Source organism: Elgaria multicarinata, chromosome 7 (assembly GCF_023053635.1).
Source record: "Elgaria multicarinata webbii isolate HBS135686 ecotype San Diego chromosome 7, rElgMul1.1.pri, whole genome shotgun sequence".
Lineage (NCBI taxonomy): Eukaryota > Metazoa > Chordata > Lepidosauria > Squamata > Anguidae > Elgaria > Elgaria multicarinata.
In genome coordinates, this window is record NC_086177.1 from 85,175,934 (window position 1) to 85,248,022 (window position 72,089).

Below are 72,089 nucleotides of genomic sequence, written 5' to 3' on the forward strand. Positions count from 1 at the left end.
AAACGCCAATAAGCTTTCAAGCAACTCTAGGGTTTAAATCGTCATCCTATTGTTTGCAGTCCATAATAATTTTGTGTCATCTATGAATGTGGGTGTGTCCTGCCTGTTTATCTAAAACTGCAGTCATATTGTCAGGATCAGGCCTGTTCTCCCTAGTGTAGGGAAGGGGTTTTGGGGGGTCAATCAGACTCAAGCGGAAGAAGAAGAGGAAGAAGAGGAAGAAGAGGAAGAAGAGGAAGAAGAAGAAGAAGAAGAAGAAGAAGAAGAAGAAGAAGAAGAAGAAGAAGAAGAAGAAGAAGAAGAAGAAGAAGTTGTTTACCAGCCAACACAGGAAGCGGGAGAGGAAATTCTCCAAGACTCTTCAGGAGTCAAGAATGAATCTTCCCAGGAGCTTATCGGTGAGAATGCTGATAGATCAGAGACCATCCTCCTACTACTCCTGGGAACTCAGCCTCTGTCAGAGGGGGAGGGGACATTGGAGTTGACAGATCCCAGAGTCTGCTGCAGGAACAAGTGGGTGGAGTTGAGAGGCGGTCCCTTAGGGTAGCAGCTTGCCAGAGGCTTCTTCAAAAATTTCCTCCATAAGGTAAAGTGGATGTTGGCCTGCAGGGAAACTGTCCATTTTAGTTGAAAGGCAACTGCCTAGCTAATTAAGCTTAGAGGATAGCTCCTAGCATTCACACTCCCTTCAGGTGTGAAGAGATGTTTATTTGCTGAATAAAGCTTTGTGAATTACACAGCAAACCTCTTTAGTGTCTCACATCTTGATGACACCTATGCAGAGTTATTACGTTGATAACTCTGCATAACGTAATAACTGGGAGTTATTACGTTGACTCTAGCATCAACAAATATGGGGATTGCTCTGCACATCATATTGAAAAGCACCGAACTCTGTATAGGACAGCACTGATGAATCACCAAACGAAAGAGGAAATGCACCATCAAAAAAAGAGGTCAAAAGGGGAGATATTCGCCTAAAAATTGCATATGCTAAATTATATGTCTAGATGCAATTATTTTTTATATATTTTTTTTAAAAAAACATCTGTATCCCGCCCTATTATCACTGGGATCTCAGAGTGGCACACAGATAAAATCAGAACAATATAAACAAATAATTTACACAGCTAAAATGTATTAAATCGCTAACAAACTAAAACAAATGGAGGATGCCTTCAAGCAGTGGAGGGTCCTCAGGCAGTCCTTCAAAAAAAAAAAAAGAAAGTCCTCTGTAAAAGAGGACACATGGCCATCCTACAGTGAAATAGTGTCTTTTGAACTAGTGACATACTCATCTTAGGGTGCAATCCTATGCATTTTGGACTGAAAAAAGGCCAACAATTCCTAGCATGCCCTAGCTAGCATGCCAAGAGTTGTAGGATTTTTTAAATTTTTTGGGGGGGTCTAAAGTGCATAGGATTGCACCCTTACTGTAGTTTCTTTAGGCCAGCCCTGCCATTAGGCAGAACAGGCAGCCACATCAGATAAATGGTTTGAGGTGTCGTGAAAGGATAGCAAATATTTATTATTATTTTATTATTGTATTGTTACTGTCGAGAAGAGGTAGAGATGCTTGTGAGATATTCTTCTTCAGGTGCCAAGATAACTTGACTGGCTGGCGATATTCTGTACCTTGGCTGGGAGGCAGGGTTGGCATTTACTTTTGCCTCAAAATGTCTTGGGCCAGCCCTGTTTTTTGTTTTAGCTTTTGAAAGAACACAACTTTTGAAAGAACACAAGGCCCTGTTTAGTGGCATCTAATGGTACTTCTTTGTCTAGTATTGGATTTTTACATCACAATCCTACACAAGTGTACTCAGAAGTAAGCCCCATTGACTTCAATGGTACTTACTCCAAGATAAGTGTATAGGATCCAATGCACACTTACCTGGGAGTAAGTAGCATTGATGTCAATGAGGCTTATTTCTGAGTAGACATGTATAGGATTGCACTGTTCGTGTAAGGAGTTCTTCCTAGAGTGTAGGAACTCCTCCTAGCCTTGATTTTAGCCAGTTGAGGGTGTACCATTTGAGTAGATCACCTGCAAATAATACCAGGTGCAAGATAAAGGATACAATAATAGTATTTCTAGTGAATAAATTTGCATGAAACACAGGCAGAATTATTGTTATCTCCTTTATCTAGAACACATAAACGCCATAAATGCCACACAGTTGCTCTCTTTCATTCCATCTGCTATTTGTGGTGTGTAACCCCAGGCAACAAGATGGAACAAAACAGTGTTTCCTTCACTTACTGCACTCCTGTAAGGGGGAGGGGGGAGAAATAATTTTTAAAAGTCAGATTTTAAAAATATTTTCATATGACACCTCCTGCCCTTGTTGGTGGAAGCAGTCACAACAGACTTTATGGAATAAGAGTACTTCCCACATTGGGCAATTAGGTACACATTAGGCTAAATCCTTCCATGATGAAACTGGGAAAACGTTGCTTCCAAATGAGGCTTTTCTGGCGCCTTATTCATGGTAGTTTAGGGGCTCCAGATGTTGTTGTCTACTAATCTTGACCCTCCCGTGTTTTCTTACTGCTTCTTCTGTCTTTTTCTTAATGCAGAAAATCTGTTATGGAGAAAAAGTCAGAACAGCTGCCTGCACAATATCTTCTGATGGATCGCGCTAGGAGCTCCCCACCTAAAAACACCCTGAGAAGATATCAGTGTAAGTCGTGCTATAGCTACATCAGCACCATTATAAAATTTGCATGTCCATTCACAAAATCCTCTTAAAATATGAACACTTGTCTTGCATTTTCCTTTTTTAAAAAACAAGTATCCCACAAATTTTAATTGCTTTAATCAGAAGAAACTGCAAATTAAGATCCTGCTAATTTATTTTGGGGGCTATTTTGGTCCTCGTATGTTACTATAACAAAAAAAAATAGTAATTAAAATACGTAACACTGAGTAGTATGGTTTTTTGATTAAGACTGCAATCATATGCACAATTACTTGGCAGTAATTCCCACTGAGTAGAGTGGAACTCTGAGTAAACATGTGCAGGATTGTGCTGTAAACTTGTAGTTATTTCAAATAGGCACTGATACTGAAGTTTTGATTTAATTTCAATTAATTAATTTCTTAATTGGTTAAAGACATGATGATTCAACAGCAAAAAATCCTTGGTTGAAAGCCATACATAAAAGGAGAAACTGGCCCCAGCACAAATTCTCTCGCCACTTGAGGCAGGAGAGAACATGTGCCGCCACTACATCTTGCCCCTCTTACGTTTGCTGGTGCCACCTACTTTCTGTTTGCCTTGTTTACGTGGGGAGCTCCATGGCCACAAGAAGCGGTTGTGGAGCTCTTGCAAAAGTCCTGCAACCACTACTTCCAGCTCCGTGGCTCTCCACACGACAAGGTAAACAGTAGGTGGGAGGCTGCTCTAGAATGCTGGCCACTCTCTTACTGCGGTAAATGGCAGGAGAGTAGCTGGCGGGGCTCCCCAGAGCACCCCCTGAAGGTGCAGCAGTGGCAGTGGTGGGTGGCAGAGCAATTTGCTGCTCTTCCTGCACTGCCGCCTGATGCAGGTGCATCACCTTGCTTCATGGTAAGGCTGACCCTGGTGGAAAGCTTAATTGTGCACCTTCAAAGATGTGTGACAAGAGAAAAATTGGTTTCCAGTTGGCTAAAGTTGTTCCGTAGCTCTTAGTTATTTGTTGAACTCAGAGGTGCAGAAGCAGCCTGGATTTGCAATGGAATCTTAAGACCCCCAAGTAAGTTCTGGGCTACCCTAAGTCATACATCCCTGCCACCAGAACACTGAGAGCAAGTTGTGCAAAAGCAAAGCGTTCAGCTGGGTGAAATGCTAGGACAACTGAAAAGGGTAGTCTGTCCGTGGTAGAGATGTATGATTTTGGAATGGTGCAAGGCTTGATTTGGGGTGCACTACCTTAGTTATAGGTGTTGGCCTGGGGCCATCAAACATTAAGGCATGATGTGCAAAAATGAAGGTTTGGGTTGGAGCTGATGATGGGGGACAGTATCTTGGTGTGGCACATGATTTGTGTTGGCCCAAATGTTGTTGTGGGAAGCAGAAGTGTGTAAACTTGTGTTCCTTAATTCAGGCTGCTTTTGTACCTTTGCCTTGGCAAAGCGCAACACACAGCATGCCTGACATGCGCTGGAGCAAGTGTTTCCTGGGACACTGCTGGGACCCTTTTATTTCACTCCCTGCGATGTGCGTGGGCATTTTATTGAAGAGAACCTGCCAGGAACATCCTGTGATATGCAGGGTGCAGCGACTGATGACAAAGAGTGATGTTCCAATATCATGACTGCTGTTCAGTATGCTATTGAATACCAGTTGCCGGGAGCAACAGTAAGAGAGGGAGATTGCTTTAGGCCCTGCTTGTGGGCTTCCCACAGGCATTTTGTTGACTACTATGGGAAACGGGATAATGGATCTTTCTTTCAAGCCAGGCTCTTCTTACATTGTCTGGTTGGCCATAGCATCCAGACAACTCTAACTGGCAAACTTCAAAATGGCAGCCAGCAATTGCTATCATCATCATCATCATCATCATCATCATCATCATCATCATCCCACCCTTCCTCCAGACAGCTCAGGGCTCTGCACATGTGCTCCCCACCCCACCCTTCATATATTGATGCTTGGGTACATTCTGAGATTAGGGAAATTCAGTGTAATAACTTCTCAAAATGTTTTTTAAAATTAGAATTCTCCTAAGACGTGCATTACATTTGTTTAATGATAAAATATTGTTGCATTTGTTCAAGTAGATAAAACTTATGTAATTATGACATTTCTGCTGCTGTGGTCAATTGGGTGCCCAGAAGGGCATCAGGGGGAGAAATAAAATAGAACTTGGATAGGCACTGATTGGGTCAGCCTTCCCCAGCTTGATGTGTTGGAGTAAGCTGTTCTATCATCCCCAGCCAGCGTGTTGGCTCCTGCAGTACACTCCTATTCACATCACCGCAAAAGTAAGTTCCAGTTTATACCATAGAAACCATTCCTATTCATATTACCACAAAAGTATTCATTCCTGAGGGAGACGAGAGGGAGAAATGGGACTATTCCACCTGCCCTACTGAAGACCACCCCCCATAAAGACCCATCCTTCTTCAAAACCAGCAGCAGGCTGTACTGAGGGAAAGGAGAATGGAAACCAGGGCCATTCCATCAGCACTGCTGAAAGACTTACTTTTCCTCTTCTCTCCCCATCCCCTTTTCCTTGTGTGTCATGTCTTTTTATATTATAAATCTGTGGGCAGGGACTGTCTTGTTTTACTGATTATATGTAAGCCACTCCAGGAGCCCTGGTGGCTGGGGATTATGAGAACTGCAGTCCAACAATGTTGAAGAATTGTAGTCCTAAGCTGGAAGCAACTCCCATTGAACACAACAGTGCTACTTCTGAATAGAAAAGTGTAGGATTGTGCTGTTATCCTACACTTTTGTACACTTGTACACTTATCCTACACAGAGTATTATCTTTTCTATGTTAGATATCACATTGTATCTTGTATACATTTCAGTTTTGTTTAGAATGTCAGACTGTACGGAAGAGATACATACGCATACTCCAGTCTCCGATATGAGAAAATTAACAATGGAAAACATTATAGGATTTTTGTCAGTCATAAGAAAAACCATGAGGGATCAGAACAAAGGCTTATCTAATCCAGCATTCTGTTCTCATAGTGGCCAGCAAGATGCCTATGAGAAGCCCACAAGCAGGTCATGAGCACAACAGCATGCTCCCACTCATCTTCTCAAGCAGCTGGCATACTGTCTTTAATTCTGGAGGTAATATATAGTCATCATGACTAGTAGCCACGGATAGGCTTATCCTCCATGAATTTGTTTAACCCCTTTTTAAACTTGTGCGAGTTGGTGGCCATCACTACATGTTGCGGTAGCGAAGTCTGTAGATTAACTATGTGCTTTGCGAACAAATACTACTTTTTATCTGTTCTGAATCTCCCACTATCTGAGCCACTAGCACTCAGGTCTCCTTGTCTCGGCAACATGGGGCTATTATTCAGAGCAACATGGACTGGGGTGCTTCCAGATGGAGGGCTCCTAGTGCTCAGGGCTAGCCCTTGCATGAAGCAGGTGAAGCACCTGTATCATAGAATCATAGAATAGCAGAGTTGGAAGGGGCCTACAAGGCCATCGAGTCCAACCCCCTGTTCAATGCAGGAATCCACCCTAAAGCATCCCCGACAGATGCTTGTCCAGCTGCCTCTTGAAGGCCTCTAGTGTGGGAGAGCCCACAACCTCCCTAGGTAACTGATTCCATTGTTACACTGCTCTAACAGTCAGGAAGTTTTTCCTGATGTCCAGCTGGAATCTGGCTTCCTTTAACTTGAGTCCGTTATTCCGTGTCCTGCACTCTGGGAGGATCGAGAAGAGATCCTGGCCCTCCTCTGAGTGACAACCTTTTAAGTATTTGAAGAGTGCTATCATGTCTCCCCTCAATCTTCTCTTCTCCAGGCTAAACATGCCCAGTTCTTTCAGTCTCTCTTCATAGGGCTTTGTTTCCAGACCATAGGAAGGCCACAGCCCCTTGGTATCATTAAGGAAGGGATGTTGTTGAAAAGCAACTCCTCTCACCATTTACTATGCTGGTGAGGGCTGATGGGAGTTATTATTTAGAATATTTCTTGGCCCCCTCTCAGTTGCAGTCCATCATCAACAGCTGGAGGGCCTTAATTCCTCCATTAAGGAAGGACCTCAGTTATATCTCCTTGCTGAAGACTACTCAGTTCCATCTTCCCCAACCTGGAGCCCTTTAGATGTGTAAGACTACAGCTCCCACCATGCATAGCTAGCATGGGACTTGTACCATAACACATCTGGAGGGCACCAGGTTGGGGATGCGTGTGTAAACTGAGGGATTGGTTCTGAGGTGAGGTGAACAGGTGTACACTGTAGTAGAGTGTGTATGTTAACCTTTGGTTTCTGCATGGTTGCTTCAGACTAACTTCAAGAAGGGGCTTACATGATGGAATTCTTCACCATAAAAATAATAATAATAATAATAATAATCAAATCCCTGCTTCCAGAAAACTAGTATATTAGGAAGAACTATGGAAGAAACATTCCCGACATCTAGTTTTCTATGTAGAGGAATTATGTGCTAGATAGCATATTTCTGAGGGGAAAAGATTGGGGGAAGGAAAATAACCTAATAATATGTCCTAGAAATCATATCTATACCACTAATTATTGTACAGTAAGGCACTAATGTCCACGTACCAGAAATTTCATCTTCTTAATGTTAAAAGTAGCCAGAGACGTAGGGGTTAATTCTCGACTTCTATGGCGCAAAGAGGCCTTGTGGTAAAAAAAAAGAAAAAAAGAGCGGGGCGGGGCGGGACTGGACTGGACTTCGACTGGCACTGATTGACAGCAGGGGCGGATCTCCTTGCAGCGCCTCCGGTTGGCTGAGGTGGGGAAGCGAGCGGAGAGTCTGACTTTGATCGGCAGGAGGGGGCGCGGCTAGGCAGCATGGCGGCCGCGGTGGCCGCCGGCTGGGTGACTCTGGGCCGCGGGTTCCGTCCGGCTCCTTCGTCCTGGCCGCGGCGGGGGTGGCGCCCTGGCGGCGACGGCGGCCGCGGGAGGCTGCTGTGTCCCGCGAGCTGCGGAGGGAGCGCGCCGGCGGTGGCCGTGGCGGCTGTCTCGAATCGGCCAAGCACGGCGGAAGAGGAGCGCTACTGCGTGGACTTGCTGCGGTGAGTCCCGCAGAGGCCTTCGCCCTTCCTTCTGCAGCCCTTTATTTTAAAAAGGGGGTCGCCAAGGGCTTGCAGGGCTGGGGGATTCGCAGCCGTGTGGGCTTGCATGGGGCGCGGCTTCCCACTAGGCCAGGTTTATGTGCATGTATTCATATCATGTCGTATGATTTTGAGCAAGGAAGACCCGTGTTATTGGCCCGCTGCGCACCCAAGGGTGTAACTCCCGTTTTTAAAGTTCCTCTAGGAAAGCATGTATTATTTATTTATTATGTTTATATCCCATATTTCCTTCAAGGCGTACAAGATGGCCATACACACACGCACATTTATCCTCCGAACAACCCTGTGTGGTAGGTTAGGCATAGTGAGACGTGTTGACTGGCCCAAGGTCACCGAGTTCGCTTTGTGTCAGACTGGGATGTAATAATAATTTTACCTTCATCGTTTTTACCTTCATTTACCGTTACTGCCTTCTGGATCAATCTGCTTATTCAGTGCAATCATAACCGCTGGCCCTTTTCTGGCCTCTGGGAGCCGCTGCGATTTGAAGTGTGGCAGGTGGCAAATTGGATAATGGACTGTGGGTGTTTTAATTGGAGATGTAAAATTTATGGGAATTTTGAAGCCATGGAGGGAAAATATTTTCCCAGTTTTTTTCTGGGGAAAAATTGAAATTTTGGTAAAATAGAAAAAGAAGCAATATTTTTAGCGCTCTTTACACATCTAAAGTCATTTTGTTACTTTAAGACAAGGTTCCCCACCTGTTTCCCCCCTGAATATTTCTGGACCCTCAGATCTTTAGTTTTAGTTTGTGTTTGTACTGCTTATATGCTTCAGGCTCTGCCATAAGAGCATAACGTTGCTGTGCTGGGTCAGACCAAGGGTCCATCTAGTCCAGGACTCTGTTCACACAGTGGCCAACCACCAGCTGTCAGCCAGGGACCCACAAGCAGGGCATGGTGCAACAGCAACCTCCCGCTCATGTTCCCCAGCAACTGGTGCACACAGGCTTACTGCCTCTGATACTGAAGATAGCACATAGCCATCAGGACTAGCAGCCATTGATACCTTCACCTCCAGGAATTTACCCAATCCCCTTTTAAACCTATCCAAATTGGTGGCCATCACCATATCTTGTGGTAGCGAATTCCATAGTTTAACTATGCGCTGTGTGAAGAAGTACTTTTATCTGTCCTGAATTTCCCACCAATCAGTTTCATGGGATGACCCCAGGTTCTAGTATTAAAGCCTTCCGCAAGAGGAAGGGCTTTGCTTGCAAAAGGTCCCTCTGCCCAGTTTTGGGAGGTGCCCCCCACATTACAGATCACCCCATTCACCAGGGGCTCCTGGATCTCTGTGTAAGGTTTTCAGGAGGTTAGAGGGGATCCTGTAGGAATGAGGGATGGAAACGTTGTTCTGGCTTAAATCCAGATCCAACCCGGTACCATCAAAGTGTATGTCTGTAGAGTACTGGAAGTTCCTACTCTAAGCAGTTTGCCGTCTAAAACTAATATAGGGGAGACAACAGAGTGAGATGGAGGCAGGGGTAAATAGAAGAAGAGTATGTGATTATTTTGTTAAATGGACTTAAGCTTGGTGTAGATATGTTCCAACTATCGTACAGTGGCACTTATTTCACATGCCAGCAAGGTAATGCTCAAGATCCTGCAAGGTAGACTCACTCCAGCAATTCATGGAGTGAGAATTGCTAGATGTACAAGCTGGGTTTAGAAAAGGCAGAGGAACTAGAGACCAAATTGCCAATATCCGCTGGATAATGGAGAAAGCCAGGGAGTTCCAGAAAAACATCTATTTCTGTTTTATTGACTATTCTAAAGCCTTTGACTGTGTGGATCATAACAAACTGTGGCAAGTTCTTGGTGGTATGGGGATACCAAGTCATCTTGTCCGCCTCCTGAGGAATCTGTATAACGAACAAGTAGCAACGGTAAGAACAGACCACGGAACAACGGACTGGTTTAAGATTGGGAAAGGAGTACGGCAGGGTTGTATACTCTCACCTTACCTATTCAACTTGTATGCAGAACACATCATGCGACGTGCTGGGCTTGACGAATCCAAGGCTGGAGTTAAAATTGCAGGAAGAAACATTAACAATCTCAGATATGCAGATGACACCACTTTGATGGCTGAAAGCGAGGAGGAGCTGAGGAGCCTTATGACAAAGGTGAAAGAAGAAAGTGCAAAAGCTGGGTTGCAGTTAAACCTCAAAAAAACCAAGATTATGGCAACCAGCTTGATTGATAACTGGCAAATAGAGGAGAAAACGTGGAGGCAGTGACAGCCTTTGTATTTCTGGGCGCAAAGATTACTGCAGACGCTGACTGCAGCCAGGAAATCAGAAGACGTTTACTTCTTGGGAGGAGAGCAATGACAAATCTCGATAAAATAGTTAAGAGCAGAGACACCACACTGACAACAAAGGTCCGCATAGTTAAAGCAATGGTATTCCCCGTAGTAACCTATGGCTGCGAGAGTTGGACCATAAGGAAAGCTGAGCGAAGGAAGATAGATGCTTTTGAACTGTGGTGTTGGAGGAAAGTTCTGAGAGTGCCTTGGACTGCAAGAAGATCAAACCTGACCATACTCCAGGAAATAAAGCCAGACTGCTCACTTGAGGGAATGGTATTAAAGGCAAAACTGAAGTACTTTGGCCACATAATGAGAAGACAGGATACCCTGGAGAAGAGGCTGATGCTAGGGAAAGTGGAAGGCAAAAGGAAGAGGGGCCGACCAAGGGCAAGATGGATGGATGAGATTCTGGAGGTGACAGACTTGACCTTGGGGGAGCTAGGGGTGGCAACGTCCGACAGAAAGCTCTGGCGTGGGCTGGTCCATGAAGTCACGAAGAGTCGGAAACGACTGAACGAATAAACAACAAGATATGGGGGTGGTGACTAAGGGGTTATGCCAAAAGTATCTCAGAGAAGGGTTTTGAATTTTGTGGAGAGATTTGAAGGAAGAGAGATGACATTGCGTAGGAGTTCAGGGAAGAAGCTCCAGGCATAAAGCAGCAAGTGTAAAAGGGCAAAGCTGTTGGAGGGAGCAAAGGTTGCAGCAAAGGATCAAAGGTTACAGGCAATAATGTTACTAGGCATGAGAGTAAAGTGATGGGGTGGTTGCAAGGCCACGAAGGTAAGGACAAGGAGATTGTGCTGGATACAGGAATGGACCCAAAGCCAGTGTAGGGATTTCAGGAAGAATGCCGTGTGGTCAGAGTGATAAGAGAGAGTAGAATGGCCTTGGCTGTAGTATTTTGAGTAAAAGCGAGAGGGCAGACAGGGAGTGTAACTGCAAACCTTTCCATGGGTTCAAAGAACTTAAACCACAAACCCTACCACAAAGAGATGTTTTTGTACCCTTGAGAGGGAGAATGCGTGAAATTTTCATCTCGTCTTCCTTGAACTGGAGACACTTTATTTTAATGTAACTTTGCTTGCGTTAAATGAGCTTCTGATAGAAATGGATGCTTGTGTCTATTTTTTGTTTTGTTTTCATATCTAGGAAACGTGACTATGAAGGGTTCCTCTGTTCATTACTGCTGCCTGCAGGATCCCGTCCCTCTGCTTTTGCACTGAGGGCCTTCAATGCAGAACTGGCTCAGGCAGGTATTAAATATATATATAGCAGAAAAATGTTGATTTTTTTTAAATCCTAACATTGAATTTGCCTTTCTTTCCATTTCCATAGAACACTAAACTTCCCATTATATTCCCCAAATCTCTCTCTTGAGTAGTTCAAGGCTCAGCCAGTGCAGATTCTTCCAGCCTATATGTGAAATCCGAGGGTGTGGCATGCATCCCTCTGAACATAGATTGGATGTTTTCTGCCATTCTATGCCTCGGTAATCCTGGGTAAAGCGATCCTTTGGGGGACTTTACACTCAGTCTGCTTGGGAATTTAGCATGCTAAATAGTTTGGTGTTCATTGCAAAATTGGGTGACTCATTCTTCTTTGCTCTGGGTAATTTTATAAGCCTGTTAAATAGTATTGGTGCCAATAAATAACTCTGGGGGAATTCCATTATTTGCTTCTGGGACAAATCCATTCTTTCCCACTGCCTTCTAGAACATGTCTTTGATCGAAGGACATGGGCAGACACCTATGGGTACTGAACTTTGCATTATTCCACATTGACACTTTAATCCCAACCTACCCCCCAGGACTCAGCCTTTTGTTAAATAGGCACATGGAGGAATCACCTGAAGGGTGCATGATCAAGGTCACACAGGTTATTGATGGGTCAGTTTGAATTCTCAACCCTTCTCTAAGCATTTCCTGGCCTCCATAGAAATGTCTTTGATTTTTTCTTTGTCTTCATGGCTGCTGGCTGAGGCCATTTGCCTCTCCACCTCCCAAAACCCATATGGCCTCCACACCTGCAAACTGTTTGGTGGGTTATTTTTAGGTTAGGGTCTCCAGTGTGGTACCCATGGGCACTAATGTGCCCACAGACACCTCTGTTGGTTCCTGTCAGGCTCTCTGTCTCTCCTGATCTTAATTTTATTAAGAGGTGTTTTTTTTTAAAAAAAGAAAGAAACTGGGACAGTGCCATACTGCAAATCAAAGTGCTTCCCTCCAGCACCTTCTTTATTCGGGTTCAAAATAATGTTTTTGTGTTTTGATGCTCATCTCTGCCCTGTACTTAGATTTTTGGGCAATTTACTTTTCTTTTAGTCATATCACTTGCCTTCTGGGAAAAGAGTGTTTTGTAATTGGCCACATTCACTTATGAATGAGCAAGTCCCCCATGGCATCCATTTTGTGAGAGCACCCATGACGTCCCCAAAATTCCAAATGAGCCCACTGACCTAAAGAGGTTGGAGACCCCTGATTAGGTTCCTAATAATTCTATATTTCATTTCATTTTAAAACCACCTGGCTATTTCTGAACTCCTTTCTGCATATTACTTAAATAGACTTAAAGTTGATTTGGAATGGATCTTTTGCATAGCCTGAGAATGTTCTGTTCTTACTCACACTAATCACTTGGTACATGCAAGCCTGGTTTCTGTCATTTAAAAGAAGCCCTTGTCCTTTTCCATAAGTAGAAAGCATAAGCCTGGATTGCCTACATAAATTGTGCTTGCTTACAATTTGCACCCACTCTTTTCCTTGGTCTTTCAGGCTCAAATACAGATTGGGAGCATAGAGTGGCTGGGACCAGCAAAGATACCCCCACATTGTCCTGGTCCTTATTGTTTTATGAAGCATCTGAGCCTTATTGTTTTGCTAGAGGAATCCTCCTGTGCGCTGACCATGTCAGTAGCTTGCAGGACGGGTTAAACAGTGAGAGGGAGCCCTCTTCTAGCTATAAGATTAGATTCTTCATAAGGCAATACAGAATCAGGACAATGTGGGGCATCTTTGCTGACCAAGGAAAAATGTGGTTACATGGAGGATAAGTTGTAAGCAAGCACAATTCCTGACATTGTGCAACATCATCACTGATCATGGGGCAAATCAGTTAAGGCATCAGACTTGGCTTCCAGTTTCCTGTCTTGTGGACTTGTTTTTTGTTCACTGAATTTCCCAAGTTTTTGAAAAGTAAATTTATAATTACAGTGTTGGCAATTCTATCCCCTCCCCAATGTATTTTAGTCTGCCTTCTTTCATATTTATGTATATGTTAAATTGGATGATGAATAACTAATGGTAATCATGACTTTATTTCAAGAGTCAAGATTTTAAAATCTTGGGGAGAATTTCCATGGATAGAGAAGCCTGCCCTCTGCAGACAGCCACCCTCCATGCATAGAAAGTGAGGAGAATTGTGAGGGAGGTCATGGGAGTTAGTGAACTCATCCACACTTCTTTTCCTCACATATAGAGCTTACACATGGTAAGAATCACTAACTAGGGCTAGATTCTCACAACCATCTTAATGAGTGTTCATGGAGTGTGAACGCATGTTCAATGTAACATGTGAATTTTATGCCTAGTGTGAGGCATGATAATTATATGTACTTTTGCTGTCACACAAAAAGTAAGAACAAGGATCGGGGCCCTTGGCTTGCATTTTTGCTTTCAGAAAGATGAACTGTTTGCCGTTGAATTATGGGTTGTTGTTGAAACTTGGGTTATCATGTTGTCTGAACCTAGCTGTGCTAGGTAACCATGGTTTGTTAACCATGAACAACCCTTGAAAAGAACCCATGGTTTGTTGTTGGGTTGTGAACTGTGGGTTGTTTGTGGATAACCTGCATTTCAACAACAACCCTCACTCAACCCATACTCAACTCCCAAGTAGGTTATCATGTTGCGTGAACCCAGTCACTGTGAGGTCCTGATCTTTCTGCTCCCCCCCCCCCGCCCCATGCACACATGTTCATCCCATCCCCAACCCTCCAAAATTCTCTAAGGATTAAACTGCATGTTATTTGAAAGATATAGCTAGGTGTTTTTTTACTTAAAAGTAAAATCATATGGATCAGGACCCTAGAGTGTTGGGGGGGGGGGGGTTAGCGCTTTGCCCTATGCCTGCAGTTTACATTATAATTGGATGCTTTTTTAGCAGTGTAAATTGGAGGCATGGTGGGCCTGATTGAGATTGGGGCTGCAGAGATGGGAGATCAAAGGTTTAATGTCTCCCTATAACCTTCCCCATGCTTGGATCCCAGTCCATGTAGTAACATTTCATAATGAAAGGACTAGGCAGTGTATGTAGAAGCCCTCTGTAATAGAATTCCTCTGAAAACTTTGAGAGTACTGGCAGCATTCTAGCTTCAGAGTGAAACTGAGCAAGCCCGACATAACTTTGCTAAAAGTTGCTGCCACAGGCTTTCATGGGGCAGAAAACCTTAATTAACGTTTTAAGTGCTGCTCAGATCTTCACCAAACCAATGAAAGGCACACACACACCCTCAACAAGCCTGAATAATGTACATCAGTAGTTTTCACCTGAATTTGAAGGAAATGTATAAGCTTCGTCTTGGAATGAGAAGGGCAAATGTATCAGTTTTCAGCATTTTTTAACTTGCTTTACCTGTGGCAACTTTTGTTGGATCAGTTTGAAATTTTGCACCATTGCATTCATCAGGTAGATTATGGATGCCAAGTTTCATGTTATTAGCAGAACGGGAGTCATTTTTATAAGCTGCAGAATTTTGAGATTTATAATGACTGGGCCTTTTCTTTGGCAACTCACCTTAACTCAAGGGGCAATCCCAAGCCCCTTTAAATAGTTTAATTATGTCTCACAATTTCTTGAAGGCATTTTGACACTCTGCATTGTATATTTTAATTAATCCTCTTGGGTTTGAACACTTCTCCCTTTGAAATTAAATTTTCCAGGCTAAACTACACTTCCGTTTGTTGAACCTCTCATATTATTGTAGCTGCCTTTACAATGCCAGCACTAGTTGCTGTTTCGGATGTGTAACATGGGCCTTCTTTTAACTGTGATTTGCAGACCCTAGATCCAGGTCAAGGGTTAAATCTCCTTTGGCTAGTTCTGTAGCAAGCTGTTCCAAGGCACTATATCAAGAAACTTCGTCTCTCTAGTTGTGATTCGATCCCCATTGATTTAGATGGCATTACTTATATGTAGGTAATTAACAAAACAGATTGGGAATGTGCTAAAACAGATGATGATGAATTAATTTTGCAGAAGCCATCTGGTGGGTTTTTTTTACTGCTGAATTTCTTTCCTCTGCAGCATCCTAAATATGCCCCAAGATGCTTGACTGGGGGCATTTGGCTGCATGGATGGTATAAATATTAAATGAGCGCGATTGAGTGAAATAATAATTGCTTGTGTTATCAAGATAGCTGGCTTGATCACGGGGGTGGGTGGGTGAATAAGCATAGCAGGTGCAACTTAAAAAAATGAGTATATGCAGACAAAGAAATGTGTTTGCTTGGTTATTTTTCTAATTGTGTTAAATGTGGTATAAGATCAAGGAATTTCAGAATCACTACAACAGAGCCAGTGTGGTGTAGTGGCAAAAATGTTGGACTGAGAGTTGGGAAATCCGGGTTCTAGTCTGCACTTGGCCATGGAAACCCACTGGGTGACTTTGGGCCAGTCACAGACTCTCAGCCCAACCTACCTCACAGGGTTGTTGTTGTGAGGATAAAATGGAGAGGAGTATTATGTATGCCACCTTGGGTTCCTTGGAAGAGAAAAGCCGGGATATAATGCAAATAAACATATGTTCCTATTCCAGATCAAAGACTCCATAACGCAGAAGACCATTGGCTTGATGCGAATACAATTTTGGAGAAAAGCTATAGAGGACATATACCATGACAACCCACCACAGCAACCAGTTGCAATAGAGCTGTGGAAGGTATGAAGTATCCATCTGTATTAAAATTCACTTATAATCAACATTCTTTCACATTGGGAAAAATGAAGATATTGGCAAATCTACCATTCTTGGTGCTCTTGTTCCAGTCTGCTTATGGTCAAGATTTATTGTAGATATTTAAAGCAGGAAACACAGACATAATTCCAACTTGCTGTTGAGTAGAAACTTAAGCATTTCTCTGCATTGGAAAGACATGGGAAAATGCAACCAGAATTCTAATTGACCCATTGAGTTCAATGCTCCAAGTACCTGAGCCTTCTAATTCCAAGCATCTAGTTTCTCTGGCTTAAAGGAAGATAGGTTAAATGCTGCACAGAATACTGGTATGTGGCAAAACGGGGGCTCTGCTTTGGAGATCCCCTGCCAAACATGATGGAGACTAGACAAGGGCACAGTGAGAATGAATTACCGAGCTCCATTCCTTTAATCACGGTTAGCAAAAATGCTACCTGATCTCTAGATTTTCACAAATCCACTCACCAGCAGCAAGTGATGTTGGTGAGAAGACTGGCCTGTAGCACACACATTCCCTTGGAGGCCTAGTTTCCACGGAGTTTTAAAAAAACATCTGCCTACTGCTATTTCTTACCTTCTCCACACTCCAGAGCAAATGGTAGGGGCCCTTAGCTCTCTCCAAAGCCCTATGTGTGTCACAACCTCCTTTGACTGGTGGTTACAACAAACCCACATTTCATGAGTCCCAGTGAAGACACATGTAAGGTTCATAGAACAGTAGAGTTGGAAGGGGCCTATAAGGCCATCGAGCCCAACCCTCTGCTCAATGGCTTGGATAGGTCCGAAAAGAGAAAGGACGTGGGAATTGATGGGGAAGGCGTGTGGGAAGCCTGCAAGATACTCTTAGGAAACTACACAGTGTTCTGTCTGCATCTGTGAACAGTTGTCTGCAGCCAAAGATGGGGTAAGTTAATTCTGACTGTTGATTAGAAGTAAGAGTCAACCATTACAATGGCTTATTTATTTTTTCCAACGTGATTCCCCAGTATTCCAGAGGATCGTAGAAAGTTTTTCCCCCCTACCGAGCCATATCATTGGTCCATCCATCTCAGTATTGTATACAGGAGCCTTCCCCAACCTGGTTCCCTTCAGATGTCTAAGATTACAACTCCCTTCATCCCCAGCTAGGGAACTGTAGTCCAACATTTCTGGAGGACACCAGGTTGGTGTTCTGACTGGCAGCGGCTTTCCAGGTTCTGGGGAGTGTTTTCCAGCCAGACCTAGAGTTGCTGGGGAATAAACCTGGGACCTTCTCGTGCAAAGCATGGACTCGATCACTGAGTTATGACATTTGCATCCCAATTCTAAAGTGTGATGCAAAAAATCTCTTCCACTGAAAGCCTTGTGATTTCCATCTAATGCATTTTAAGAGTTGATTGCAAGGCTATATTCTTACTTGAGATTTAAACCCCATTAAAAAATGAATGGGACTCGTTTCCCAGCAAATCTGAGAGATGTAAATACAAGGTATTTAAAAAGCAAAGCTATTCTGCAAAGCAAACACTATAAAAGCCGGCCATATTGCTTTTTAAGATCTCAGTGGTAGTTCATACGATTCAAGTCCCCCTTGTAAGAATAATTGAGTCCTCATTGCAGAAGTTGAGAATCATTAGCAATGATCTTATATTCAAGAGTGCACTGGTTGCCTGTCCATTTCCACATCCAATTCAAAGTGATGTTACTAAACTATAACACCCTAAATGGATTAGGGCCAGGATTATTTGAAGGAGCACCTTTGTAAGATCATTTTTAGAGGCCCTTCTCTAGGTGCCCCTCACCAAAAGATGTGCAACAGTTGGCTATCAGGGACAGGGACATTTTGGTGGTAACACAATCTCCAGAGAGGTTTGCCTGGCATCTTTGTTATGGGTTTTTTTTTTTAATACCAAGTGAAGATCTTTTTATTCTCTCAGGGGTTCTAATCTTAATATCGTTTAGTGGTTTTACTTTGGTTTATTAATATTCTTTGCTGCTGGTGGTTTTATTTACTTTAGTCTTGTTTGTTTTAGTCTGTGTAATGTTTGATAGTTGTCTTAATCTGATAGTTTTGAACATTTTATTGTTAAACACATGGAGAACATTCTTGTTTTTCTCTCTCTCCTGAGGAGATTAGTTGATGGGTGGCATGCAAGTATGGTTAATAAATAAAAGAAATAAGAGTTTGTGCCGTTTTGTGGGTGAAGACAGATGTAGTATAAAAACAGGTCTTTCAGGGTGAGCTTAGCTCCAATTTGAAATGACAGAGAAGCACACCAGCAAATTAAGCACTTGCTCAGCTGTCAAAATTCCCCACTCCTGCTGCCATGCTTAAGGTGAAGTGTTTGCCTTTTAACATTAATGTTTATGTGCTTGTCCGTTAGGGACATAGGAAGCTGCCTTACATTGAGTCAGACCGTTGGTCCACCTAGCTCAGTATTGTTGACACTGGTTCAGTTCAGAAAACACATCTCTCAACGGTGGTTTTAGAACTCCATGGTGGAGATTTTACACCATGGTTGAGAAATGTGTTGACTGGCAGGAAAACTCCATGCAACAGTGAAGGTTTTTTTGGGGGGGAAACTCCACGCAGAATATCCACGCTGTGCAGAGGAGAGTTCCTGCACAACCGCTGTGTTGTGTGGTGGGCTCCATGGAGTTTTCTGTTGCATTGAGTTGACTTTTCCCACTGGCTCCAGAGTTCCCTGGCAAGAGCAGTGAAAGGAGCAAGTGCCACTCTAGGAGAGACACCTGGATTGATTTTTTGTAGCAATGGCTGATGGGATAGCATCAGGAAGACAAGGGTGGAAGAACTGTCAATCAAACATTGTGATGGATTTTTCTCAACTCCATGGTAGCCCACACTCACACAACAGTGGAGTTAGAATATGTTTTGTTGGGAGTGCCCCCTAGGAACTCAACCTTTGAGAGGATTCACATTGCCTTGACTAACATGTTGTCTAAACTGAGCCACTGACTAGCAGCGACTCTCCAGGATTTCAGCTCTACCCTATTAATGTCAGTTTCATTTTTAAAGTGTAAGACTGCAGCAGGGATTGGGGCGGGGGAGATATTTGGTGATATCAGGAAGGGCCAGCAGATCAGTGGGATGCACTACAGGATCAACTTTGAATGTGCAACACCCCCTCCCATTCCTGGACAAGAGTGGGCATGAAGGCCCTTCTTTGCAGAGAGGGTACTTCAAGAGCAGCTGCTGTTCTAAAGATGTTACGTGTTATGTTTATATCCTGCTCTTAATCCAAAGAGCTCAGGGTGGAGTACATGGTTCTCCATCCCCCTTTATCCTCACAACGGTCCTATGAGGTAAGTTAGGCTGAGAGAGAGAGAGAGAGAGAGGATTTAAACCTGGAACTTTCATGTCCTAATCCAACACTAACCACTATGCCATGCTGTGTCTGTGCTTTCACCCTGTGTATCTGTTTACATATGTCAACAGATGGCAAAATGCTCATGAGCAAGCCCTCCCTTTGTTCTCCTCAGTCACTGGTGTCTCCCTCCTGGAAGGGGCTTAGATCATTGTGCCAAATTCCTTTTCCGTGGCTGCCTCCGGAGCTTGGCTCTTGCCTCCCTTTTTTCCTTTCTAAATCTAGCACAGCTTGTTTACTATACATGTTGGCTCTTGACTTGTCCTGGCTTGTTTTTCTGAGCAACCCCCCCACCCCCCGTTATATGAGTCATAATTTTATTCTTTGTGAGTCAGAAAGGGAAGAGAGAATCCGAGAGTAGTGGGGTTACTCAAGTAATTAACTTTTCTTCTTCTTCTTCTGTCATACACATTGCACACACCATATTTTTATTACTTGACTTGCATATGGAGTAAAACAACTTATTAATTTGGTATGACTTTTTTACTTAGTCAAGCATTTACTATGCTGTATGGCCATTCCCCCCCCACTCCACTCCTGGTTTTCTGCCCATACAATTGTATGTTTGGTTGGCGTAGACCACAAGGGTGGGCAGAAGATAGATCTGGATTTACTGGTAGTTCTCTGGGTGATTTGCAGAAAAGTGACAAGGGTTTAACTATAGGAGCAACAGAATCCCACTCCCCAATCCCTTATCCAAAATCATACAGCTGAAATGAAGAAAATGTAGGATAACTAAGAGTAGATTTTTGTGTGTAAAAGACCATGAGATCCTAGTGCTCAGAACAAATTCCCGGGTCCAGAATTATTTAATTCTAAATATATATATGTCTTTTGCACTGTGCCCAATCAGTTGATCTTGGTTTTAGTAAAAAAGAAAAAGAAAAAAAGAAACTAGATCCTGCAAGCCTGAAATCTGTCCATCGCCGGCATGCCAAACTTAACACACTTCTGTAACATTCTAGTTCAGGATATGTGAAAGTGCATTTTTCAGTGCCTCTTTACATGTTTTTCTGACATACAGATTTTTTTTTTAAAAGGACCTACTTAGTAATGCCTGGATAGCAGCATGTCTTTCACTTGCATTTCTGTTTGTGGACTTCGCACAGGCAGCTGGGTTGGCCACGATGTGAACAGAATGCTGGATTAGACAAGCCTTTGGTGTGGTCTACTAGGGCTCTTCTTAGGTTCATAACAATACAGTGTGAACCAATTAACTTGCCCCTTGGTGATAGGACAGTCAGGAGAAACGTTGAGGGGCAGCGTGGCCCTTTCTGTAGCTCCCTCATATTTCTTGTGCCATTATGGGGCTTGTGATGAGTCCAGGATAAATAACCTCTTAACAGCCTCTGACAGGTGGGGAAAAGGGATGCAGATCACCCCCTTAGCAAGGTGATCCCAGGATTTTAAGTATTGCCCCAACCCTTTTCATAGAGACTCGTTTTCACAGAGTTCAACATGTTTTTGATCCTTTTCGCACTCACCTGCAACAGCCTTTGACTGCTGCTTTAATAATTGTCAAATGTAGCTATGGATAAAAAAAAGGTGGTGACTTGTAGATCTCTATGAAAATAACATGCTGAGCACTTGGGCAAGTGAACATTCAAAGCAGGTATTTCCAAGGGTTGGGAATACCTGCTTAAAACTGTGGGGATCACCCTGCTAAGGTGGTGATCTGCACCTCATTTCCCCACCTGTTTACAGTCAAAGGCTGTAAAATCAGCCTATATAGAGTCTCTTCTTGTAAGTTACCTTGTATGTTTGACAGCTGAAACATACAAGACACCAGACAAGGCAAGCTGATCTATTTTGTACTTGCACAACTCCGAAAACCCAACAAAGGATAAACATTAGCGTACATTACCAGGGTACATTTTTTTAAAAAAATTTTTTAAATGTTGTAAACCGCCCAGAGAGCTTCGGCTGTGGGGCGGTATATAAATGTAATTAAATAAATAAATAAATAAATAAATAAATAAATAAAAACTTTTTGGGCCCAATTTGCATAAATATGGGGAGGGAATTTTATTAAAAGAGCTGGGAACTGTGACTATGGCTTATTTCTCAGGGTGGGTTGTCGTGTCATGCAAACTCAGCCAGTGAATAATCTAGATGTCTTAGCTGTGGTTTCTTTCTTCCTCTAGATATTAAGTCAACAACTCCATCTTAACTTAAATCAAGCGTCTTACTAAAAACATTCACGATACTTTTTCTGGACAAAAAAAGATTAAGGGGTGTCTTGTGGAAAGGGCTAATCCTTCTTAGAAACAGTCCTTGCTTTGGTAGCTGCTTTATGTGATATAATGACAGAAGATCTTTATATAACCAATGCCTGTGTTAAAATGCAAGGAAAAGAATAAAACATAAATTAAATCTGGCCTTTTAATAAAAGCTGTTACTGTAGATCTTTCTCCCCTTCCCCATCCCCCTACCAATGTCTCACCTGCTTACTGTTCTGCTTAACTATATATCCTGGTTTGGTTTTTCTTTATTTTCTAAACCACTTCTAGGCAATCAAGAGGCAACACTTGACCAAAAGGTGGCTTATGAAGATTATTGATGAAAGGGTAAGTTTTTCTTTAAAGAAGTTGACAATCTCTGAGTTTGTGTGTTACTTTATTTTTTTAAAAAAAACCTGTGTTTTTAAAACTGGAAAACAGAAGATCAGCCTTCATACAGGAATATAGTTTTGATTCCCCTCAGTCAACCTTGGCAACTGAGTCCTGTGAGGAGGAGAGCTAGTAAGGGCACAATCCTATTCGTGGGATGCTGTGAGTGTGCTGGGCGTTGTAGGACTTTTCCTGTCTAAACTTGCATAGGATTGTGCCCTAACGGAATTCTCAGCATCCTCACTAAACAAGAATTCTCTATAAAGTTCTTGGGAGTAGCCATGGGAGTTAAACTGATATAAAACTGGTACACATTTGTACCTATATCCTGCAAGACTATTTTACTGTTATTCCTAATGTTAAAATTATTGTTGTTTTTTCTGCATGTCAACAGTGATGACTCCTTATTGCAGACAAGATGTTTAGAAACTGAAAAATATTCCGGAAGGACTTTAGATTGATGGAGTTTAGATTTCATCATACCCTTGCCTAGTTTTGATTCTCCTCAGTCAGCCCTGCCTAGTGATGTGAAGGCTTGTGGAGAAAATGGGGGGAAATCCAGAAAGATTAGGGAGAAATCCTCTCCCTCCCCATTTTCAAAAAAATCCCTAGAACAACTGGAAAAAATGGAGTTTGTTTTCATTTTTCTGATCCTCCCCGTCCCCCCCGCCCTTTCCTCACAGGCTTTATATTTCTACTCTTGCCAAATAGAAGTCTGTCTCCAAATTTGCCTTTTAACCAACCCCTGCAGTATGGACAAAACTTTGAAATGTTAAACCAACAGCAGTTAGTTAATCACTTGCCACATTTTGACCATGAGGATTTCAAAGCATTAAAATTGGTATGAACTTAGGGTAGGATAGAAAGCATAGGAATTTTGTTTAAATGATATTTGAAAAGCCACACTCATTGGTGATTTCATCATTTCCAGTCATAATCATGTGTGTTAGTGGGAAAAGCTTAGTGCAAAATTGGTTTGATGCCAGAGGTGATGGTAGAAATGGCTTTCATATGAATAGTAGTGTGTGGTGTGGTGGTGTAGAGCCAGTGTGGTGTAGTGTTTAAGGTGTTGGACTGGGAGTCGGGAGATCTGGGTTCTAGTCCCCACTTGGCCATGGAAACCCACTGGGTGACTTTGGGCCAGTCATAGACTCTCAGCCCAACCTACCTCACAGGGTTATTGTTGTAAGGATAACATGGAGTGGAGGAAGATTATGTATGCCGCCTTGGGTTCCTTGGAGGAAAAAAGGTGGGATAATAATAATAATAATAATAATAATAATAATAATGATGATGATGATGATGATGATGATGATGCAATATACATCTTTGCTGAAATGTTTGCACACATGGGCTGCAATTCTAAAAACACTTAACTAAGGCGTAAGTCCCCATTCATTACAGTAGGACTTCTTAGAAAACACGTATAGGATTGTACCGTTGTTTAAATACCCATTGTAGTTAGGCAGACAATAATAGTTTGTTAGACCAGTAGCCTTCAACTTTTTCAGATCCAGGACCCACGTTTAATATGAGACTGCAACCTTGGATCCACTTCTAATGTTCTTCTCCTGTTTAAGGTGACCATATGCAAAAGAGGGCTGGGCTCATCTCTTCAGTAGCTGTAAAGTAGAGCGGGGGTGGGCAGCTTGTGATCCTCCAGATGTTTTGGCTTACAGCAGCCTAACCAGCATAGTCAGTGGTGAGGGATGATGGGAGTTGTAGGCCAAAACATCTGGAGGGCCACAAATTGCCCACCCGTGTAGTAAAGGGAATTGTGACAGGTGAAATTTTTCTGTGCTTAGCTGCCCCTTCCCTCTTCTCTGTTTATTCTCCATCTGCATTTCTCCTTTTTCCGTCTTAGGTGAGCATAACCCACATGTGGGTCCTAACCCACCAGTTAAAACCTATATTTCATGCAAAGCCACTGAAAGCCTTCAGTTATATTTATACAGCTGTGTTTATATGTCTTTATCTGGAGGACACTGATGGGCTTCCATTATCTGAAGCTTTATTCATTATCCTCCAATTTATTATCCTCCAATGATGAGTTTGTTTTTGATATGAACAATTAATTCAAATAACTCAGCCTAGTGTTAGAAAATAGTTTTATTCTTTGTGTTCTAGGAAAAAAATCTGGATGATAGAGCCTATCAGAATATCAATGAACTTGAGATGTATGCTGAAAACACTCAGAGTGCTCTCCTTTATCTCACGCTGGAAACGCTTGGTACGGGCAGGTTTGGTTACCAGTTCGGGCACTTGCCTTTCATAGGGTTTGGTACCGCATTGGGCACTTGCCTTTGGCTATTGGGTGGTATAGAAATGAAATAAATACATTAGAAGGTTCTGGTCTTGGTCCCTTTGTCTGCTTGCAACTGGACACAGCAAAGCAATCAAATAGTTGTGATTATCACAAGAGAAATGTGGTAATGTGTTTAGAGCAGGAGTGGGCAGAAGACAGGCTGAGATCTACTGGTAGATCTCTTGAGTGATTTGCAGAAGATCAGCAAGGGTTTCTGGTACCCAAATCTTTAACAGTAGCAACAACAACAACAATATAGTGGCTGAAACCAAGAAACTAAGAACTGTGAGCTCAGTTCCAGGTCTTAAAACAATATTAGACTCCCTGGTCTGTAGTAATTCAAATGGAGATTTCTACTTGTATATGCAGGTCATCCCAATTTGTACCTTATGGGAGGGGGGATGGTAGGCAATTGGCTCTACCACGCTGAGTCACCATTTTGTATCTGGCTCCACCACCAGCCCAGCCACTATCATTGCACCTGGCTCTGGTTGGTGGACCTCGGAGCTGTAGTTAAAACACACACACACACACACACACACACACAGTAGATCCTGCATCTACTTGGCTGACCCTGTCTTAGAGGACTTGGCCTCCGTGGTTGAGGCCATTTGAATCTCTTCACCTTATTCATAATCTCTCACTTCTTGAGAGAAATTTCCATGTTTTATGTATACAACTGAATATATTATTGCTATCGGCATTCATATTGCTTGCCCTGGGAGCCTAGTGCTTGATCCTGGTTGTTGTTTTTTGCTACTTTGAGGATTACAGGAATAGAGAGTTGGAAACCCTTTGCTTGCCCCATAGCATGTAGTGCTTCCTCCAAACAACTTACAAATGTGGGAAATCTAAGTACTGTTTTAGTATTGTTAGTGATTTTAGTTGTTTGACCAGGCATACTTGTAACTAAATCCCCACTGGGTTCAAGTAAACCGCCCAGAGAACTTTTGTAAACTACTCAGAGAGCTTCGGCTATGGCGTGGTATTTAAATATAATGAATAAATAATAAGTAAAGTGGGATGTGCATTCCCATTAGTGTGTTTAGGATTTAATCCACAGTTGTGTTTAAATTATTTCCCTTAAGTACAGGTGTGAAGGACATTCATGCTGACCATGCTGCCAGTCACATTGGGAAGGCACAGGGCATTGTAACCTGCTTAAGAGCAACTCCATACCATGCTAGCAGGGGGAAGGTGTTTCTGCCCATGGACATATGTATGCTGGTAAGACTAAATATAGTTGGGATCCAATTCATGCTAGTACCTCTAATTATATTTCCAGTATCTTTTATTCATTGAAAGACTTTGTCTTGACCATGTAGTTTGACTGGGTTCTGGCAGTCAGATAAAGAAGCAGGAAACAGCTGAATGTTTTTAAACATAATCCTTAGAGAAAATCTTACCATTGTTGGTGGTACATTGCTAGTACTTGTTAGTGTATCGCCAAAAGGGATGTGATGAATACACATTGAGGGGGAAGAAAATCTGTGTGCAGTGGTTAGCACTCTGTCCAAAGTCATAATGGAAACTCTCTACTGAACCCTGTTCAGACATGCATATTTATCACTTGTTGACTGCCACATTAAATGATGATGTGCACACGTGTGACACTTCCTACCATTAGGCCAAATGAGGTGGCTGCCCCAGGTAGCAGATGCTGGAGGGAATCTTTCATCTGATTCATAATGCCCTTTACCTCAGGCGGCAAAATGTCTTGGGCTGCCCCTGAATAGCACAGACAGAGTTGTACTTCTCAATGGAGTTCTAGGTTTGAACCCATAGTTTTGGGTTTGGAAATCATGATCAACAACGAAGCATTCCTGGATTGTTTATTGCAGTGGGATTGCTTTCCCCTGCTGCACTTTCAACAACCCTTGCATAACAAACTGGTTCATTGATGATGCGTGAGGCTTAATCTGCAATGTCACAGCAGAATGAAGTGTTAAATGGCTGAAGTGGTAGAATGGACAGTATGACTTCTGACAGCAGGTGGGGAACGTGTGTGTCACATTTTAAAATGCTTTTCTATAGAGAAAAAAACCTGACTGCAAAGCAGGTAGAAGTCTGGTCTTCAATTTTCTCCCTGTTGTGCTATTTTTTTTGTAGGGAGACTTCTTTTTTGACATATAATAACATTCAAAAATGGTAACCTACCTGCAGTCTGATGTATTATGGATCATTCTACCACATTGCTCTGTGTAGATCAAGCCTGAGACCCAGGCAAACAGCCAAAGTATATAATAAAAGGAGGAAATTATTTATTGGTTGATATTATTAGACACCCTTGGTATGCATAGTGCTTTACAGGTTGCAAGAAGACAGGTCCCAGCTTCGAGGAGCTCCTGAAAATCCAGGATCCCATTGGAGAAGAGAGTGAGGCTGATCACACAATGCACTAGCCAACACTCCATGGCAGAGTGTGGGTTGTTTTTAGGTGTGAGTTGTTTGTTGAACCATGGGTTATTGTGTTGTCATTTAACCATGCAGTGTGGCTTATTTTCTCGAACAAGCCACCTTGAGAACCCGTGGCTTGTTGTTGGGTTGTTCAGGGTGGTTACCAAGCCACACTGCATGGTTAACAAGCCACCCTGGCTGCATTCAAACAAAACGCTTAACCCTCAGTTCAACAAACAACCCATACTTAACCACTGAGTGTGGGTTAGTGCATTGTGTGAACAGCAAGAGAGAGCTACACAGGTGAAAATGCCACATGGGTGACCAATTATAATAATCGACACATTTGCTATTTTAAAAAGAAAAGAAAAAAGAGGAAGGATGGGTGAAAAGTCAAGACAAACTATAGTATTTTACTTTATTTCCCCCACTCTTCAGCTGAAAAGGCTCCCAGAGAAGCTTACATGCAATCAATAAAACAAGACACCCCCTGCACACAGGTTTAGACTCTTAAAGACATGGCACACAAAGAAAAAGGAATGGTGAGGAAGAAGGAAAAAAGCAAACTCAAGCACCAAGACTTAAAGTTAAACATTGTTTCTTATCATGACCAGCTGGAATGGAAGCAGTTTGGGGAAAGAAGGAGCCCAATGAAACTGGTCTTTCAGCAGAGCTGGTGATGCTTTCAGGCATTCTTAAAGGTGCTGCTTCCCATCTTCCTCTGCTGCAGCCTGATGGAATGGCTGCTGACAAAATTTGCTGTGGAGAAACAACAGGGAGGGAAAGAGAGGCCAAGGCAGGGATAAATAGGGAAGGAACATGAGATTGTTGCAATTACATGTGTATAAGCTTAGTTGCAGGCTATGTTACAGTAGGACATGGGATCTAGGAGGACTCTGCTAAAGCCCCTGTTGGTACTTCCATTTGGGAGGAGAGGTTTGAAGAGCCTTTGGCACTTGCAGCAGTGATGTGAGAAGACCTAGTGCTATTAACCCTTTAGTTAACAGCACTAGTTCTGTTAACTACCATGAAACATTTGGTGTTTACTAGTGCATTAAAACATTTACTGTCTTTGCTATTTTTATCTAATCAGTAGACTGTGGAATGATATTTCTATAAAGGGTATGTGAAGCTGTTACTGATCTGGGAGGGTGAGATATGGCCTATTCAGGTTTCCTGCCATGGTGCCGACTTACCAGATACTCTAGGGGGAACTGCTGAGCTACATCAGAATATAGAGGTGTGTCACAGAAGACTTGCAGGGTTTCATGATGGGGAAAGAGAATGAGATCCTGTGATGATTTAATGTTAGGCTCAGTTGCGCTGCCAGAAATGGACTTTCCTCTTCCCTCCTTCCCATGGCAGCCCCTCAACCCCCGAAAATGCTACACAAAGACTCAGGAGAACCTACTAAATGGGATGAACTATGGTGTGTTTGGTCCTTTCTACACCTAATGGTTATCCCAGGAAAATGGAGGGATCGTCCCTGCCTGCTCCCAGGATCTCCTGCGTGTCATTTGGATGCACAGGGACAATCCTGGGGGGGAAAGGCAGGTGTAGAAAGGGCCCAAGCATGTGGAGGGGAAGGATCCTCAAAAATCAGGCAGAGAGAACTTCTGTGAGTGGAGTTGGATCTAACCCCAGCTTAAACTTTGTAAGGTATTTAGCTCATTGAAAATGTTAATTAAAAATTATACAGTCATTGCATTACATGCTTGTAATATGCCTTCAGGGCTGTCATTTGATTTCCTCCTAATTTATTTACCAGAAATGTTTTGACTTGTTCTTATTTTTCCTTCCCGGTACATTAGCATAGTGTTTCTCAAGAGGATTTCGTAAGATGTAATCGGGAGAAAAAAGTAAAAGATGTCATATATGATATTGCCAGTCAGGCACATGTTCATCTGGAACACGTGAGTTTCTAGTTTTTTCTGAAATCTCTGCAATGTTGTTGTAAACCATGTTCCTTGACTATGCAAAGTGGCTCCCTTTTTTAGGCTTTTGTATGGGCTGGCTGTTTGTTGGTAACCAATATGACCTATCATTGTTGGCTACTTCAGGTCCATGACTAGTTTCACACTACATGCTAACCCATGGTGGTTTACTTTCCATTATTATTATTATTATTATTATTATTATTATTATTATTTATTTATTTATTTATTTATATAGCACCATCAATGTACATGGTGCTGTACAGATTATACACAGTAAATAGCAAGACCCTGCCGCATAGGCTTACAATCTAATAAAGTTGCAGTAAACAATAAGGAGGGAAAGAGAATGCAAACAGGCACAGGGAAGTGTAAACAGGCACCGGGTAGGGTGAAGCTAACAGTATAGAGTCAGAACAAACTCAATATTTAAAAGCTATAGGGAAAAGAAAAGTTTTTAGCTGAGTTTTAAAAGCTGTGATTGAGTTGGTAGTTCTCAAGTGTTCTGGAAGAGCGTTCCAGGCGTAAGGGGCAGCAGAAGAAAAAGGACGAAGCCGAGTAAGGGAAGTGGAGGTCCTTGGGCAGGCGAGAAGCATGGCATCAGAGGAGCGGAGAGCACGAGCGGGGGAATAGTGTGAGATGAGAGAGGAGAGATAGGCAGGAGCTAGACCGTGAAAAGCTTTGAAGGTCAACAGAAGTTTATATTGGATTATGGAGTGAATTGGGAGCCAATGAAGAGATTTCAGAAGTGGAGTGACCTGGTCAGAGCGGCGGGCCAAGAAGATGATCTTAGCGGCAGAGTGGTGGACAGAGACCAGCGGACTGATGTGAGACGAAGGAAGGCCAGAGAGAAGAAGGTTGCAGTAGTCCAACCGAGAGATAACCAGTGCGTGAACGAGAGTCTTGGCAGAAGAGACAGACAAAAATGGTCGAATCCTGGCAATATTATACAGGAAGAAACGACAGGATTTAGCTACTGCCTCGATATGAGGAATAAAGGAGAGCGAGGAATCAAATATAAAGCCAAGACTACGAGCTTCCTTGACCAGAGTAAGCGTGACATCGTTGACAGTAAGAGAGAATGAGAGGTGAGGAGAAGGTTTAGGAGGAAAAACAAGCAGTTCAGTTTTTGCCATATTAAGTTTCAGACGACAATGAAGCAGCCAGGCTGAGATATCTGAAAGACATGCCGAACAACCAGTGATGGGTTGGTGTCTTGTCTGTGGGATGTCCCCCTCATGGTGGGTTATTTCCCCCAGATAAGCCACCCTGACAACCCATGGTCTTAACAACGCGATCAACATTTGAACGGGTGTTATATAGATGTCACTTGTGAGTGGATAAGTACATGGATATTTGATCTGCTTTCCTTGAAACCTATGCATAACTCTCCTTCCCTTTTTTATGAATGGTATATCTGATGGGAAAAAAATGATGATATTCCTATGTATGTAATGTTTCTCTGTTTTTCTTTTTCACAGTTTATTTTTTGTTCTGTTTTGTTAAATTCACAATAAAAAAGGAAATTAAAAAAATTAAAAAGGAAGAAAAAATCCTGGAGAAAAATAAAGGGGCTGTTTTGGGCTTCAGCTGGCTCTTACATTGTTAGGTGTGAAGAGTGGAAATAGCCTTTCAGAAGTTTACAGCAAAAGAGTGGCATGGATACCGATGGAACTGGTATTGCTGAACAGGTCTTTTAGTTCCAGGGCTTTACAACTGTCCATTGGCTGTGCTGGCTAGGGATGATGGGAGTTGTAGTCGCAACTCATCTGTAGGGCATCAAGTTGGGGAAGGCTGTTCTCAGGTATGAAACCACCAACATTACACCTCTCCAAAACGTGAACATTCCACATGCTAAATGGATTTGTGAATGTTGGTCTGATGGACTTTCAATAGTTATGCCAGGTGTACAATGCCCCAAACCATCAAAATGCATATTTTTCCTAAACAGTAGAGTACTACTTCCAAATTGATGGAGGAAAGCACTTTTTCAAGTCCTTTTGAGGGGCCTCAGAGTGTATTTCCCAACCCCATCAACCCATTGAAGGAAGCTTTTAAATTCTCCTTTTTAATAGTTCTACAATAAGTGCTCCAACTCCTCCCATATGGCCACATCATAGGAGAAAATGGGACATAAGTTCTCACCCGCTTCCCAGCAGAAACTCCTTCAGTCTCCTTCATGGCTGAAAAAGCAGAAGTCTTTTTAGCACCTAATTAGGATTTTTCCATCTGGCCTTCCTTTCCCGCTGCAGCCTTCTCCAGCTTCCCTGCAAGTGCCTTCATTTTCTGGGTAGCCCTCTGCAGATTCCCCCACTCCAAAGTACAGCAATCTAAGGGTACAGGGACAAGTGCAGCGTACAAACCAGGCAATCATTTATAACATAGTTGGCACAACTGAATACATGCCACTGTAGTTGCTGGGATTTATTGCTTTTATCCATGATCGCTTTGGCCGACTTGTGCATTTTATCTAGGGATGTTCTGGATGACTTGCATGGATATTAAGGGTCAGATTATACACGATATTTGTGCATTAAAAAAAAGACTGCTAAGGCTGGCAACTTTTATTTCTGAGAAAAAGCAGCTGCAGGACTCCAGTCCAGAATATGATCCAATCAAGGCTCCATGCCAATATCATGGTTAAAATTGCCCCTTCCCTGGCTGCTGTTTGCTTCTAAAGATCCTGTTTGCGGTAAACGGCACCCTCAAGGGCAAATGGAGTGTGAGTGTGCTGACACAGGCCCCTGACTGGATTGGGAAGCATAGTCAAGGTCTGGCAAGGGTTATGTGCTCATGGCAGCTTTTCCTTCAAGATAAAAATGGCCAGCTTTTTTAAAAAAGTAACTTGAATAATATTGCATGTGGTCTTGCCCTAAGCTAGTCCCCGTATGACATCTGCCTGGGTAGTTTTCAGGGGATGTGTCCTAGAACCTGCTTCAAACAGCTAGTGCTGTCTACCCCTCAACCCAGGTGGTGGTATTGCTTAGATGCCACTTTCAGGTTTTGTGAAGCAAATTAGAATGGTGCAGGCTTCCTTGTGTATTCACAGCCCAAACACAGAAAAATAGAGCAGGACAAAAGAATAGGGGGAAAAATTAACTATAATTGATACTCTGGTTCAGGCATAGCCTGAATCACCAGGCAGAGCCCTGCCCATTTCCTTTTGTCCTGTAATCTGTACTTGTCCTATTTATACTGTAATGTGATGCAGTGCAGACAGGGCCTTTGTGCAGGCTCAGCTGTTACTTTTGGTTGGTTGCCCGCTGTCTCCCCTTGCAAGCTGCTGTGCTGCTGATTCCCCTGTTGGATGAAGGCTTATTTCTCAACCAGTGTTGGACCCGTATCTCAGCCCCTTCCTATTCGCTCTACCACCCCATGGACAAAGAGAAAGGAAATAGCTAGGTATTGTCCTCATTTAAGAGTTGGAAGATATGGCTTATGACGAGTGAGCTTTTTGTAGGGGCAGTTAGGAATTGTATGGATCTTGCTCAGTTTGTTCCAGTTGTGCTTCATGGATTATCAGACATCTTTTGTTCCATTGGCCGCTCATTGACAGAATTGAGTTTCCTTTGTACCAGAATTGCGGTCTACTTGCGCTAGTGCACCTTAACACAAATCCCTCCCACCCCAAAGTGAAAAACTGGTTTACAAGTCTGTGGGACTCAGAAAAAGCTGGTCTGTTGCAGAATCTGCTAGATAGATTCATAGAAATCCACTCATTTTGTGGATCTCTCCAACGTTCTTAGGTTCAGTACAAATTTTGAGCAACAGGTGAGAAGGACTGTATTCCCAGCCAATACACTGAGTAATGCTCAGGAAAAACGACATATGCGATTATTGATTGTTACGAAAGTTAAAACTGATGGATGACTGTAAAGCTTGATGCAAACTGCTGTTGCAGACAATCCTCATTTATGGCCAGCAGAGGGCAAAATAAGCCTCCACCAACGTTTTGAAGGATCCAAATTTTCATGCAATTTGATGTCCTCAGAATTGTAGAGATGCTACCTTGTAATTCCTGCAAATATCCTGATTCTTTTTACTCATCCTAGTGTGTATATTCATTTTGAAAACCGTGACGTATTCTTTGGTTCTGCATGTCTCTTAATTATTCTACATCAGTAAACTGTGTTTCCAAGTGAAATTGTTCACTATCAGTCAGAGACTAATGAGGTGAGAGAGCACAGGCAGCGACATGGAAAAAGCAAACCGAGAAGGTGGAAGCAAAAATGAGAGATGGGGGGGGGGTCGGTGAATGGAGATGGAGGTGGCAGGAATGGGTGGGTGGGGTGGCAGAAAGAAGAGGTGCAAAGTGGAGTGTCAGATGGAAAGAGGGAAACAAGGGACAGAAGGGGGAGTTGGGTGGTGCCCTAAATTATTTCATTAATCCAAGCCACATTTTGTGTGTCCCATTTATAAGACAAAATTCATAACCATTAAATCAATAGAGAACAAGCGCTTCAATAAATAAGCAGCTAATGATAAACGGACCAGTTTATTACAAGACCCTCTTAGGAGGCACATACCTCTTATTATCAAAACAGTGCCAGCTACTGAGAGATGGTATTTCCAAAATCAAACCTGCCCTCTTGCAGGTTTTCCCTCAAAATAATGTGTTTTGCTTTTCCTAATCCATTGCCAGGCTCTTGTTCTGACATGCATAGTAAACCTTATTGTGCACGGCAGTATGTTCAGTCATATCCAGTTCATGAGAAATCTTGGCCACTTGCAGTATGCTCAGCATTCTGAGGTATCCCTTGAAACATAACGTGCCTTTGGTCTCTCTCCAGGCGAGATCCTTCCGGAAGAACGTTCCTGTTAAAGCGTTTCCTGCCTTTCTCTATACAGTAAGTGGGCCTACTGCATTCTTACCCCATGAAAATAACTTAGATTGCCAACTGGTAGCACATGAACTCCCAAAATTACGGCTGGCCATCATGTGGCCTTCTAGATCTTTTGGCTTACAGTTTATTTATTTATTGCATTTCTGTTCCGCCCAATAGCCGAAGCTCTCTGGGCGGTTCACAGAAATTAAGACCGTTCAAAGTATGAAACAACAGTATAAAACCATAATATAAAATACAATATAAAAGCACAACCAGGATAAAATCAGCAGCAGTGCAGAAATACAAATTTAAAACAGCAAAGTTAAAATTAATTTATAGACTGTTAAAATACTGGGAGAATACCTGGCGTCTAAAAGAATATAGTGTAGGTGCCAGGCGAACCTCCTTAGGGAGCTCATTCCACAGCTGGGGTGCCACAGCAGAGAAGGCCCTCCTCCTGGTCGCCACCTGCCTCACTTCCTTTGGCAGGGGCTCGTGGAGAAGGATGCCTGAGGATGACCTTAGGGTCTGGGCAGGTACATATGGGAGGAGGCATTCCTTCAGATAGCCTGGCCCCAAGCTGTTTAGGGTTTTAAACAGTTCCTTGCTGCTTGTCAATACCATGGCACTTCAATGTAGTAATGGAAAAAATGTCTCCCTTCTTTTCCAGGCTGCTCTTGAGGATTATTTAAATAAAATACAAAAGGTTGACTTCGATATATTTCACCCGAATTTGCATAGAAAGAACACTTTACTACCTCTGCATTTGTATATTAGATCATGGAAAAAAACATATTAAAGAGTATTTAACACGAGATGTAGCCTTTCTGACAATTCTTTGTTGCATTTTTACATCAGTCACCTTGCACGTTGCACCAGATGACATACTCATCATTTCCTCACCCCTTAGCATCACAGCAAACCTGTGAAGTACATGAGAAAAGATAGGGACAAGCCCAATGTCACAGAGGAAACTTCATGGCTGAGCCAGGATTTAAACCCAACTCTTTCTATCCAAGTCCAGTGCTATCCACTTCGCCACACTGGCTTTATCCAGGATGGAGTGATCACCGATGCAGGCAAATATGCAGCAGGGCTGGTACTTTTGCTGTAAAATGTACAGGCTGCCAATCCCTTTTCTCCTGCCACCAGTTCAGCATGTCTCCTCTCACTTTTAACATTTGGAAAGGTTTCTTGGCACCTGTGCCAGTGGCATCTATCAAACTCCTTGGCTGTTTGTTTATTTACAACATTTATATCCTGCCTTTTATTTATTTATTTATTTGTTTGTTTGTTACATTTCTATGCTGCCCAATAGCTGAAGCTTTTTAGGGCGGTTCACAAAAAAATGACTTTTTAAAATTTTGAAAACCTCAAGGTGGCTATCAGCAATAGGTTAGGACAAATCAAAACGAAATCATGGAAGTGACTGAAAACAGCAGAATAAGAACGATAAAAACAGAGAAGCGGCCATTAAAGCAATTGAACATTCCCACAGTAAAACAAATCAATGCAGGAGATTAAAACACAAATCACAAGCAGAGCAGGAGCTTAAAGCCATTCACCTAAAAGCCTTCCTTAACAAGGTTTAACCATCCGATGGAAGGCCATTAAAAACAGGGTAAGAGGGGACTCCGTTGGCGAAGGGCGGTGGGAGTTCCAGATTCTGAGTGGCCTTTTGGGAGCAGTCCATGGAGGTGGATGCTGTATGTTCTGAGGAACCTGAAAGGGGTGCCGGTCGCATTTCCCCCCACTCACATTTCATCTTAACAACCATGCATTATCTGATGCTCTTTAACTTTCTCTCAATGGAAATAGTACAAGAGTAAGTGAGGGCTGAGGAGTCATAGGGTTAAAGAGGACTAATACCTCGTCATCTACGCTATTTCTTCTTTTGAGTGTATGGTAATGAAAGCTGCATTTCCTCTTCCCTGGGTTTCTACGCTCTCTTCTGTTATTTGAAGTCATTGTGAGAAGAACCCTAGATTTAAAACAATAATTCTTATTTTTCCAGAGCCTGTAGAACACCAGCTCACCATCCGTTGAAGGTGGACTTATACTTTAGAGTGTGTGTGTGTGTGGGGGGGGGGAGGAATTGCGGCCCTCCAGATGTTGGACTAAAATTCCCATTATCCCTGCCCATGGGCTATGCTGGCTGGGGCTGATTGGAGTTGGGGCCCAACAACACCTGAAGGGCTGTGTGTTCCCATCGACAGGCTCTGAACGACTAGCTCTTTTTAAGGGCCCAGAAACTTCATTGAACAGAGGATCAGTATTTCCACATTGTTTCAATGGTGGTGGCAACAACAAAACTCAAAAGTTAAGGTATGAAAATATACAGAATTAAAAAGATTGAATGTTAAAAGGTAGAAAGATTAGAAACATTGTTGATACTAAAATGCTATACTAATATCAAAGGACAACATAACTATATCTTCAAAAAGTACAAATGGGCCAAATGTGTTTTGACTTCTTGTCTCTGTCAGTGACCTGTGCAAAACACGATTAAGGCCTGAGCTCTAATTAAAATAGTTTCATTGGAGGGATGAATGTGTATCCATATATCTTTGGTAGACGTTGCCTGATGAATACAGTTGCTAAAATAGGTTGGGGCCCGTGACACACACCATATACAGTTTTCAAACTTTTCTCAAACTGTTATATCCTGCTTGGTGTAGATTTGGCCCTGATAACTGGAGCACCACACCAGGAACAATGTGGCATAGGATAGTTTTGTGTACAGTCTGTGGATCATCAGTGGCCCATCACGTGCTTTCAGAAGTTCAGCGTATCCCAAGGCTATGATGAGAGGAAAATGCAATACACACCCCAATCCTGTATAGCAGTCTTCTACAGTCTGGGGTCATCCAGTTGTGTTGGACTACAACTCCCATCATCCCCAGACGATGCAGGTTTGCTACCTGGGATGATGGGAGTTGTAGTCCAGTATATCTAGAAGACTTCAGATCAGCCTTCTCCAAACTGGTGCCCTCCAGATGTTTTAGACTTCAATCAACCCCAGCCAGCATGGCAGATGTTCAGGAATTCTGGGAGTTGTAGTCCAAAACATCTGGAGGGCACCAAGTTGAGGAAAGCTGGAGGGTCTGACCAGAATAAGGTAGCTTCCTATCTTCCTATGTTCCCACGATAGCGCTGGTCATGGTCCATATACAGTTTACCATGCTACAAAAATATGGATGACTAGACCAGAATTGTGATTTGACTGAGTCAATTTCCCACTACACCATCGATTTGTATTGGAAACTGGACTTCCTCCTGCGAGCAAGGATTGTTTCTCCTTATTATGTACAGTTTATTAAGCTACTGGGGTATTACCAATAGGTATTGTCACTGCAGGGGAGGAGTTGCTTCTTGGAAATGATCAATGGTGCCCAGCCTGAGGCAAAGCTCCAAATAAATTAAGTGTTCTAATTTTATAAAATGGAATCCATCCAGACACCTACCTTTGTTTTCTCACAATACTTTACAGTCATCCGTGTGATGTTGAATGAATTTCTGCATGTAATTCCTCCCCCTCCCCTTAATCAGGATTAATCTATCCAGCTGCTTTGTTGTGTAACAGCATCCTGTACTTTTAGTGCACTAGTGTGCTACGTAATGAGTTCATCTAAGAGGAAGATCCTTTAGCCGTTTCAATCAGAGGGTCTGTTGCTCTGTAGGGAACTTGGAACATCCAAAAATAATCAATGGGAAGGCCTTTTATGAACTGTGGTTTGGGAACTGCTGTTTTGTTCAGAAGACAGCAATGTTTTAGCAAATCGACAGCTCATTGTTTCACGATGATTCATATCTTATTGAAATGGCTTTTTCCAGGAATTCCTTTACTGCTTATTCTGGGTCATTCAAAATGTGCTAATCTCAGCCAATATTAAATGCAAATACAGTGGATTTGTTTACATGCTCAGGGATATACAGTTTTTAACCCAGGGCTGGGATTTCACAGCAGCAGACCCTGCAAGAAGATTTAAGCAAACACACCCCATCACTATCTGCTGTCACTCTGAGCCCTTGCCAAGAGACCTTGTTATGCTCTGGCCTTGGTGTTCCAGTTTGTGTAAGCAGATCTCAGGTTGATGAGAACTGGAGCTGCTTCCTGTGGATAACTAATAGTGCAAACAAGACTCAAGTAGCTCAAATGTGCTTCTTCTGCAACTTGTACACTGCCCAGAGAACTCATGGTATTGGGCAGTTTAAAAAATAATAACAAAACCTGAGTAGGAAACGGAATTCGAAGATGCCATGACACATTGCGGTCATGTGATGTGTGTGTTTGGCCTGCCTGTGAGGACTGTTGAATGTAGTAACTAGAGAGGTCTCTTGAATATCAGTAATAATGGCTCTTTCTACACGTGTGCACACACAGCGTGCGGCGTCCCGGGAGGAAGCAGGGATGTTGCAGGTGCTGGTTTTGTTTGTTTTAAGCAGCGGGGCTGATCGTGCAAGAGCGAGGCTCTGCTCCATCGAAAATGTAGGGTTTTTTTAAAAAAAAATCCCCCCTGAAATTCCCTCCTTACTCCCTTGCCATCCCATGGATGGTGAAAATGCAGCCCCCGTCTCCCCTGATGAGCACAGAGCCATGTGGCGCCCACACCTCCTTCATTCCTGGGACCACTGGAAGAATCAAGTTTCCCCAGGGTTTCTATATTCCTGGGAAAACCTGTGTCCATCCCCCCTTGCCCCTGGGAGTCCCTGTGCATTATTTGGATGCACAGGCAGCACCCAGAGACAGGAAAGGAAAGGAACCTCTCGTGCAAGCACTGAGTCATTACTGACTCTTGGAGGGACGCCAGCTTTCACTGACGTTTTCTTGGCAGGCCTTATAGCGGGGTGGTTTGCCGTTGCCTTCCCTGGCCGTTATTACCTTTCCCCCAGCTAGCTGGGTACTCATTTTACCGACCTCGGGAGGATGGAAGGCTGAGTCGACCCGAGCCGGCTGCCTGAAACCAGCTTCCGCTGGGATCGAACTCAGGCTGTGGGGAGAGTTTCAGCTGCAGAAACTGCTGCTTTACCACTCTGCACCACACGAGGCTCCCCCAGAGACAACCCTGGAGGAAAAAGCCAGTGTAGAAACGGCCAATGTTAGCAGTAGCAGCAGAAGCAAATACTTCGTAGCCTGTTTTATTAGCACTTGAATAACTGTAATCCTTATTGCCAGTCCTTTTTTTATTATTATGGAGAGTATAGTCTTTTTACATTTAGTCATTTTAAAGAGAAAACCATATTCAGTATAGTCGTTTTAAATAGAAAACCATATTGGGCCAGATATTAATCCAGAGTCCTCTCTTCCTTTAAAAAAAAAAAATCCAAGTTCATAAATACTTTAAAGATATATAAATACTTTAGATAGCAACCATCTGGCATTGCTTAGAGTAATCAAGTTACATTATGCTTAGAAACAAAGTATCAGAAAAATGTTACATGGGAGAGTAGGGAAGAAAAGTTCAGCAAAGAACTGTGAAGAAATTAAGGTTTCTTAGGGAGCAATCCTGTGGCCCCTGGACATTGTCTGAGGAGTCATAGGATTTTGGGGATTCCCCCCTCCGAGGTCAGAGACAATACTCTGGCCTTGGAAGGGGGAGTCAGAATCTAACTACTCCTCCTTGACCTCTTGCAGCCGGCGTGGAAAGAACCGTACCAGCTGACTTCCGAGATCAGAAAAGATGGTGTTTCAGTGGGTGAAGAGAGGAGGAGATCAGAGAGGCTAGGATACGAGCTACCCTGGGCCTCTTCCAGCCTCCTTCCCTTTCCGTCAGAAGCGCCATCGCTAGATGGGCAAAAAAACTGTCTAGCGAAAAATGCAGGGTGGTAGAACAGGGAGGCGAAGATCACCTCTGCCACTCCTCCTGCCTTGCATGGGATGAACAGAAATCTCCTGAGTTTGGGGGCTTCTGATCATCAATCCATAGGATTGTGCCCTTAATCCAGCTAATCCAGTTCCAGTTTTAGGCTTTCTTATGCATTTACTTTTGAAGAGCACTCAGCTTTACTGGGTTAACATCACTCTGAGCATGTTAAAATAAATACAAATACATTAGTTTCACCAAACTAGTGCTTGAAGTTCCAAGTTCTATGTAACGCAAAAGTTTGCTTCCAACATTGCAAACGCTAGTTCATGTAAGTGAATGATCTCATCACTTGGCCCAGAGACCAACACAGCTGCCAATTCCTGTTGATCAGGTAGGAGACATGGGGTCTGGAGAAGATGGAGAATGCAAAAGGTCCCAATCCCAAGTAAGCCGGGGGGAAACCCAGCCGGAAACCCTGGAGAGTACAGATGGGCAAATCTGTCAGTCTTAACTTTGCTCAGAGCCTCATTTTTCCACTTTTAAATTCACTCCATCCCATTTCTGCATTGGACTGTGTTTATTTTAGCCTCCACGAAGATTTGCGGGTTTGTTGTGCACAATTTTCAAAATTTTATGTGTTTTTGTGTGCATCTTTTTCAGTAAACTGCATTGCAAACTTTGGAAAGGTTATGGATTTTGGCTTCTAACTGGTGTTCTGGTTTGGGAAATGCAAATTTGGTTAAGTTCTCATTTGCCGAAGGAATTTCTCACATCTTCCTACTAGAGAGCCGCTGCCAGTCTGTGCAGACCGTACTGAGCTAGATGAGAAAGAAATTGGAGGGAGGTGTGCAGATGCTTGGGAAATTCTTTCAAGTCTGCAGTATATCCATCTATAAGGACACATAGTTGCAAATGAAAAACAGGGAAGGGAAAATTTATGTATGTATCTGTTGTGGTGTAAGAAAGCAAAAGTGGTGTAGCAAAGCCTAGCAGAGAAAGAGCACATAGGAATGAGTTAGTAAACAGGATGTGAGTTCAAAGAGTTACAACAGTCTGCAATCATGCGAGATTGCATTGTCATAGCAAGTAATAGGGTAACGTGCCAAAATGTAGGTTGCTTGTGGGCTATTTGACTCAGACATCTATCATTTCTCATGTGGTATGCTGGAAATGTTTCTGCAGTCGTAATTTGCAATTACCATCATAGGAAGCTGCCTTATGACCATGGGTCCATCTAACCTGGGGTGGGCAACTTGTGGCTCTCCAGATGTTTTGGCCTACAACTTTCATGATCCCTCACCATTGGCTATGTTGGCTAGGGCTGATTATAGGCGAAAACAACTGGAGGGCCAGAAGATGCCCATCCCTCATCTAGCTCAGTAGTGTTGACACTGAATGACAGGAGCTTCCCAGGGTTTCAGGCAGGAGTTTTTCTTGCCCTATCTGGAGATGCTGGGAATTGAACTTGGGAGAACTCCTTACAAATCACATAATCCATCACTGAGCTATGGTCTTTCCCTCCACCTATGGAATGGAGATTGCCCTACTCCATCCCAAATAAATATCTTGCCCCATTCCCAGAACAGTATGTAGAACTCTCAGTAACTTCATATAAGTAGCATGTGGCAGTGGAGGCTGGGATCCCCAACTGTCTGGAGTTGGAGAATCTGCTCTGGGTTTCACTCTGAACCAGTCAGCTGGCTAAAGGAGCTATCCAAGGTGCTCAACGTGACCCCAAAATAGGTTTAGCATCTTGGACAGCTCCTTTAGAGTTCTGACTGAAAACCAGAGTGGATTCACAGCTCCACTGACATTGGGGCCACCAGCCTCCACTGGCAAGTGAGGATGCTGCTTCTTGGTTCATTCATGAACTCATCAGCAGCCTCAAACAGATGATCATAATTTCCCCTTCTGTTCAAATGAGTCTCTCTGCCCACTCTGTCTTCATTTCCTGTGGCAATCCTGCCGTGTCTCTCTTCCAATAGCTTATATGGAAATGTGTGTATGTTTTCTCTGTTGGCAATATTTTATGATGACATGTATTTTGAAAGTAAAAATATTGGATTAGCTTCAGCACAATATTATCTATATACTGGAGTTTAGAAGCTCGAGAATCACTTTAGGTGAATCCAAGGTTTATAGATATTTTTTCTGGTGTTCAAACTGCTTTTGAGACTCCCCTTACTTTGAGAAGTGGTTTGTGATGCAGCCTGAACAGATCTTGTTCCGGAGATACAAGACCAAATACCTTTTGAACATAACAGAAATAGATGTACAGTTTCTGTGGGTTCTGTACTCCAGTTAGCTTAGCTACTGTGATATTTTAAGTTGTTTTTTTCTTGCTTAGGGTTGATCTATACCTATACTGTTTTTCCTGTCTTAGGCCTGAGCTATACACCATTAATTAGGCTGTAATTCTATAGGCACTTACCTGGGAGTAAGTCGCATTGAACTCAGTGGCCTTACTTCTGACTAGATACGTATAAGATTGTGTTCTTATTTACTTAACAATAGTTATTGTTGTTGTTTATTCGTTCAGTCGCTTCCGACTCTTTGTGACTTCATGGACCAGCCCACGCCAGAGCTTTCTGTCGGCTGTTGCCACCCCTAGCTCCCCCAAGGTCAAGTCCGTCACCTCCAGAATACAATGTACTTCCCAATAACCAACGTTCTCCAAGGACATTACAGTCAACATTTAAAACCATAAAAATGGAAGTAAAATGCTATATATATGATTGCTGCTATAATTTTCAATATAGAGTTTTTCCTGACAGGCAAGCTTGAGTGTTTACTGGATTTTTATTCCACCTATGCGCAATTCAGAAAGAAGAAAACCCTGCATATAAATAGCATGCTGCTTGGGATACCATGTTCAGCTCTATTTCCTCTTCTAGTTTCCACTAATCCCACTGCAGCAGTTTGGATGGGACAGTTTTGGCTATGCAGGGCCAGGAGCATTTAGCAGTGCCTCACATTCAAAGCATTTGAACCCACAATCGTTTCTACATAAACAGATGTGTATCCCTTAAAATTAGCAAGGCGATGAGGTGTTAAAATGTACAGATTTGGACAAAAGAGACATGATGTTGATATAATTCACTATGAACTTTGCTTAAATATAATGTATTTGCATAATGTTTGGCCCGTCATATACATGTTTATGGTACAGTATTTGGAATTACATGTGTTGAATGATGTAAGTGTAATATTAATCTTACAGAATAAGGAGTGTGTGTGTGTGTGTGTGTGTGTGTGTGTGTGTGTGTGTTTTCAAAGCATTTATATCCCACTCATCAGTTAAAAAACTCTGAGTGGATTACAAGAATCAATATCAGACAGTCCCTATCCTCAGGTTCACAATTTTAAAAGACACAAGGAAAGCGATTGGGAAGAGCAAAAGGAAAAGAAAAAATATAGCGGTGAATCAGTTGCCCAGATGGATAGGAACATATTAATTGAATTCAGATTTGCACAGCATCTATTGTACATTTGGACTGGCCTGTTCCTCTTCACTTCTGCCATTTCTCTTATGAGTTCAAGACTAAACTTTCTTCTCCCATCATCTCAGGCCAAGATGTTTCCTCAGATGCCCTTTTGGTGGCAGTTGGGGAGGGAGCGGCCACCACCAGGAGCTAGATGGTGGCAGTTCAAGTTGTGTACATACAGACACACTCACAATCTTTTATAAATTTAATATTATGCTTACATTACATTGTACAGTCAGCACATTCAGTTCCAAATGCTGTACCACAAACGTGTATTTGAGGAGCTGCTGTTCTACATTGCAAGAGATGCAATTGAACACTGTATTCTTCACATATTTCATGTTTAATAATATGCTGAGGCATCAACATTCATTCAACTGAGAATGGTGCACTTCAATAAGCATGCAAGGAATGTAGGCGTGCAGGGGTAGGGAATAATTAAGATGTAATTGCTCATTTTGTAATGCCTAAAAGATCTCAAATGCTACTTGGCATCTTTGTTTACTGAACCAATCAAGAAAATTCATCCTTTTGAAAAGAGCTCTACTCTCCGATTTAAATGTCTGGCTGCTTCCCTGGAAACATAATTCAAGACATTTCATTGTCAGATTTTCTTTGTGCGCAAGCCTAGATGAACATGTTTTCATATATATTCTTTACCTTGTGTCCTTCTGCACAATTTAACAGGAGGCATAAGGAACATACATGAGAAGAAAAAGAGAAATTTGTTTCTGAACGTGTTGAATTGCCTAACATTGTATCTTTAGGATAGCACAAACCCTCTTAATTTTAATGAGTTCATCACATTTGGATCCAGGGCTCAGGGAGGTGTATAGACTCCACATAAACTTTGTGAGGTAAATTGGGCTGAGAGATAAGGGAGGTTCACATGACTTCCCCCATCCTGTTGAAATAATGTGGGAGGGGGTGCAGTCTACCCATATCCCTTCTGTTCAGGGGGGCCATGCTTCCAGCCCCTCTTGTCCATGGTAGAAACATTTCTCCACTGTCTGCCTGTTCAGACACCATGGGAAAGGGCTTTCCACATGTACATCAGTACACATGTGGAGCTCCATGTGAGGAGGGATCCTATCATAGTCCCACTTCATGTGAGGGAGCACCACACACGTACATCAGCATATGTGGTGGAGAGCTATTTTCCACACTGAACACATGGACAGTGGCAAAACATTTCTTCTATGGGTGTCAGCAGGGTGTGTGTCTGGGGAAACAAGCCAACCTACTGTATGTGATTCTATGACTCACCCCCCACCTCCGTTAAGTATTCTTTTTGATGCATATAATGACTGGCTGAAGGCTACCCAGTGAGCTGTCATGGACCAGAGGAAAGGGCTTTCTTCAATCTAGATGACTCTCTCTTCTGGTGGACTGCAATTCCAATTAGCCTAGCTAGCATAGCCTATGGCGAGAGAGATGATGGGAATTGCAGTCTAACAATATCTGGAAGGCTGCATGTTCCCCATTCCTGACATAAAGAATGAGACAAGAGTGTGTGTGAGGAATAGTCTGTCCTGAAGAATATTTGAAGCAATCCTAAACTGCACTGAAAAGGAAGTAGTTCCCTCTAGAAAATGGAAAACACCCTGCTTCTACATTGTCACTTAACAACCACACATGGGCTTGCATGTATAAATGTGCAGTTATATCAAACATCACATGGGGTGCACATCATTTCCTACATGGAAAGGTTTTCCATGTTCGAATTTTGCCATATGTGATGCAGCATGTAGACAAATGCCAACAGGGCTGGATGTGTGGAGGTTAGAGGAAGCACACAGAGAGACTTATTCTTATTGGTGTGTTCTAGAGTCAAACCTGTTCAGCCTGCTTCGTTCCTCATAAGCACCATATGTGTGCCTGTTGAAGGTATTCTTCCTTAGAGAATTGTGTTCAATTTTCCTGGTAACGGTGCAAATATCTCTTAAACAGAAGGCATAGGCATTCAGTAGTCTTCCACACACTTCCAACTAGTAACTTCTCCCTTCTGTCCATACGCCCTTTAAACCAGGGGTAAGCAAACCTTTTGGGCTGTGGGCACTTTTGAGAAACTGTCCTGGGCACTACTACAAAATGGCTGCCGTGGGAGGTGTGGCAAAGGACAACCTGCCAAAAAGGCTGAGTATAAGGCAGAGGTGGAAACTGAGCACCAATACACTAAAGAAGTTATTTAAACCAACAGTGTTCAGCTACAACAGAAGCCTATCTCACAGCAATCTCAGCTGCTGGTAAGAAAATATGTTAATAAGCGGAAGGGATAGGGCACCTTGGTGGGTGCCAAGAAAAGTGTCCTGTGGCACACGGGTGACCAAAGGCAGTTTGTTGCTTACACCTACTTCAGGCGGATACCTTATTGTAATGGGAAAGGGAGACACACACCCCGCCTGTCCCTTTAAGGAGTTCCTTACATGTATATGTAAGTAAGATATAGAGCTGCTCCTAACCAGTTCTGTCAAGAGAGAGATGGTGGGGGTGTGTGCCTGTCTGTTCTATTTGCGCATAAGCCCTCTACCAGGGACCAGTTCAGAACCTCTGGTGAGAGCCATTGATGTCTCCTATAGCAGCCTGCTGGGCAAGAATGAAAATTGTATTGTGTGAAACAGGGTGGCCCCACTTGCTGCTGTCTTCAGCCCTGACCCGACACCAGCACGTGGCTTCCAACAGATTACCCTCAACAATGAGGCCCTCAAAAGAAAGGTCTCTTACCTCTGCCATAAGTATTCACAAACATGCTAATAATCGCAGATCAGCCAACGAGTAGAATGCCTGGAAACTGATAGAGAACTGCCCTTCTGTGCATCTTGTTTTGACGAATTGGTTAGACTATTAAAAACAAACAAACCAAAATCAAAGGTCCTGAGGCTTAATTTCATATCTCATATAAGTGCAACTGAAATGGTTGGATCCTGAGCTAGAGAGGCTGTAGTACTTGTATCTTTCAATGCTCTGAGACACTGACCAAGGCAGTATCTGGTGCTGCCTATTCTCTCCCTCCTGTGGCGCGAAAGACTCAAATCTTGTCTCGCTGAGTGTGGGAGGAAGGTATAATTGAAGGCTGGTAGAGAAACGGAGCAGGAGGCTACAGGAGCTGCAGCTACCTTGGGGAGATGTTCCATTTCAATGCAAGGACATGGCAGTTATTCTGACAATTGTACTAACACAGGCTGAGTTTGGAAATGATACATAGATAGTTGAGCGGGTTAATTAGTATGACTTTTTGAGCACATTTCTTGTTCCAGCAAATGAATAGGTTGGTTGTGCTTGCAAACATGATTGCTGGCAGGGATAGTAACTTTAAGTACACTAGACTCTGGACACAGTCCAAAGTCCTCTGCGTGCACAAGGGCTTGCTGTTCTGTCCCTTGAAGGGAAACAATCTAATGGAGCAATTCCTTACCCACAGAAGGGAGTGGGGAAGTCGCTATGCATACAGGGACTCTATGACTGGGTTCACTCAACATGACAAGCCAGAGTACAGATTGAATGTAGATTGACATTGAACTATGGGTTGTTGTATTGTGTGAACCTGGCCATGCTTACGAAGCATGGACAGCCCATAGTTCATAACCAACAAGAAATCATGGATTTTCTTTGTCAGTTGTTTGTGGTTCGCACATCCATGAGTCAAGAACAATCCATGGTTGAATAACCTATCCTCAACCCATGGTTGCTTGCACTCTGGCTTGCCATGCAAACAGGTCTGCTGGATCACTGGCTTACCTTTTCAACATGAGACTATAGGCTGACCTACCACTTTTTCGGTACACACATGCCACCATAGTATTTATAGCAAGCTGGCATTAGCAGACTTGTAAAAATATAGTCCAGCATCGTGTTTCCCACAATAGTGAACCAAATACCTTTGGTAAGCCCACAAGCAGGACATGAAAGCACTACCTCTGTCCTGTGATGCTCCTCAGCAACTGGCATTAGGGGGCAAAGCACACATTACTATAAAGATGTAGCTAGCAGCTAGATCTCTTCTTTTTCACTCTAGAGCAGGGATGGTCCACTTGTAGGCCTCCAAATGTTATTGCCTACAACAACCATCAGCCCTTACCATTGGCTAGGCTGATGGGTGTTGCAGGTCAAAACATTGGGAAGACATCTAAAGTGAGTGCAAGAGGGCTGATCTGGTTTGGGATCCTAGTGGACTGGTTCATATGATCAAGCCACCCACCTTGGCTTTATATAAGCCACAGTGGGCTGTGACATGTGCAGGGTGCCATTTTGAAAATTCAAACAAATCACTCACAACCCTAAAATAGTCTATCAGTCCTGGGTGGTTTGTTAACCATGGCAACGCCCCTCTTCTTGCTGGGTTTTGATGACATGGCAAGCTGCAATTGTGGCTTGAGTATTCAGAAGCCTCCTGGCATGTGCTGCAACCCACCATGGCTTACATAAGCCATGATGGGCTGCGGTGATCGTGATGGCTAGAGGCATGTATCCCGGGTACCTTAGCAGCAAAGCTCCTCATTTCCTTGGTCTTATGCCAGCACCCTTTCTGCAATTCGTCCACTGGGATTTCCAACTCATAAAGCACCCCCACCATATCAAATTGCCAAATGGAATTAATTTTCTGAGCCTTATGAATGCAGTAACATGTTCACTATTTTTCTGTGTGGATGAATGGGTGGGTTGTTGCACAAGCTAGGTCAGTGAACCTTCCTCTATATCAGCATGTTCAATTAAGGCAGGTGTTGTATATATTTTCTGGAAGTTTCTCATTTACTAGACCCCTTTTGAATTTTATTGCAAAATACTCACCCAAAATCTAAAGGCATTGCCTTTTAAATCCATGAGTCCCTCTTCTCCTTAACATGAGAACAATGCTTTCTATTGTTATGCTTAGGAGGGGGAGCTTGACTCTTAGGCCGTAGCTAGGATTGTCCTGGGGTCAAACCTGTTCATCTAAGAGCCACACAGGGCATCCAGCGCTCAGGCAGGGATGAACCCAGGATGATCCTGGGATAAACCGTAGGTCTAGCTACGGCCATAGTCAAAGAAGAATATTAGTTGGGATTGGCTTAAAAAACTCAGTATAAATTAAGTTCCTGGTATATAGGAATGAATTTTGCTAGCAAAATATGCAAACACTACCCCGAAAGTCAGTGTGAATGTGAGAACTTGTCTGCCAAAAATGATCGCAAATTTCTGGACATATGCTCACATTCGATTTGTGCAACTTTCCTGGTTTGCTTTTGTGCCACGCTTTAGTCTATGGAGGAAATTTGCACAAATTCGGGGAAATCTGCACAAATTTTATGTTTGATCACTGCTCACTTTGCTCAATTTTCCCATTCGCACAGAGAGCAGGAAGTGTGAAGCAGCAACTGTGAATAGGAACACAAATCGGGCACAAGGCAAGCAACAAGACAATGTTTGGGGAATCCTAGTGATCTCTAACATCACTTGTTCACCCATCCCAACTGATATGTCACACCTGTAAAATTGTGCCAGTGTAGGCACAATACTTATAATTCATAATGCTAGAAAGAATGGGAACAACTGACATTTCAAGCCATCAAACAAATAACTGCTATAGGTGTGTTGTAGTTTTAAGCAAGAAAGAAGGGAACCCTCAATAAGAACCACCAAACGAATCAATGGACCCAGAATTGTAACAAAAAGCAGATGAAACCCAGGAAAAGAATAATAAACTAAAATTGTAGTTACATGTACACCAAACCAAAATTGCTGTAGCAAGGGAAAGGACAAAGTCTCAAGTTGACATTATAGTTTGCTCAAAAGTGATATTTATGAACTGAATCCATTCTTATATGAGCATATTTAGCTATTGTTAGCCATCATCAAGTGACATTTCTGAATTTTAAGTATACTTGTGGGGCAGCCATAAATTGCTTGTTTACTATTATTGCTATTTGTTAAAATGGCATATCTTTGAACTGTATTCAGTTCTGTATGGTAGATGTTACACCATATCACATTCTTGAAGATAGCTAATTGCATATTATCATTTGAGACTCTGTTTTTGCAGAATTGCTATGTCTATGTCTATCTATCCTTGTTACATGGAGTTTCTTGCATTTGTTTGTATTGGATATTATCACACCTGGTTGTACTTTCAAGACACGAATGGTCCTATGTCAACTTGAGACTTTGTGTTTTCTCTGCTCACAGCAAGTTTATCTTGGTGTACATGTACCTACATTTTTAGTATAAAAAACATATTCTTATCCTGACTTTCATCGGCTACAATTGTGGGCCCATTGATTCATTTGGTGGTTTTGTTTTATCCAGTTTATAATTAATATTTCTGGGTCAGGAGAAAGTGTGTGCTATATTTAGTAGTTATGTAAATGTTACAGCATGATGCTTTTTTTTTTTGCTTGATTTTAAAGCCGAATGTACATTTTACATATTTTCTGCTGTATCAGAAAACTACTCTGACCAAAACAATATTAAAAGAAAATAAATAATTAAACTATGGGAGATGAAATATGTCAAACCAAATTGAGTCTTTTCCTGAAGAGCTTGAACTTTACATCTTTGACATAAACCACAACCACATTCATGGCACTATGCTCAAAGTTGAGCTTTGATAGCTTTTTAAGGAACAGACGTATTAGGTGGTGTGCTGATAGAGATGTTTATAGTAGCTTGAAAGATGTTGCATCTTGCCAGTTGAAAAGTGACAATAAGAAAATATCAAAGGAAGTCAGAAGAGAAGTGAAACAAGAGAGCGTAAGCCAAGGGAAAAAGTAAAGTATGATGTACAACACTGGAATGCAGTTTTGAAATTTTGACTTTATGAAAGAAAAACTCTTATACAAATGAAAACCTTGTAATTAACTAAGTTACAAGTGGGACGTGTAACAATGTTGTATTTTCAACCACTCCATTCCATCCTGCCCCACACCCACAGCATTTCATGCCCACTGAACATGATCAGTCTTCATTGGGTTGTTCGGGGAGTTATATTTTGTCCCTTTCTATCTTTTCTTTCTTTCTATCTTTTCTTTCTTTTGTACTGTACTTCTTTTTGTCCTTTTCTTTTATACTTGCAAATACCTTTTGCAAACCTCAGGGATCTTTGGAGTCTGCTGATACCTGACTCTTGTGCATGGATGGTGCTGTTTTGGCTACAGAACGACCAACACTCGGAGGACTGAGATTGCTATTAGTATAGATTATAACATCTGGTTTAGGCAGCCCAGCATGGCACTTTCTGTTGGGACAGAAAGACAATCTACTGTTCATTAGAGTTGCTTTGCATTACTATACACACTGGATAAAGTTCAAGTATGCAATTTCCCATAAAGACAAAGGGCAGCTGCATGAATTCTGAAACAACTTGATATGTTGACACTGAACTGAGTGGTGATAAATCCCATAATTGGTATCTATGATGATCATAAATTTGAGCCATCAACATCAAAGTGCACTTTCCCTAAAGGGACAAACTTTCAAATCATTCTTTTAAATAGTTCCTGGTTGAAAAACACAGTGGCAACTAGCATGTCTCATTTTAGGGAATAATTCAAAGGAAAGATCTTGTGTGTGTGAAGACGGAAGCATTCAACTCAGAGGAGTAAAGGGAAAGTCATGGCAAGAACACTATTATTATTATTATTGTTGTTATTGCATTTATATCCTGCCTTTTTTCTTCCAAGGAACCCAAGACGGCATACATAATCATCCTCTACATTTTATCCTCACAGCAACAACCCTGTGAGGTAGGCTGGGCTGAGAGTCTGTGACTGGCCCAAAGTCACCTAGTGGGCTTCCATGGCCGAGCGGGGACTACAACCCAGATCTACTGACTTCCAGTCCAACACTTTAGCCTCTACACCACAATGGCCCTCATCTGAGTGAATAGTAACATGGAGATAAAGGAAGCTCTGCTTAGACCCAACAATACAAAGGCAAAGCAAATTGGGTTAAGAGAGATGATTAGCCATGTACATCAAAAGTGTGTGTGTGTGCGTGCGCACATACACACAGAAACAGTTAAGACGTTTTTCAAGAGTGTTAAAATCAGGTCTAGATCATAACCATTATCAAAATGATTGTACAATTAAAGGTTGTACTGTTGTTAGAATTGTGCTTTGTGGGTGGGCCATATATGGGTGTGTGTGGTTCTGGTAGTGTTGAGAGTTGCCTGTGGTTTGAGGTTGGAGATACAGTGTGAGTGTGGCTTGTCATTGTGGTGTAGACTGTGTGTTGCGTGCCTGTGGTTGCTAAAATGTGCACAAACACAGGGCCAATTTGAACATTAATTTGGGACCTGATACAAAATGCTGCAGTCAACCATGCCCTCCTGAACATTACTCAATTCCCCCTCCAACTTGGTTACTCCCCCCCACCTCCACACACAATATTCAGCATGCTCTGTCCTCATTGGGCTGTTTTGAGGCTCTTCCCCTTTTTTGGTACTTCTGCAAACCTTGCCAAGCTTACTGATACCACTATTGTCCCTGGGTGGTGCCATTTTGGCTATATAAGCAACAGCATGCATAGCCTAAACATAGGGAATGATGATATTCAAGACTTAAAGGGACAAGGAAAAAATATATTTGTGTGCAACTTTGCAGCCCTTGATCAAATTACTTTGGGGTACTAACTGAACAGGCTTAGGCGTCCCAAACTCTGCATATGATTGGGCTGTATATCTGCTATAGCTTGCCTCAAGTTAAGTGAGATTTTTATGAGCATTTTGTCTGGAAGAGTAGGTTTTCCTCAACCTCCAGGCCTAGTGATATCTGAACAGCCATTCTTTGACGTGACATGGGAGATACATGATTCTTAGGCTAAAAGCAGGTGGGGAAGGTAAACCAGACAGGGGCTATGAAGGTGGGGGAAGATTTTTAAAATCTTTCCTCCAGTGCTATTTTCCCAACTTAAATTCCTTCTCCACCCTGTCTCAGCACCATGATCCTGATCCAAACCTCCCCTCTTCTGCAACCACTTTTAGTCAGAGAAAAAAAATGTTGGGAGATGCAATCCCCCTCACATCTAGTTTAGCCCTAAGTATGCAGTTTATTTTGGATAGATCTGCATAATTTGTGACTCATCAAACCAAATTCTGCCCATCAGCCACCTGGGATCACAAAAGCAAGGCATTTTGAAACTATAAAACATGACTGGTTGGTCACAATTAGTGCGGAGCTGATTTAACAAAACCACACTTTGTTCAATCAGTGGAAGACAAACTCCCACCCCATGGGGTTCCCCTATCTGGCCTGCAGAGGGCTGCCCACCCTCTGTGGGGCCCTCCCTACGCCCCACCCCTTGATGTCATTCAGCTCACCAACTTGGTCTGGGGGTGTCAATCCAGCGCCCAAATCAAATTAGATTGCCCGCCCTTGATTTAAATCAAGTGAATACTACATGGAGCCAAATTCATAAGAAAGTAGTTTTCTGGGTTGTTGTTTTTTTTGTCAGGGGAGGGAATTGAACTAAACCGCCTTTTCACAACACTTGACTATTAATATATTTTCTTCTAGGTATGATAAAAATAAACATTTCATCTTTTCATGCAAACAAGTAGGGTAGTCCCAGAGTTCCTCTTAATGACTGGTTCGATAGACACAGGATATCCTGGTTACAAGTGGCTACACACAGTGGACTGATTGCAGCATATTTGCCTTGTCTTGATGGCTCCTTCCTGAATTCTGCTTACATTTATTTATTTATTTATTACATTTTTATACCGCCCAATAGCTGAAGCTCTCTGGGCGGTTCACAAAAATTAAAACTATTAAGAACATAATAAAACATCCAACAATCTAAAAACCCAAATACAAAATACAATATAAAAAGCACAACCAGGATAAAACCACATAGCAGAAATTGATATAGGATTAAAATACAGAATTAAAACAGCAAAGTTTAAATTTAGGTGTTAAAATACTGAGAAAATAAAAAGGTTTTCAGCTGGCAACGAAAAGAATACAGTGCAGACGCCAGGCGGACCTCTCTGGGGAGCTCGTTCCACAGCAAGGGGTGCCACAACAGAGAAAGCCCTCCTCCTAGTAGTTTCTTTTCACTTGTCTGGAGGAAAATACCTGAATTTTGCTTTAATGTAGGTTACTCTTTCTTGTTGTTTCCTGCTATCCTCCTACACCCCCCTACTTTCCTTTACCTTCACCTTGCAGTAGAACACTAACAAAACCTGAAAATGCAACACATTTATTGGATGGTGATGATTAATCTTCCGGCTGGGTTTTACCATAAATTTTTATCTCCAGCCCAATCTTATGCATGTTCATTCAAAAACAATTCTGACTATATTCAATGGGTCTTACAGGTAAGGGGGCTGTAGTTCAGTTGTAGACCACGTGATTTGCATGCAAAAGGCCCCATGTTCATTTCCTACCATCTGTACACAGGGCAGAAAAACCTCTTGTCTGAAAACCCAGAGTGCTGTTGCCACTCAATGGCTGTGTTCTGACAACACGCTAATCAATGGGGTGGGGTGGTAATAGGAACAGAATGGGAAACAGCCTTTGATTAGTGTGACGTCTGAACTCAGCCAATGTCAATAATACTGTGCTAGACTAATAGTCCGACTCCATATAAGATAAACTCCTGCATTCCTATGATTGGAACCTTAATCTTATTTTTAGTTGTACAGTTAATACATTTTTTTAAAAAATGTATGATTTTTTTCCAGCTAGCATTTAATTTACCTGCTCCACAGGATTCCATGTGGTCCTGGATCCTCTTTAATTCTAGCTTTGTAGTCTTTTGTTACCAATTTTTTGGATTTTCATAATTTGTGTTTTATTCTTGGTGTTGTTATAGATTTAATGGCATTTTGATTATTTTTGCTATGTAAACTGCTCTGAATATCTCCATTCTAAACGTAGAGAACTCACACCCAAGTATGAATTGGGGTAAGCTACAAAGCGAAACAAAAATAATTCTCTCCAGTAAGATGTCTAAATTTGAGCACACTATTTTAAAGGGAAAGAGAGAAATGCATTCCTGTTGCCATGGTGCTGACCTTTGTATGTATGCGTGCATCAGCTATGCAACAGGAGAAGCAGCCTTGCTTTGTTTTGAAATTTCCCATTCTGTTTCCCCTTTTGCAACCAAGACAAGTATTTCTTTAGCAAAAATATAACCTCACGCTGTCACTTTTAAAGTGGGTTTCTGCCCTATCCAACAATGTCTGCAATTGGTAGACAGAGGAGCAAACTAAGTGCATTTTAAAAAGTGTTTGCTATAAAGGTTGACTTTGAGAAAGAGACTGTGCACCCTCAAAAATTTCTCATAGCCATATCTGCTGACCCTGAGACTCAGGAGGATTTGCACTTACCACATGTCAATCTATAAATTTTATTTGTCAGGTCATTTCTAGCTCAGCCTGCATCAAGTTGTGCACAAGTCTGTATAAAGCAGATTTGTCAGCAATCCTAAAGTCTGAATATGTACAAAGCAGGCTGCGTAGTGGCTCTTCAAACACCAAGGCTGCAATACTTTATTCAGTTACTTGGGAGTAAGTCCCACTGAACCCAATAGGGCTACTCTATCTCACTGTTAACTTCCCCTACTTTGCCCTGCCAGGCCACCTGTCTACCTTTATGCTGTGATTTCACCAGCTGTTGACTTTAACCTGAGATGTCCAGCAGCCTGCTCTTGCCCAGATCCACAAGCTGGCGGGGGGGGGGGGGTAGGGGGCTCACAAAAATAATCCAAGCATCACAAACAGATATATCAGAAATAAACCCAGTGATAGATAGATAGATAGATAGATAGATAGATAGATAGATAGATAGATTAAATCACAGTATACTGCACGGGGCAGGTGTTTCCAACAGGTTTTGCAACTTTTCCTAATGGCTAGCAAGACTCTCAGTCCTAGATTATGCTCAAAGCTGCCTGACAGTCGTGGCCTCACCAAATGACCCCATGCTAGGAGAAGGGTTACTCTCCGAAACCATGGCTTGTGAATACCTTTGAGCCCCGGTACCTCTCATTTTGAATGTTTTTGGCGACCCTCCCCTCAGCGACAAGCCACTTTTGGCGGCCGCCTCTCCCAAGATGGCGTCGGCTCCTCCTCTTGGTTCTCTCTTGGGAAATTGAGTGGGGCGGGATACCGCCGAGGCTCGTCCTACTCGCGGTCGGGAGGCCGGCCCAGGTTTGCTGTGTGTGCGCGCGGGCGGGGCAGCGGTAGCGAGATTAGCAACGGCGGCGGAGGAAGCCGAAGGGGCGAGAGCAACAAGCCGCGGACCTGGAAGCGGAGCCGGGGAGGGCGCGCTTCGGGGGTTCGTAAGCAGCACGCTTGGGCTTGAGGGCGGGAGGGACGCTTCGGGCAAAGCCGAACCGGGAAGCTTAGCGCAGCGTAGGAGCCACGCCGAGGGCGGCGGCGGAGGAGGCAACTTTCCCTCCCGGTCCCTGGTGGTGGATCCGCGGCCATGTTGGGATCCCGTCTGTTGGGGGAAAGCTCCTGGCCAGAGCAAGAACGGCGTCGCCCGTGAGGGGACGGGCAGCAGGAGAAAGGAGGCGGAGGAAGGCGTCTTCCCCTCTCCAGTACTTCGGAGCCAATATCGCCGAGTGTCCCTCTTCCTCTTTCCCTCCACTCCGATGGCTCATTAGGAAAGGCGCCTTCAGTTTTGTCCGTATTGCTCGGCGTCACGGTGGTTAGTGCCTCGGACTAATGCCTGGTTGTGGGGAGGTCCGTGCGCGCGCTTGTGTGTTTCAGACTCCGTCGTGTTCAGACGGCAGCGCACAACTTGGCATTAGTTTTGGGACTCCGGGTAGTAGCGGGGACGGCGGGAGACGTAAGGGAGGACGGGACGTAGCCTCTTAGACCTCCTCCTTTTACTGACAGGATAGGAAACTCGGGACAGACGAGAAGCTCCTTCCCCTCTTAGGATGCAATCCTATTCAAGATTAGACAGGGGAAAGCCCTACAACTCACAGAATTCCTCAGCCAGCATAGGGTGTGTCCCCCCCCACCAAATCTGCGCCCTTAAAGTCCTTTTTGTGGTCTCCGCTCCCCGGCGCTTCCTCTGAGGGCTGCTCGTTCCAAGGTGGGAACCAACCGCCTGAAGTAATTAGCCCCGCTGTCTTCAGAGGCGGGCTTGCTCCGCGAACAAGCAGCCCCAGGACTGCAGCAGCCTAACTGGCACCCCAATAAAGTTTCTGTTTAGAGAAAGCCCTTCGTTGCGCCCATGACTTTCTGGAGTGTGGAGAGGGGGGTCTGAAAACGGCGCATATGTGGCTTTTGCGCGCTCCCCAGTTCTTGCGTAAACAAACCGGATTTTTTTATCTGCGCTTTTACCAGAGCAAAGAGCATTCCTGCCCAATTTCCCTCTTTATCCCCCACTCTTCTCATTCTGTAACACTGGAATAAAAAAACAACTCTCGTGAGCCGATTTGTACGGTGGGAAGTTAGTAAAAAAGAGAGAGAGAGAGAGAGAGAGAAGAAAAGTCGGTTTATAAAAATTACGCATGTATTGCGCTTTTCGCTCCTCGTTGAGCGAGTTTCGCGGCGGTGGCGTGCAATTATTTTTTGCCTCGGAAGACGGGGAACTTCCTGTGCCTGTCAACAGAGAGTTTGCTAAGCAAGTGGATTCCGGGTTGAAGGAAGTTGGCTCCTATGTGTCCTTTCTTCTCATAGGCCGGGCCTCGCTGACATACTGTTCAAGCTTGTGCTTTGAAAAACTCACTGCTTGCCATGGATATCCTGGAGAGGGTGCCAATTACTGCTCCTAGCTAAGGGCTGGCTCTTTTTAGAGCTTACCTGCTTGTATTTGGAATTTCATTTGCTTATTTAGGAAATTCAGAGTTGCTGTTCCATTGGTATAGCGCTCTGAGGTTTATTTGAGAAAATTAACATCAAAAATCGTCAGCACAGTTGCATTATATTGTTAGCCAAAATCATTAGCACAGTTATATTAAGAATGAAGCTACATAGTGTTAAATGGGCAGTTAGGGTGCAACCTCATGCATGTTTAGACAGAAGAAGTCCTACAACTCCCAGCCTGCCCCAGCTAGCATAGCTGGCTGGAGAATGCACCGGTGGTTGTACAGCTTTTTCCTGTCTAAACATAATTAGGTTTGAGGCCTTTGTCTGGTCCTTAAAAGTCAATTGAATTTGTTGCGAATTCTTTTCTGAGAGAGTTCAGTTTATTTTAATCTGTTATCAGATTAAAATAAGCATGTCACTTGGAAACATCTTCATTTGCTGTTGTAGTTTAAAAAAACAGAGATAAATTTGTCTTGTCAACTGTCATTTCCTATACTGGACACTGTCTGATCTGACTTTCAATGTAGTCCAGATCTACACTAGGCTTTTTAGATTGTTTTTTGGCTCAGTTGCATGGCACACAACCCACTCCCCAAGCTGTTACCCTGTCACTGTTTCTGTATCACTATTCCTTTATTTCTCAGACCACGTTTATGGCAGGTTTTTTGGTGCAGTGCACTACCAAGTAATGTCTACAGCGAAATTATAATGCTTACAGGTGGGAGTGGATTTAAAGCTGTAGAACTTGTTTTACAAACCCACCCACCCCCAACACACAAATGTCTTTCTCGACACAGCCTGCCTGCCTGCCTGTGAGGTGGGCTGGATCTCCTGCAACCCAAAACAGTGTCACAGAGGAGGAGAGGAGGGGAAAGGAGGAAAGGAGAGGAAAAGAGCAGTGCAATCCCTTCGCCCAGTAGGATCAGGGCCTGAAAAAGATTAGAGGTCCCAAAGTTCAGTGTTATTAGGAAGGCAAGAGTTGTCTGAGCTGATCTCAGGTGGGGGAAAGGATTTGTGGGGTAGGTAATCTGTGAGGTTTTTCGGGAGCCTATTTTTCACTGTACACCTACAGAGCTGCGCACACTATTTTTAAACCTGTATTGCTGCACAGCAATAAACCACACTTTTAAAGCACATTATTTTTAAACCTGTATTGCGGCAGAGCTCAAACTTGCACATGCAGATACTGGGCTTTAAAAAGCAAAGAAAAACGAGAAGCAACCTAGAACAGCAGCATGGACTCCCCAAATTCCTCCTTCTCCCTCAATTATAACATTATGTATTGGTGTGTAGCAGTTGATTGCGTTATAAACAGAGTGAATACTGTGCTTTGTTTGTTAATGTGTACTCAGTGAGCAAAAATTGTATTTGAAAAAAAAATACCAGGACAGTGGTCCCTTGCATTCAAAAGGGACTCTAGTGGAGATTCATCCTCTTCTAACCAATACCTAATTTTCTTTTTCTTTCTTTACAAATGATCCCATATCCTTATTTAAATATTTTATTTTTACTTTGTAAATTCACTGTTATAATTTTTTAACTTCAAGGATGATAACCTATGGTTATAAACAATAAGCTTGAACTTGGGTTACAAGTCCATGCTAAATACCACTTAAAATTATTTAGTGGCATGAGAAATAATGTTTTACAGTTTTGGTGTTTCTGCATGGGTTCCTTAATAAAAGCATAGCCAAATGGAAGAGTGAAACAAGAAGAATTTGTTTAGGGTCACTGTCAGTGTTTGCTTCCCCCACTGCTCCTGCTAGTACCTCTTTTCATAGGGAAGCTTTGGTTTTAAACGTAGGTATTTTGAAGATCAGGTAGTTTCCGTTCAAAGTAGTATCTTGTATTTTGTTCCCCCCAAGGACATATAAAGGTGATGATCACATAATGACTTGATTTGTCAACATTATTTCTACATCTGGGACCTGCAACAAATAGTAGCGTGGAGTGCTCCTGCTCAGTGTTCCAGTCAGTCAGCTGTGCTCTCAGCTCTCCTCCGGAATAATACATTCCATTCAACCTACCTTGTTGTTGTTGTTTTAATTGCACAGAATTTGGAGAATCATTCCATGTCCAGTGCATGTGTTGCAGTTTTGTGATTGGGTAGTTTTTCCAGGCTGTAGAAAATGCACAGTAGTTTGCTGCAACTTTTTGATCAAAATCCAGCAATGAAAATGTTGAATGCTTTTAAATGTATCTGCAGACAGAGACTGGGTTCCTACAACACGATAACCAATGGTGGTTTAAATAGTTAACGGTTGTTTGTTTGGCTGAAATAACCAATGCAAATAGCTAATGCTGTGCAGAGTTGGCTATTTGAACCTCCATTGGTTATCGTGTTGTGTGGAGGGCGGCGTTGGTTATTTCCTTGGCCACCATTGGTTATTTTGTCAGCCACGGAGTCGCAAGGCAAGCGCTGTTAAAGCAGCGGCTGCCACTCTAGTCCAACCAGCAGGATAGATTTTCAGCAGTAATGGCTGATGGGACACTAGCGGGAGGGTTGAAGGGGGGGGAGAGTGGGGATGAGTGAGTCAATTCAGTGTGGACTAATAGTCAATTCAACGCTGATCCTAATCCACACGACAGTTGATTATTATCATGTTGTGTGGGGAGTAACCCCTAGATAAACAACTGTTGAGTTGATTATTACCCCACCATTAACTATTGTGTTCTCTGTCCAGTTCACTTTGTAATCAGCCCAAATAGTGTAAAGCAGATAGTAAAGTCTTTTGATTTGGTTGAGCAGCATTTGTGTTTTCTTTGTGTCCATGTGTCTTTTTACACAATGCTTTGGATGCATTTAGAGATCCAGTTCAGACTACCATATTTTGGCTTAATATGGCAAGATGGTAATTGTAGTCCCCTAGTTAATGGTTACTTGGAGATTTCTGGGTTTGATTGATAAGTGCTGCAAAAGGAGGAGGGAAGTGGCTACATGCATGGGCATTTATGTGACAAAGGCTCATGCATATCTCAATTTATTAACCCAAAATATAATAGGAACACGGCATAGAATAAAACTTTTTTAACCCCCCTTAAAATATTTATTTATTAACATATTTCTGAACTGCTGTGTACAAACAATAAATAGAGCATAATAATACAATAATACAAATATAAAATCAGCGTTCTTAAAATATATACGAAATGAACAGCACTAAAATCCACAGGACAAGTAATTAGTAAAATGCAGACTGAAATTTAAAACATCCTCGAAGTTAAAGAAGAAGTAATTTGTAGTGATGGAGTTGCACAAACCTTGTAAGGAGTAAATTTCACAAAAGTGGAGCCACCTGCTCCTGCTACTTACCAATCTAATATCTTTTAAAGATGGGTCTGAGAGTAGAAGCACAGATACTGATCTCAACCCACAGGCAGGCTTGTATGGGTGTAGGCGGTCCTTCAAATAACCAGGTTCCTACCAGTTTAGGCCTTTAACGACTAAAACTAGCCCTTTAAATTGGGCCTAGAAACAAATAGGCAGCCAGTCTAATTATTACAGAATAGATGTAACATGTTCTATTTGCCTAGCTCCCACAAGCAACCCCGCTGTGGTGTTTTGTACCAATTGAAGTCTCTGAATTGTCTTTAAAAGGCTGCCCCAAGTAGATCATATTGCAGTAATCCAGGAGGTAAAATAAAGAAACCCCTCTTAGATATCATAATATTTACTGTGTTGCAGGAAGACTTTTTAATAATAAGCTTGCTGAGAAGTGAGAGAACTTATTTAGGACTGTTAACAACAGAGCTGTGAAACTGAATGTCTTGCAGCCTGATTCAAACTGGATGTTTCCACCAATGCTAATAGTTCCAAATTTGGCTATATTGGGGAGGAAGGCGTTGCTTTTTTGCCATAATAAAAGAAATTACCTTTCATTAAGAACATATTAGGACGAAGCACATTTTCATTTTAAATGGTGAACAAGCTGTGATCAGAAGATCCACTATGGAATTGTTTTTAAATGTTTAAGAAGGCAGAAATAAGATAGATATCTTATAAATACTTATTTGTGTGTGTTAGAAAAGTGGCTACTGTGCATTTATTGGCTCAGTCCTTCATTTCTAAATATGTTTACAAGATAAGCTACTGTCTGTGTATCTTGAACTTCAGATTACATTTTTCTTTAGTATTCATTGACTAAATTCCAGAAATTTTAATAGACATTCCATTATCTGGTTGCTCTAAGGATTAAAGCACGATTGTCACATTTATGTGTGTGTGTTCTGCATGTTATTTAACAGTATGGGGGAATTGAGTCAAAAGCTAAACTTTAAAATATCAGTGCTATTCAGAGCATATTCAAGTTTGTAACTAGATACCTTCTTCCCCTTAAGAGGATGAAATTCTGACACTGTTAGAAATAGATTTTGAAGATGAACGAAACTTGTTAGATCTTGCAAACGCCTTTTTTATATTAGTTCTTCAAATGGCAGCTTAAACGCACTCGATGGTGACTTTTTTTTCATTAAGAGTGCAATCCTGTACATATTTAGACAGAAAAAAAGTTCCACAACTCCCAGCATGTCTCAGCCAGCTATGATGGTTGGGGAATGCTGGTAATTGTAGGTCTTACTTCTAAGCATTCATAGGATTGTGCCCTAAATACTTTATTTTAGCAATCCTAAACTTAGGTTAGCCCAAGGATTGCCAAAAAATTCATAAAGGTAATAAATTGTTCTCTGCCACTGAATGCATACTTTTTTGGCAGGGGTGGGCAATGTGTGGCCCTCTAGATATTTTGGACCACAACACCCATTCGTCGTCATGGTCTTTGTGCATTACACATATGGGCTCTGCGCCTGCACGGAACCTCACTTCGGGAAACTTCTACAGCTACAATAGGCGTTTTAGGTGGGAACCCCTCCTCCACCATGTAGCGTGCATGTCCTAATGGCCCACAACACCCATTATCCTTCACCATTGGCTATGCTGGCTAGGACTGATGGGAATTGTAGGCCAAAACATCTAGAGGGTTTCAAGTTGCCTACTCCTACTTTAGATAGTAATGTGTATTACTTCACTTACTTAAAAATATAGATGTACATATACCTGTAGCATCTGCTTGTGAACTTTTTCTCCTTTCTATAAGCCTTCAAATTGCAATTGAGGCCTAGGGCCTAGCTTTCTCAGTTTTCCCTTTGGGCCTAGTAGGCCCATTAGCTACACTATTAATTTAAATAATTGTTAATAAGTACAGTCCAGTTTTAACACTCCAGCATATCACTTAGTGGTTTAACCTGGATGTCTATTTTGAGTTGCCTGGAAAATCGTGAAGCAGTCACTGCTTAGTTAATCTTTGAAATGCATACACTTTTGTGAGGATTAGGAATCCAAATTAAGTTTAGATGATGTCCAGGTCAGATTGCTGTGTCAGTTATACAAATAAGTTGAGCCCTTGAAGTGGACAGTGAACAATGGCAAACGTCCCTGAGTCAGGCTGTGTAGTACTTTCTTATTGAGGGAGGAAGAGTGACATTACAATTCCTAGTGAACTGAAACTGTCATGAGACACTGAACCATTTAGATAGGGTGAGTGTACATTTGTCCACCCAGGCAGGAGGACTGGGTTAGAATCTTACTAATTCAGGGTGTGGGCAATTCATGGCTCTCCAGATGTTTTGGCCTACAACTCCCATTATCCTTGGCTATGCTGGGTAGGGCTGATGGAATTATAAGCCCCAAAATTTGGAGGGCCACAAGTTGCCCACCCCTGTGCTAATTGATTCAAACCGATTACAATTATTACCAACCTAAATGTGGGAAAGGTCAGACTGAATTTAAAAGTAAGTCAGGAAAGGTTGAATGAATCTCCCTCTTAAATTTACTTGATTCTTTTTAAAGGATAGCATAGTCTAGAAAACATAACTTTGGACTCTCTGATATTTTTTTACAACAGTTTCAAAAACATATTGAACTTCCCCGCCCTTTAACTTGTTCTACCCTTTGTGCTTCTCCAATCAGGTTATACAGGTGAGCACGTGGAGAGGTTTGTGTGTATTTACATGTGTATGGTTCATTAATCCAAACCTGGCATTAGATGAAGGAAAGCCCAAGGCATCTCTGATCCTTTCCTAAAACAGACAAGCAACCATCATTCAGATAAAGCAGCAGCTCTATTTGAGGAGAACTGGAATTCTATCCTTAGCCAGGGATGTTGTAGGGGAGCTGTTTCACTTCTTCCTTGGAAGTGGTAGCAGGGTCTGTAACCTCTTATACAGAACACTGACTTGGCAGTGGGACCGGTTCCATAGTCTGAGAAGCAAAGTTTTGTAATCAAGGTGGATGCAATATGTAATACACACTATGGATAGGTTTACTTGAATATTATAAATAATTTTAAAACTTTCCCTGTGCATTTTTGGATAACCAAAGAAGTTCAACATCTTATTCTTTGGTGTTATGGAGAATATATATATATATATATATATATATATCTAAACTAGTACAGCGGTATTAGTAAACATTAATTATATTTCGCACATATGACTTCATTCGTTTTTGAATAGACACTTAAATTGGGTTTTGTGTGTGTTTTACAGTTGCAATATGCATCATGCTTGGCCTGAATTAATTCATTTTAACTGCCAGTCTTTTTTACACTCACGCAAATAGATTTGGGGAAGTTGCCTAGTATTTAGAAACAACCTTAATGAAAATATTTATTTAGTTTCAACTAGGGTCACAGATGGGTATGTGCTAAATATGGTTAAAGTTGGTATATATTAATGAAGCAAGGTTTTTGGTCATCTTGCAGCTCTCTTCTGATCTGTTGTCTTTGGTTAAGGACTGAGAAGCATTACATCTGCAGCTTACAATTCCTAAGGTATGGAAATTAAATTAAATAAATAAGGCTTTCCATCAAGCACAGTAATAGATGCCATTTCAGCTGTGGTAGTAAGGGCACATAGATATGGAACAGAATTGAAAAACTGTACAACAAATGCTTTTACTATGCAGTGGGATCACTGAACAAAACTTAAGTAATATAGCAGTTGGATAAAATATAAGAAAATTCAGTAATATATTAAGTATAACTTGTGCTCTTGTGGTGAAATACTTGGACTTCTCTCCATGTGACTAAAAATAGAGCTCAATAGACCCTATTCACATAGTACTAGCCTGGCTTTTGTTTTGACTCCTCTTTTGTAGTTTTCCTAGGGAATTTATTTATTATTGTGATTTATACCCCACCCTTCAAGAACCTGCTAGGGCAACTTTCAAAAAGAATTGCAATAAAACAAATTAAAACAATAACGTTAGATACCACACTTATTTGATTATATTTTTAATCCAAATGGAAAACAATTGCTTTTCATACATCCTCTTACGTTTGTTATAGCAGTGATGCTTTGCCAATTAATTTCTTCTTATAGGAGATTAAACTTATTCTGAGGGATGTACATTGATTAATGTTGGGGTGAAATGGCGAGAGTATGCAGCTATATGTGGGATGCTTATTCAAAGATAGAGAGAGATGATGGTGAGTTGGTATGGCATCACTTTTGCCTCAAGGTGGTAACTGACGTCATGAAAAGCTCAGTCATTACTGGTCACTTTCTAGTTGGGACTACTTGTACTTTTGGAATTGCTGTTCATGCATTAGTGGGGAGTTCTGTATGAACTTGTAACATAGCATTGATACTTCCAGAGTATTTGTTTCCTTTTTTTCAGTGATTCTTAAGCCTCTGATGAGTTTCTATAGGGAAATGTGAGATAGGACCTTTCTCAATCCTCCTTTGAGAGTGTTTTAGAGCAGTGCAGAAAGTTATGCCCATGGTTATGTGCCCCTGCTCTTGTGCGGATGATACTCTTCAGCAATGAGAGACCTGTTCACACTGGTTTCATTTCCTAGATCTTTTCTCCTGGTAACCTTATATCCTATCATGGTCCTGGAAAGCCCTGCCTTCCCTGATTTCTTTGTAAATACTTGATTTGGATAGGCCTGCTAAGTTAAGAATTTAAACCAGGAGTGACCTGCTTCTACGTTTTATGGGGATACTCTATTTCTCTAGATACTAGTCTGGAGGTTGGAACCATTTAATTCCTCTCGTGAATGGTCAGGTCTTTCACTTGTAGTAAAGGAGCTACAGGTATGGAGCAATCACTCTGATGCTATGAGATCATTATCTTTGGGGGCAACTCGGATTCCTTTGCTCCCTGAACGATCTTTTTAATGGACAGATTGGCAATGGTTCTTAGTTTTTCATGATATACATGAGAGCAATACAATCAAATTTACATCAGATACACATGAAGTTTAATTGTTTCACAAGCGAAACAATAAGATATCCCACAATATGTTGTTTTAGAATTTGTTAAGCCAACTCGGGACAAGATACTGTTGCTACATGGACTGATCTTGTTAGTGACATGTCTGTTATCCATCCCTGCTTTACACTATAATGAATAAATCTTCACTTAAGGCACGGTTGGGTAAAACGATTTAAAAGAAAAAAAGCCATGCAAGAAGTAACTAAGTCAGCTGAGAATCATGAGCTTGTTATAACACAGGAGTGTTTGTAGTGTTGCAAAGTCTTCATTGAAAATCAATCTTGTAACTCTCAGGAGACTTCATAGGCCCCATGACAGCAAGACTGCAGCCAGATTAGGGAAAGGTGGTTCCTGTGAAATACCCTGTTTGGATGTCATGGCAGCATCTGGCAGCAAATCGTGGGTTAATTAACCCACAAATGCAGGGATGTATACTGTGTGTGTGCTGCTTTCTGTTTGCATTAACATCCCTTGAATGCTGTCTTTGAGGGTTTCCATGATATCAGAACAGGGGTTGTTCATGGGTCAATCATCTCCAAGTTAACCCAAGAACAAGCCAGGGATTAATCTGAGGTGTTTAACCCACAAACATCCCCAGGTGCTCCTGTTTGGAAGTCACGGATACAACCTTGAAGTTGGCATTCAAGGGTTGTTAATGCAAACAGGAAGTGGCTCATGTGTGGCTTAGATGCAGTGCGTGTCCTTACAATTTGCAGGTTAATTAACTCAGGATTTGCTACTGCACACCGCCCTTATATCTGAAGAGGACAATTGTCTTAAGAATGTGATACTCCATAGTACCAAGAAAGCTAAATGTCAGAGAGGGGATGGTTCAAAGAAAATTAGTAGAAATTGGTGAACATTAGTTGTGTATGTGAACTAGTCTTGCTAAGAGATTTAGTCATATGGTATACCACATGCCTGTTTTCTCATTTGAAACTGACTTGACTCAACTGTGAATGCAGTGTTAACACATCATCAGACCACAGATCCCTCACATACTAACACTGAACACACAAGCCCTTTACACCTGCTTACATGAGGGGTAAAGTAGGGAGTGAATGTTGATGTCCTTTACTAGCCCATCCTGAGCAGGAATATCTGAAGGGGTCTTCTACTCACATTCAAGCAAATGTCAGTAAGAAGCCTTTGTCAGACATTACTGCTCAGCACAGAAAGGTCAAGAGATGCGGGAGGTAAGGCTTGCGTGTGCCCCCACATCCCCTCCCCACTTGTACCCCCAGTCATTAGCAGACTGAACGCCTGCAAAAGGCTACAGAATTCCATCATTACATGCTTCCATGACATGATGGAATTCTGCATGAGTAACACTTTTTTCTAATAAAAATGTTTTGATCATTCATTGAGATTAACTTTTAAGTTGCTTTTATAAATAAATAAATAAATAAATTATAAGCTTTCACAGGTGATAACCTCTTTTGTCAGATACTAAGGTGGAACTGGTGAAAACAAAGTGGAAATGTTAGTTAAAAGTTGACCAAAGGGAAACATTCTAAAATTCTTAAAGAGGCAGTAAAACTCACGTAAAATCTTTATAACATGCATAGAAATCATCACCTCTATTGACATCCATTTAGTGCAGACAAGTTTCTATATGAACTCCAGTTCAACTAGCTTGTATTTTATGCATTCACATGATTCAATCTACCTTCTGTTATTTTTCTTTCTTGTACACACCTGGCATTTATATTAGGCTGCAATAATCTGATCATAGTGATTACAGTAATGCTCCTTCTCAAATAATTGAGGCATATACTACATAACATCTTGATCAGTTACTTATGGCTAGACTGAAAAGGGATTAGTTAAAAGTGATCTTAAATTCCTCAGAAGGAATGTCAAAGTTATTATTTGCTAGATTTTCCCATCCCCGTGCCCCGCCCAAGGTTGGAGGGAACATTTTGGGATATCTGGGGCATGTCTACACCATCCATTTATCCTGAGGTTGTTGCGAGTTTGTCCCTTTGTGTCCAAATGATGCACAAGGGATCCCAGGGTCAACCGGGGGACGACCTCTCACTTTTCCTGGGATAAAATGGATGGCAGTTACCTCGATTTTCCCCGCCATCCCAGGACAACCCCAAGGATGGTGAGGGCGTGTGTGGCGTGTGCTCCCAGGTCCTCCCTCCTCCCTGCGAGTAGCGCGGCACAACAAACGGGCACGGAGCTCTGTGGGGACGCTCTGTGCCCATCGAGGGTAAGGGGGTGAGCTTTTTTTGCCATCTTTGGGATGGTTGTCAGCATTTTACGGCACCAGCTTTGGGTTGTTGGTTTTTTGTTTTTTTTAAAAAAACTTAGTTTTGCGCTGGATCGCACCCTCACACTTGCACAAAACTCTCCTTTTCCCGGGGTGGGGGGGGAACTGCTGCACTGGAGCATCCCTCCTGAATTCCGGGACTTCACGCTGGCGTGTGGCAGGAAAGCCCAGGATCCTCTCCCCCCCCCCCTGCCCCGGGTCCTGGATAGCAGGTAGGTGTAGACAAGCCCAAGGTCACCAAATGGACTTCATTTGAACTGGATCCTGCAACTTCCTGGGAATGTGTGGGTGTTATTCGTGAAAATGACATTCTATTAATGTAATTGCAGTCTGGTATCAAACTCCCCCTGCTGTTACCTTCATTTAAAATCCTTACTGCCATCTACTTCTATACTCATGTGTGCACAAGTGGTGCTTTTCCAAGGAGCACTTGTGGAACTTGGTTTGCCATAGTGCAAGTCCATAGATATTTTGAGCTCTGGATTGGTGCTTTGTATTTCAAGTCTTGATTTTATGTACTTATTTGGATATGAATATTTTTTGAGAAGTGATACTCTGCTTCAGATCATTGTTCCTCCACCCCCGCTGGGTGCCTATTTTACATTCCTGCAGCAGGAAAATGTAAAAGCTTAATTTCTGACTGATAAAGTCTGGATCTTTAGACCTGAATTCTGTGACTCTATTAGCTAAATAGGAAGCTTTATCAGACAGTATGTTCTGGATTGAATTCCAGTTTCTACTGTATCCTTTTAAAATTGAATGATAGTGATCCTGATCCAACACTGTCTATTTTGCAATCTCGCTTATTGATGCTGCTTATTTTGATGGGCAATAGCATACTGGCAAATAAATCTACCGAACTTGGTGGTCCATATAACTTTGTATTAGCCTGCTTGTCCATAAGTAATCAGTAATTTTTGTCACTTGAACAACCTGAAGATGGAATGATCTCTTCCAATTTACAAAAACTATGTATGCCTGCTTTGCCTATAGGCAATCTTGACTTGCCAGAAGACTGCAGGCGAATTATTTTTAATTCTGGCAGTAGTTACAATGTCCCCATTATCATATTTCTTTCTTATATACCCTTTTGCAGCAGAATCTGAAGTCCAGAATTGCATAATGCTAAAGTTGATTGCTAATTCCCAGTTCCTTAGTTGTGTGAGAGTTTGAAACAGAATTCAGTAAGTAAACTGAATAAAGACCTAAACCTTTACATGCCCCTGCATATAAACAAGTAACCAACTTCAGCAGGATTGCCCCTCATCAGCTGCTGTAACTTTTCCCATATGTTGTTCCCACCTTCCATATCATTAATTAGGCTGCTCCACTGCTTGTGCTGTTGCCTCTCCTCTGAATTCTAAACTCAAATGGTTTGAAGTCTTTTGGGGATAAGAGTGGGAATGTGAACCTGAATTGTACATGCAGCTGGCTCTACCCTGTCAGCACATGTAGCCTGCTTGCCCCTCTTAATTGTAACGATCTACCAGTTGAGGCTTTGGAGCCATCTCGAATTCTGTCTTGTAGCCTTAAGCTGGGCGCGCACTGAGTGTGGAGCCAACCTGCTGCTGAGTAGTTGCCTCCTATGGGATTCTGCTACTCGCCCACAGAAAGTGGCAAATCATTAAGCTGTTACTGCCAATGCCCCAGGTTCTCTGGGTCTGAGACATGCTGCAGAATAGGCAGATGTGGTCATACCACATTTGCACAGATTTGGCATCGACCTGCTAAAGTAATGGAGTAGGTATGCCTCTTGTTTTGGGTTGGGTAGTTGTTTTAGCTGGGTACAGCAGAGCCTTTTGCCAGGGTAATAGATTTTACCCATCTTGTACACTGGCTATACATTAATCCAGGCTATATTTCTTAGAAATGTCTGGAAAACGATGTAAGAGGTGTTTTTCGTTAATTTCTGGAAACTCACTTTTATAGATTGTAGTCTGTATGGTGTGTACAAAGGCGTAATCCTATGCTTGTTTAGACAGAAATAAATCCTACAACTCCCAGCATTCACCAGCCAGCAATACTAGCTGGGGAATGCTGGTAATTATAGCACTCCTTTCTGTCTAAACATGCATAAGATTGTGCCCTGAATGTATTAAAATAATGAGATACCCTTTTCTTGTTCTCCTTCAGCAACGACCTCAGATTTACACATTCAGCATTGCCTCAGAAAGTGGATCCAACTAAGTACATGTGCTCCAATTTCTGTACACCTTTGCCTTTTATTATTAAAATTTAGTAATCTGTGTATTTATTTTATAAGTACCTAAACACTCCATCCTCAATTCAGTTTTGACTTTCTCTTAACATTAAAATAAAAATCATTAGTTGAAGACATCAGATTGGGTACTGACTTGAATCTTCCATTTGAGAAATCAGCTTTGTAACAGTGATTTCAGATGTAGTATAGTCAAGTTAGTCTAGAAAAGTGGGATCCCAAAAGTTAATGAAAAACTTCTCTTGAATTCCATTTTGGGGGAATAAGCTAAGACTATATCTATTTTCGATAAGTGCATTGTTGCAAACCTAGATCGGGGACCACAGCTATCACCTGTGTATTCTAATGTCCTAGGAATGAATCTGGGGGGGGGGGGGGGAGGACTTCTTTAATATAATCTGGAAGAAAGGTTCCTGAGGTTTCTTGTTCCTTGAGCAAAGGTTACTTTGGGTACATGTTTTTAATTTTTAAACACTGGACAGTTTCTTGTTGCTTGGGGAATTAGCTAGCTGTGGATATGCATAAAAAACATACACACTCACAAACAGGTCCTCACAACAACTCCAAGCCAGGGTCTCAGTTAACTGAATTTAGTGCATTAGTGAATATAAAGTGATGTGAAACTGACCAACTATGTAGTTATAGGGTAACTCTTCAAATTCCTGAAGGGCAGTCACATAGAAGAGTCACCCACTTGTTTTCTGCGGCCGCAGAGGGCAGAACTAGATCTAATGGGATTAAGTTACAGGAAATTTGGGTTGAACACTAGGAGGAACTTCTTAATGATAAGAGCAGTTTGGCAATGGAACCAGTTACCTAGAGGAGTGTGGGCTCTTCATTGCTGGAGGCCTTCAAGTGAAGGATGTACAGACTTTGCTAAATCTGTTCCATCTGTGTTTTGCGGATTGTTAGGTATCTTTTGTTCCGCCGTGTGCTCATTGACAGAATTGGATTTTTTTTGTACAAAAATTTCATTCATTTGCAAATGTGCATTTGTGCAAGTGTGCATTAGTTAATGTGCACTAGGACTAATGTGTATTTGCAAACCAACCATACTGCTGAAATCACCCCCCCCCCAAAGTAAAAAACCAACAACCTACAAATCCACAGAATCCGTGGAACTTGCAAAAGGCCAGTCTGCTGCAGAATCCAGAGGTCGGATTAATAGAAATCTCAACTTATTTGAATCCATTGCAGATTTCTTCAACATCCCTACTTCAGTCAGAGAATGGACAGCTGTACTTCTGGGTTTTTTGCATCGACCACTGGGTTGGACTACATGGCCTACAGAAATGCCTCCAACTCTATGATTCTCTCTTTTATGTTAAGGGATACACTTTTAACATAATAACTGTTAAGCAATTTAATTTTTCAGGAAAACGAACAATAATTATATGTGTTTGCTTAGTTCAGCAGCTTTTCACAAAGGAACGTTTTTCCTTCCACGTATTGGATTAAATTTGAGAACAGGAAGTTGGTGCCACCCATCTCTGAAAATAACAAAAAGTAATAAACAAGACTGGATTTGTTCTTAGCAAAGAAATAAGAAATTTAAACTTGATAGGATGTGTTGATTTTAATAAATTTCCATTCTGTGTTCTGTTTTTTTTAAATATATTTCTAGAAAAACAACAACACCATGACACAAGATTAAAATGCTTTCCACTCTATATGCAATGCAGATAAGCTGACTTTCCTAAACCGAGCAGAATTGGCTCATATCTTGTGTGGCTTCTCTTTTTGTAGGCAGTAGCTTTAATTCTCAAGTTGGCTTCTTACATATCTCTAGGCTGGGATTTTGACCAAATTTTTATATATATTAGCCACAGTCCTTCACAAATTTAAAAGATTTTAAGCATGTTTTACACAGACTTAATGGGCTTACCTCTATGATGGATTGCAGCCGTAACACCCAGAGGAGTCCTTTTGTTGAACTTGAGTTTAAATAGTTGTTCTATTTTCTTAGAAGTGTGTAACTTCCAGCTCTTAGCTCAAGCAAGGGATATTGATTTAAATTCAGACATGCAAAGTTCTTGGTTGGTATATTTATAAACAAGTGGGCAAACGTATAAGGTTAACTGCAATTGATTACTCCAGTAATAATAAAAAAAGGGAAACTAAAGCAGGGTGCATTGACTTTCTTTTTTAGAGATACTTATAAAATTCGTCCCATCAGCTCCATTACAGATTATGAACCCCAGTGTTGTAGAAATTATGTCTGTGATTTATCTTGCTTTTATTATACATGGGTTTTCAAAGGATGACTTACTTATAAATGAGTTCTATTTTATGAAAATATCATCTTCTGACAAGGAATCTGAAGATCAACTTGCTTTGTGTCGTCAATGCAGCATCCAAATCCCACCAAGCTTAAAACAGTTTAGTGGTCCACACACACACACTTTTTAGCATCTTATTTATTGTTGGTAGGAGAGCACAGTAAAAGGGGACGGGTACTCAGTGTGTGTTCAGTCTACTGGTTAATTGAAAAATGCAAACCAAAGTATGGGGTCTGTGATTGGCTGTCAGTAAGAAATGATCATTATGGAAATATGCTATCCTCCAGTGACAGGCAAGAGGTGACAAAACCCGAGAGGGAAGATCCCTCTCCCACCTCAACACTGTCTTTAGTCTTCCAGTTGATGCTTCCAAAGGATCCTCTGCACAGTGGAGGAAGTGGGGTGGGGAAACTGAGGTGGTTGCACACCTATAACACCTTGCTTGATTTATAGCCATTGGCTGAATAGCTGCAGGGCCCTAACAGTATTCTTTTATGTTTTA

General features: G+C 42.1%; 2 protein-coding genes across 3 annotated transcripts in view; both read left to right on the forward strand.

Moving 5' to 3' along the window:
* The first annotated feature begins 7,646 nt into the window (after positions 1-7,646).
* On the forward strand, positions 7,647-34,313 carry NDUFAF6 (NADH:ubiquinone oxidoreductase complex assembly factor 6). Of its 2 annotated transcripts, none has more exons than XM_063130966.1 (8): positions 7,647-7,723; positions 15,913-16,035; positions 21,944-22,000; positions 24,170-24,272; positions 25,441-25,574; positions 28,556-28,657; positions 33,469-33,525; positions 34,175-34,313. In XM_063130966.1, exons 2-8 carry the CDS (start codon positions 15,949-15,951, stop codon positions 34,301-34,303), a joined length of 669 nt encoding a protein of 222 aa, XP_062987036.1. In that variant the 5' UTR covers positions 7,647-7,723; positions 15,913-15,948; the 3' UTR covers positions 34,304-34,313. The 2 variants fall into 2 exon arrangements, with proteins under 2 accessions (XP_062987036.1, XP_062987035.1); XM_063130965.1 differs by lacking the exon at positions 7,647-7,723 and adding an exon at positions 11,253-11,352.
* Positions 34,314-54,958: 20,645 nt separating this feature from the next.
* The window catches only part of PLEKHF2 (pleckstrin homology and FYVE domain containing 2), a 20,681-nt gene continuing 3,550 nt past the window's right edge, over positions 54,959-72,089 (forward strand). Inside the window, exon 1 of the mRNA XM_063130967.1 lies at positions 54,959-55,050. The gene's annotated coding sequence lies outside the window, so the exon portion shown is untranslated. The remainder of the gene's footprint in view (positions 55,051-72,089) is intronic.

Bases quoted from the DNA above. Each gene is read 5' to 3' on its own strand.
- NDUFAF6 (XM_063130965.1), top strand. From the start codon at position 11,332: ATGCAGAACTGGCTCAGGCAG. The intron at 16,036-21,943 runs GTATGAAGTATC...AACCACTTCTAG, and splicing joins TTGCAATAGAGCTGTGGAAG to GCAATCAAGAGGCAACACTT. The intron at 24,273-25,440 runs GTACGGGCAGGT...CCTTAAGTACAG, and splicing joins TCTCACGCTGGAAACGCTTG to GTGTGAAGGACATTCATGCT.